This window comes from Balaenoptera physalus, assembly GCF_965194825.1.
Source record: "Balaenoptera physalus genome assembly, chromosome: 1".
Taxonomy (NCBI): domain Eukaryota; kingdom Metazoa; phylum Chordata; class Mammalia; order Artiodactyla; family Balaenopteridae; genus Balaenoptera; species Balaenoptera physalus.
The window spans coordinates 190448812-190520900 of record NC_138882.1 but is presented as its reverse complement, the minus strand read 5'-3'; the positions used below and the strand labels follow the sequence as shown (position 1 = coordinate 190520900).

Sequence of the window (72089 nt, the reverse complement as noted above, 5' to 3'; positions counted from 1 at the left end):
GAAACCATAAACAAGACGAAAAGACAACCCTCAGAATGGGAGAAAATACTTGCAAATGAAGCAACTGACAAAGGATTAATCTCCAAAATATACAAACAGCTCATGAAGCTCAATATCAAAAAAAAAAAACAACCCAATCAAAAAATGGGCAGAAGACCTAAATAGACTTTCCTCCAAAGAAGACATACAGATGGCCAACAAACTCATGAGAAGATGCTCAACATCACTAATTATTAGAGAAATGCAAATCAAAACTACAATGAGGTATCACTTTACACCAGTCAGAATGGCCATCATGAAAAAATCTACAAACAATAAATGCTGGAGAGGTTGTGGAGAAAAGGGAACCCTCTTGCACTATTGGTGGAATGTAAATTGATACAGCCGCTATGGAGAACAGTATGGCGGTTCCTTAAAAAACTAAAAATAGAACTACCATATGACCCAGCAATCCCACTACTGGGCATATACCCTGAGAAAACCATAATTGAAAAAGACACATGCACCCCAGTGTTCATTGCAGCACTATTTACAACAGCCAGGACATGGAAGCAACCTAAATGTCCACCAATAGCGGAATGGATAAAGAAGATGTGGTACATATATACAATGGTATATTACTCAGCCATAAAAAGGAACGAAACTGGGTCATTTGTAAAGACGTGGATGGACCTAGAGACTGTCATACAAAGTGAAGTAAGTCAGAAAGAGAAAAACAAGTATTAACGCATATATGTGGAATCTGAAAAAATTGGTATAGACGATCTTATTTACAAAGGAGAAATTGAGACACAGACGTAGAGAACAAACGTATGGATACCAAGGGGGAAAGGGGAAGGGGTGGGATGAATTGGGAGATTGGGATTGACATATATACACTATTGATACTATGTATAATAAAATAGATAACTAGTGAGAACCTACTATATAGCACAGGGAACCCTACTCAGTGCTCTGTGGTGACCTAAATGAGAAGGAAATCCAAAAAAGAGGGGATATATGTATACATATAGCCGATTCACTTTGCTGTACAGTATAAACTAACAATATTGTAAAGCAACTATACTCCAATAACATTTTTTTTAAAAAGAGGATGATTCTGGAACAGACTGTTACACTGATGAAACAGGTTCCTTTCATACTTTTTATTTATTGTGAATTTTTTAAAAAATTTATTGTGATATAAATTGACATTAAAATTTTTTAATGCTAAAAAAAAAGAAGGTGAGGAGCAATGCAGTGCTGCTTAGAATCAGTAACTTGTCAATGATTAATTTAAAGACAACTATCATCTGACACGATCAAAACTGAGAAATAATCCTCCATAATAAGAGTCAAACAAGGGCGTGAATTGCCCAACCTTCGTTTCTTATTCAAGAAGCACTAGAGTTCATTCAGGAATTTCATTTTGTAACTGAAATAAAAGAGTTGAATGTACATTGCAGGATGCTCTCTCCATTTTTCAGGCCAGTGTTTGAGATGCTAAATCTCAAAGGCAACAGAGATTTTTGTATCAGTGCTTGAGATAAATGACATTCTGTGTTCTGTCATCCAGACAAGAAACGTGGCGGGGGTGGGGGCGGGGGGAGGGAGTGAATGCCACTTTCCTCATTTCAATTCATTCTGAAAACCCCTTCCAAGGGAAATATGGCAAGTGCTGAATGGAATGTTTTTCTAGGCTTTATTTGAATTTTAATGTGTTAATTAAGCCCCCAAACTGTGTTTTCACTTCACCTGTAATTAGATACTTGAGTTTTTGAAAGCGACATTGCAGCTAAGTGGGGAACGGTTAGTCATCCAGTAACCGAGCAGGACCCTATGAGGCCTTCCCGGAATAGACCCCACCCCCACCCATGTCCTCCGCCTGCCTTTTGTCTGTAGAAAAACTTTAGCCAAAGAATAAATTTAATCAGAGAAGTGAGAAAATGCAGGAAAAAAGGGAAACAGTCAATCAAGACAAAATAATAATAACTTAGCCATTAAACAAGTCGAGGACATTTCGTTTTTCCTCAAGGACTATAGATAATATTCTGAGCCATGTCCTTTAAGCTGTTTTGCAGATACTGACACTCCCACCAGGTGGAAGAAATTAACTATATGCTGCCCCCAAGCACATTTTTGCTGTGCCGCACAGTTTGCGGGATCTCAATTCCCCGACCAGGGGTTGAACCCAGGCCACAGCAGTGAAAGCACCAAATCCTAACCACTAGACCACCAGGGAACTCCTGGGACACACAGTCTTGAGGGTACTAACCCACTGTGGCCCCCTTTGCCTGGCAGAGCAATAAAAGCTACTCTTTTCTACTTCACCCATCACACTGTCTCCACATTTCTACTTGGCACTGGTAAACAGAAAGCAAGTTTTGGCAACAATCCATGTAGAAGAAAGAATGAAATGGAATCTCCACCTCACACCAAACATAAAGATCAGTTCTAGATGAACTAAGTAAAACAGAGGTAAAAACTTCAGCAAATTAAACCCTGAATCCAGATGGCTTTACTGGTATAATGCTGTTCATAGTATTCTCTTATTATATGACCAAGTTCTATAGTTTATAGAATCAACACATATTACAGGCATACCTTGGAGATATTGCAGGTTCAGTTCGAGACCACTGCAATAAAGTGAATATCCAAATAAAGTGAGTCATACAAATTCTTTTGGTTTCCTAGTGCATATAAAAGTTATGTTTATACTGTAGTCTATTAAGTGAGCAATAGCATCGTGTCTAAAAATATAATGTACACACCTTAATTTAAAAAAATACCTTCTTGGGAAGTCCCTGGCAGTCCAGTGGTTAGGACTCTGAGCTTTCACTGCCAAGGACCTGGGTTCAATCTCTGGGCTAAGATCTCACAAGCCACATGGCATGGCCAAAAAAAAAACTTTCTTGCTAAAAAATGCTAACCATCATCTGAGCCTTCAGCAAGTCATAATCTTTTTGCAATAGCAACATCAAAGATCACTGATCAATGAGCCAGCTCTCTCTACCTGTGACTTGCGAGAGTGGCACCTCCAGTGGAATCCTGTGGGACATAACTCACTTTCCATGTGGATAGGAATTATTAAAGCAAAAACTGCACTAGGCAGAGTTATAGAGATTTCAAAAATTTTCTCTTGAAGTAGACCTTCAGAATGGCGGAGGAGTAAGATGTGGAGATCACCTTCCTCCCCACAAATACATCAAAAATACATCTACATGTGGAACAACTCCTACAGAACACCCACTGAACGCTGGCAGAAGACCTCAGACTTCCCAAAAGGCAAGAAAATCCCCACATACCTGGGTAGGGCAAAAGAAAAAAGAAAAAACAGAGACAAAAGAATAGGGACGGGACCTGCACATCTGGGAGGGGACTGTGAAGGAGGAAAAGTTTCCACACACTGGGGAGCCCTTTCACTGGCGGAGATGGGGGGTGAGTGGGGGGGTGGGGTGGGGGGAAGCTTCGGAGCCACAGAGGAGAGCACAGTAACAGGGGTGCAGAGGGCAAAGTGGAGATTCCCACACAGAGGAACAGTGCCAACCAGCACTCACCAGCCTGACAGGATTTTCTGCTCACCCGCTGGGGCGGGTGAGGGCTGGGAGCTGAGGCTCGGGCTTCGGTCGGATCCCAGGGAGAAGACTGGGGTTGACTGCGTGAACACAGTCTGAAGGGGGCTAGTTCACCACAGCTAGCCAGGAGGGAGTCCAGGAAAAAGTCTGGAACTGCCTAAGTGTCAAGAGACCATTTTTTCGGGGTGCATGAGGAGAGGGGATTCCTTTCCTGTCTGCCCACAGAAGGCAGAGCACCGCCTAAATGAGCTCCAGAGACGGGCGCGAGCTCCGGCTATCCGCTCGGACCCCAGAGATGGGCATGAAACGCTAAGGCTGCTGCTGCAGCCACCAAGAATTCTGTGTGCAAGCACAGGTCACTATCCACACCCCCCGGGAGCCTGTGTAGCACATCACTGCCAGGGCCCTGTGATCGAAGGACAACTTCCCTGGTTAGAACACACAGCGCGCCTCAGGCTGTTGCAATGTCACGCCAGCCTCTGCTGCCACAGGCTCACCCTGCCTTCCAATTATAACTACTGTACCCCTTCCTCCCCCCAGCCTGAATGAGCCAGAGCCCCCTAATCAGCCGCTGCTTTAACCCCGTCCTGTCCGGACGGGAACAGATGCCCTCAGGCAACCTACACGCAGAAACGGGGCCAAATCCAAAGCTGAACCCCAGGAGCTGTGCAAGCAAAGAAGAGAAAGGGGAATCTCTCCCAGCAGCCTGAGGAGCAGCAGATTAAATCCTCACAATCAACTTGATGTACCTGCATCTGTGGAATACCTGAACAGACAACCAATCATCCCAAATTGAGGAGGTGGACTTTGGGAGCAACTGTAGACTTGGGGTTTGCTGTCTGTGACTGATTTGTTTCTGATTTTTATGTTTATCTTAGTATAGTTTTTAGCACTTGTTATCATTGGTGGATATGTTTATTGGTTTGGTTGCTCTCTTTTTAAAATTATTATTATTTTTTTATTTTAATAAATTTTTATTTATTAGTATTTTTTAATTGTTTCTTTCTTTCTTTTTTTCTCCCTTTTCTTCTGAGCCGTGTGGCTGACAGGGTCTTGGTGTTCCAGCCGGGTGTCAGGCCTGAGCCTCTGAGGTGGGAGAGTCAAGTTCAGGACATTGGACCACCAGAGACCTCCCAGCCCCACGTAATATCAATCTGCAGGAGCTCTCCCAGAGATCTCCATCTCAACGCTGAGACCCAGCTCCACTCAACGGCCAGCAAGCTCCAGTGCTGGAGGTCCCATGGCAAACAACTAGTAAGACAGGAAGACAACCCCACCCATTAACAGAGAGGCTGGCTAAAATCATACTAAGTTCACAGACACCCCAAAACACACCACCAGACGCAGCCCTGCCCACCAGAAAGACAAGATACAGCCCCACCCACTAGAACACAGGCACAAGTCCCCTCCACCAGGAAGCCTACACAAGCCACTGAACTAACCTCACCCACTGGGGGCAGACACCAAAAACAACAGGAACTACGAACCTGCAGCCTGCAAAAAGGAGACCCCAACCACAGTAAGTTAAACAAAATGAGAAGACAGAGAAATATGCAGCAAATGAAGGAGCAAGCTAAAACGCACCAGACCAAATAAATGAAGAGGAAATAGGCAGTCTACCTGAAAAAGAATTCAGAGTAATGATAGTAAAGATGATCCAAAATCTTGGCAATAGAATGGGGAAAATACAAGAAACATTTAACAAGGACCTAGAAGAACTAAAGAGCAAATAAACACTGATGAACAACACAATAAATGAAATTTAAAATTCTCTAGAAGGAATCAATAGCAGAATAACTGAGGCAGAAGAATGGATAAGTGACCTGGAAGATAAAACAGTGGAAATTACTACAGCAGAGCAGAATAAAGAAAAAAGAATGAAAAGAATTGAGGACAGTCTCAGAGACCTCTGGGAGACCATTAAACACACCAACATTCGAATTATAGGGGCCCCAGAAGAAGAAGAGAAAAAGAAAGGGACTGATAAAATATTTGAAGAGATTATAGTTGAAAACTTCCCTAACATGGGAAAGAAGATAGTCAATCAAGCCCAGGAAATGCAGAGAGTCCCATACAGGATAAATCCAAGGAGAAACATGCCAAGACACATATTAACCAAACTATCAAAAATTAAATACAAAGAAAAAATATTAAAAGCAGGAAAGGAAAAGCAACAAATAACATACAAGGGAATCCCCATAAGGTTAACAGCTGATCTTTCAGCAGAAACTCTGCAAGCCAGAGGGAGTGGCAGGACATATTTAAAATGATGAAAGGGAAAAACCTACAACCAAGATTACTCTACCCAGCAAGGATCTCATTCAGAGTCAACGGACAGAGAAATTAAAACTTTTACAGAAAAGCAAAAGTTAAGAGAATTCAGCACCACCAAACCAGCTCTACAACAAATGCTAAAGGAACTTCTCTAGGCAGGAAACACAAGGGAAGGAAAAGACCCACAAAAGCAAACCCAAAACAATTAAGAAAATGGTCATAGGAACATACATATAGATAATTACCTTAAATGTAAATGGATTAAATGCTCCAACCACAAGAAATAGACTGGCTGAATGGATACAAAAACAAGACCCATATATATGCTATCTACAAGAGACCCACTTCAGACCTAGGGACACATACAGACTGAAAGTGAGGGATGGAAAAAGATATTCCATGAAAATGGAAATCATAAGAAAGCTGAAGTAGCAGGGCTTCCCTGGTGGCGCAGAGGTTAAGAATCCACATGCCAACCTAAGTGTCCATTGACAGATGAATGGATAAGGAAGATGTGGCACATATATACAATGGAATATTACTCAGCCATAAAAAGAAATGAAATTGAGTTATTTGTAGTGAGGTGGATGGACATAGAGAGTGTCATACAGAGTGAAGTAAGTTAGAAAGAGAAAAACAAATACCGTATACTAACACATACATATGGAATCTAAAAAAAAAAATGTTCCGAAGAACCTAGGGGCAGGACAGTAATAAAGACGCAGACATAGAGAATGGACTTGAGGACATGGGGAGGGGGAAGTGTAAGCTGGGATGAAGTGAGAGTGGCATGGACATATATACACTACCAAATGTAAAATAGATAGCTAGTGGGAAACAGCCACATAGCACAGGGAGATCAGCTCAGTGCTTTGTGTCCACCTAGAGGGGTGGGATAGGGAAGGTGGGAGGGAGACACAAGAGGGAGGAGATACGGGGATATATGTATGTGTATAGCTGATTCACTTTGATATACAGCAGAAACTAACACGCCATTGTAAAGCAATTATACTCCAATAAAGAGGTTAAAAAAAAAAATCTGCCAATGCAGGGGATACAGGTTTGGGCCCTTGTCCGGGAAGATCCCATGTGCCACAGAGAAACTAAGCCCGTGGGCCACAACTACTGAACCTGTGCTCTAGAGCCCATGAGCCGCAACAACTGAAGCCCATGTGCCACAACTACTGAAGCCCACGCACCTAGATCCCGTGCTCCACAACTAAAGAAGCCACCACAATGAGAAGCCCACATACCACAATGAGGAGTAGCCCCTGCTCACTGCAACTAGACAAAGCCCATGCGCAGCAACGAAGACACAACACAGCCAGAAATAAATAAATTAATTAAAATAAAATTTAAAAAAAAGCTGGAGTAGCAATTCTCATATCAGACAAAATAGACTTTAAAATAAAGACTATAACAAGGACAAAGAAGGACACTACATAATGATTGAAGGATCAATCCAAGAAGAAGATATAACAATTGTAAATATTTATGCACCCAAATTAGGATCACCTCAATACATAAGGCAAATGCTAACAACCATAAAAGGGGAAATCGACAGTAACACAATAATAGTAGGAGACTTTAACACCTCACTTTCACCAATGGACAGATCATCCAAAATGAAAATAAATAAGGAAACACGAGCTTTAAATGACATATTAAACAAGATGGACTTAATTGATATTTATAGGACATTCCATCCAAAAACAACAGATTACACTTTCTTCTCAACTTCTCTTGGAACATTCTCCAGGATAGACCATATCTTGGGTCACAAATCAAGCCTTGGTAAACTTAAGAAAATTGAAATCGTATCAGATATCTTTTCCAACCACAATGCTATGTGACTAGATATCAATTACAGGAAAAAAAACTGTAAAAAATACAAACACATGGAGGCTAAACAATATGCTACTAAATAACCAAGAGATCACTGAAGAAATCAAAGAGGAAATCAAAAAATACCTAAACAAATTACAAATAAAACATGATGATCCAAAACCTATGGGATGCAGCAAAAGCAGTTCTAAGAGGGAAGTTTATAGCAATACAATCCTACCTCAAGAAACAAGAAAAATCTCAAATAAACAACCTAAACTTACACCTAAAGCAATTAGAGGAAGAAAAACAAAAAAACCCCCAAAGTTAGCAGAAGGAAAGAAATCATAAAGATCAGATCAGAAATAAATGAAAAAGAAAATAACATAGATCAATAAAACTAAAAGCTGATTCTTTGAGAAAATAAACAAAATTGATAAACCATTAGCCAAACTCATCAAGAAAAAAAGGGAGAAGAATCAAGTCAACAGAATTAGAAATGAAAAAGGAGAAGTAACAACTGACACTGCAGAAATACAAAAGATCATGAGCAATTACTACAAGCAACTATATGCCAATAAAATGGACAACCTGGAAGAAATGGACAAATCCTTAGAAAAGTACAACCTTCCAAGACTGAACCAGGAAGAAATAGAAAATATAAACAGACCAATCACAAGCACTGAAATTGACACTGTGATTAAAAGTCTTCCAACAAACAAAGGCCCAGGACCAGATGGCTTCACAGGTGAATTCTATCAAACATTTAGAGAAGAGCTAACACTTTTCCTTCTCAAACTCTTCCAAAACAGAGCAGAGAGAGGAACACTCCCTAACTCATTCTACGAGGCCACCATCACCCTGATACCAAAACCAAAGATGTCACAAAAAAAGAAAAATACAGGCCAATATCACTGATGAACACAGATGCAAAAATCCTCAACAAAATACTAGCAAACAGAATCCAACAGCACATTAAAAGGATTATACACCATGATCAAGTGGGGCTTATCCCAGGAGTGCAAGGATTCTTCAATATATGCAAATCATTCAATGTGATACACCATATTAACAAACTAAAGGATAAAAACCATATGATCATCTCAATAGATGCAGAAAAAGCTTTCAACAAAATTCAATACCCATTTATGATAAAAACTCTCTAGAAAGTAGGCATAGAGGGAACCTACCTCAACATAATAAAGGCCATATATGACAAACCCACAGCAAACATCATTCTCAATGGTGAAAAACCAAAACCATTTCTTCTAAGATCAGGAACAAGACAAGGTTGCCCACTCTCACCACTATTATTCAACATAGTTTTGGAAGTTTTAGCCACAGCAATCAGAGAAGAAAAAGAAATAAAAGGAACCCATATCAGAAAAGAAGTAAAACTGTCACTGTTTGTAGATGACATGATACTATACATAGAGAATCCTAAAGATGTTACCAGAAAACTGCTAGAGCTAATCAGTGAATGTGGTAGAGTAGCAGGATACAAAATTAATGCACAGAAATCTCTTGCATTCCTATACACTAATGATGAAAAATCTGAAAGTGAAATTAAGGAAAGACTCCCATTTACCATTGCAACAAAAAGAATAAAATACCTAGGAATAAACCTACCTAGGGAGACAAAAGACCTGTATGCAGAAAACTATAAGACACTGATGAAAGAAATTAAAGATGATACAAACAGATGGAGAGATATATCATATTCTTGGATTGGAAGAATCAACATTGTGAAAATGACTCTACTACCCAAAGCAATCTACAGATTCAGTGCAATTCCTGTAACACTACCAATGGCATTTTTCACAGAACTAGAACAAAATATTTCACAATTTGTATGGAAACACAAAAGATTCCATATAGCCAAAGCAATCTTGACAAAGAAAAACGGAGCTGGAGGAATCAGGCTCCCAGACTTCAGATTATACTACAAAGCTACAGTAATCAAGACAGTATGGTACTGGCACAAGACAGAAATATAGATCAATGGAACAAGATAGAAAGCCCAGAGATAAACCCATGCACATATGGTCACCCTATCTTTGATAAAGGAGACAAGAGTATACAATGGAGAAAAGATAGCCTCTTCAATAAGTGGTGCTGGGAAAACTGGACAGCTACATGTAAAAGAATGAAATTAGAACACTTCCTAACACCATACACAAAAATAAACTCAAAATGGTTTAAAGACCTAAATGTAAGGCCAAACACTATAAAATTCATAGAGGAAAACACAGGCAGAACACCCTATGACAGAAATCACAGCAAGATCATTTTTGAACCACCTCCTAGAGAAATGGAAATAAAAACAAAAATAAACAAATGGGACCTAATGAAACTTAAAAGCTTTTGCACAGCAAAGGAAACCATAAACAAGACAAAACGACAACCCTCAGAATGGGAGAAAATATTTGCAAACGAAGCAATTGACAAAGGATTAATCTCCGAATTATCCAAGCAACACATGCAGCTCAATATCAAAAAAACAAACAACCCAATCAAAAAATGGGCAGAAGACCTAAACAGATATTTCTCCAAAGAAGATGTACAGATTACCAACAAACACATGAAAAGATGCTCAACAACACTAATGATTAGAGAAAGCAAATCAAAACTACAATGAGGTATCACCTCACACCAGTCAGAATGGGTATCATCAAAAAATCTACAAACAATAAATGCTGGAGAGAGTCTGGAGAGAAGGGAACACTCTTGCGCTGTTGGTGGAGTGTAAATTGATACAGCCACTATGGAGAACAGTATGGAGGTTCCTTAAAAAACTAAAAATAGAACTACCATATGACCCAGCAATCTCACTACTGGGCATATACCCTGAGATAACCATAATTCAAAAAGAGTCATGTACCACAATGTTCATTGCAGCACTATTTACAGTAGCCAGGACATGGAAGCAACAGATGAATGGATAAAGAAGATGTGGCCCATATACACAATGGAATATTATTCAGCCATAAAAAGAAATGAAATTGAGTTATTTGTAGTGAGGTGGATGGATCTAGAGTCTGTCATACAGAGTGAAGTAAGTCAGAAAGGGAAAAACAAACACCGTATACTAACACATATATATGGAATCTAAAAAAATTGGTTCTGATGAACCTAAGGGCAGGACAGGAATAAAGATGCAGATGTAGAGAATGGACTTGAGGACATGGGGAGGGGGAAGGGTAAGCTGGGACAAAGTGAGAGAGTAGCATTGACATATACACACTACCAAATGTAAAATAGATGGCTAGTGGGAAGCAGCTGCATAGCACAGGGAGATCAGCTTGGTGCTTTGTGACCACCTAGAGGGGTGAGATAGGGAGGGGGGAGGGAGACACAGGAGGGAGGGCATATGGGTATATATGTATGCATACAGCTGATTCACTTTGTTATAAGTAGAAACTAACACAACATTGTAAAGCAATTATACTCCAATAAAGATGTTAAAATTAATTAATTAATTAATTAATTAAAAATACCTGGAGAACAATGAAAATGGAAACACAACCATCCAAAATCTATGGCACACAGCAGAAGCATTCTAGGAGGGAAACTTATAGTGATACAAGCCTACTTCAGCAAACAAGAAAAATCTTGAATAAATAATCTAACATTATGCCTAAAGAAATAGAAAAAGAAGAAGAAAACAAAATGCAAAGTTAGTAAAAGGGAAAAAATAAAGATCAGATCAGATAAATAAAATAGAGACTAAAAAATAGAAAATATTAATAAAACTAAGAGCTGATTCTTTAAAATATAAACAAAATTAATAAACCTTTAGCCAGATTCATCAAGAAAAAAACAAGGTCCAAATAAATAAATTCAGAAACAAAAGATGAAACATTACAACTGATATCACAGAAATACAAGGGATCATGAAAGATTACTATCATACACCAATAAAATGAACAATCTAGAGTAATGGGTAAATTCCTAGAAATGTGCAGTATCCCAAGACTGAATCAGGAAGAAATAGAAAATATGAATATACTGATTACCAGTAATGAAATTGAATCAATAATAATAATTTTAAAAACTCCCAACAAACAAAAGTTCAGGACCAGATGGCTTCACAAATGAATTCTACCAATCACTTAAAGAAGAGACAACACCTGTCTTTCTCAAGCTGTTCTCAAAAAATTGAAGAGGAGGGAATGCTTCCCAGTGTGTTCAAAGATAGCATTACCTTGATACCGAAACCAGACAAAAACACCACACACACAAAAATTACAGGACAATATCACTGATGAACACAGGTGCAAAAATCCTTAAGAAAATATTAGCAAACCAAATTCAATAATACATTAAAAGGATCACATACCATGATCAAGTGGAATTTATCCTAGAGATGTGAGGATGGTTCTGCAAATGGAACCATGGATATCTGCAAATCAATCAGTGTGATACATCACATTAACAAATTGATTAACAAATTCATTTTCAAAGAATGAAAATCATATGATCATCTCTATAGATGCAGAAAAAGCTTTTGACAAAATCCAATATCCATTTATGATAAAAACCCTCAACAAGTGGATATAGAGGGAACATACCTCAACATACTAAGGGTCATATATGATAAACCTACAGACAACATCATACTCAAAAGTGAAAAGCTGAAAGAATTTCCTCTAAGACAAGGAATAAGCAAGGATGTCCAATCTTGCCACTTTTGTTCAACAAAGTATCAGAAGTCCTAGCCATAGAAATCCGACAAGAAAAAGAAATAAAAGGTAATCAAATTGGAAAGGAAGAAGCAAAACTGTCACTGTTTGCAGATGATGAAATATTATATATAGAAAATCCTAAAGACACCACCAAAAAACTATTAGAATAAACAAATTCACTAAAGTTGCAGGACATAAAATTAATATACAGAAATCTGTTGCATTTCTATACACCAACAACAATCAGAGAGAGAAATTAAGAAAGCAATCTCATTTACAATTGCATCAAAAAGAATAAAATACCTGGGAATAAATTTAACCAAGGAAGTAAAAGACTTATACTTGGAAGACTATAAGACACCGATGAAATAAATTGAAGACAACACAAACAAATGGAAAGTTATACCTTTCTTATTGACTGGAAGAATTAATATTGTTAAAATGACCATACTACTCAAGGCAATCTATAAATTCAAAGCAAAGTGTGTATGGAAACACAAAAGACCTCAAATAGGGGCTTCCCTGGTGGCACAGTGGTTGAGAATCCTCCTGCCAATGCAGGGGACACGGGTTCGAGCCCTGGTCCGGGAAGATCACACATGCCGCGGAGCAGCTAAGCCCGTGAGCTACAACTGCTGAGCCTGCACTCTAGAGCCCATGAGCCACAACTACTGAAGCCTGTGCACCTAGAGCCCATGCTCCACAAGAGAAGCCACTGCAATGAGAAGCCTGTGCACAGCAACGAAGAGTAGCCCCCACTTGCCACAACTAGAGAAAAGCCCTCATGCAACAACGAAGACCCAACGCAGCCAAAAATAAATAAATAAATAAATTTATTTTAAAAAAAAAAAAAAAAGACCTCAAATAGCCAAAGCAATCTTGAGAAAGAAGAACAAAGCTGGAGGTATCATGCTCCCTGATTTCAAACTATATTACAAGGTGAATGTAATCAAAACAGTATGGTTTTGGCACTAAAACAGACACATAGATCATTGGAACAGAATAGAGATCCCAGAAATAAACCCATACATATATGGGCAATTAATCTGCAACAAAAAAGGCAAGAATATACAATGGGGAAAAGACAGACTCTTCAATAAATGGTTTTGGGAAAACTGGACAGCTACATGCAAAAGAATCAAACTGGACTACTTTCTCTTACCATATACAAAAATAAACTCAAAATGGATTAAAGACTTAAATTTAAGACCTGAAACCATACAACTCCTAGCAGAAAACAAAGGCAGAGCACTCTTTGACATCATTCTTGGCAATTTTTTTTGTTTTATCTCTCAGGCAAGGGAAACAAAAGCAAATATAAACAAATGAGACTACATCAAACTAAAAAACTTTTACACAGCAGAGGAAACTATCAACAAAAGGAAAAGGTAGCCTATTGAATGGGAGGAGATATTTGCAAACAATATATGTGATAAGAGGTTAATATCCAAAATATACAAGGAACTCATTCAACTCAACATCAAAAAAAACCCAATTAAAAAACAGGCAGAGGGCTTGAATAGATATTTTTCTATAGAAGACATACAGATGTTCACAGACACATGAAAATATGTGCAACATCACTAATTATTGGGGAAATGCAAATCAAAACCACAAAAAGATATCAACCCACACCTGTCAGAATGGCCATCATTAAAAAGAACAAATACCAAGTGTTGGCAAGGATGTGGGGAAGAGGGAACTCTTGTGCACTGTTGATGGGAATGAAAATTGATGCAGCCACTGTGGAAAATAGCATGGAGGTTTCTCAAAAAATTGAAAATAGAACTGCCATATTATCCAGCAATTTGACTTCTGGGTATTTACCTGAAGAAAACAAAAACACTAATTTGAAAAGATATCTGTACCCCAATGTTCATTGCGGCATTATTTACAATTGCAAAAATATAGAAGCAACCCAAGCATCGATCAATAGATGAATGGATAATGAAGATGTGGCATATGTACAATGGAGTATTACTCAGCCAAAAAATTAAAAAGAAGAAATCTTGCCATTTGCAACAACATGGATGAATCTAGAGAATATTATGCTAAGTGAAAGAAGTCAGACAGAGAAAAACAAATACCGTATGATCTCACTTATACATGGAATCTAAAAAACAAAACAAAAACAGACTCACAGATACAGAGAACAAATAGTTCGTTGCCAGAAGGGGGCACTGGTGGGGTTGCAAAATAGGTGAAGGAGATTAAGAGGTACAAACCTCCAGTTATATAATAAATAAACAACAGTGATATAATATATAGCATAAAGAGTATGGTCCATAATATTGTAATAACTTTGTATGGGAACAGATGGTTACTAGAATTATTGTGCTTATCATTTTATAATGTATGCAAATGTCAGATCATTATGGAGTACACTTTAAACTAACTTAATACTGCATGTCAACTATATTTCAATAAAAAAGAAGTGATTGAATTACAGGAAACTGTATTATAAACATGTCATTAGAAAACTTTGGGAAAAAAATGAACATTCACAATGTTGTGTAACCATTGCCACTATTTCCAGAACTTTTTCATCATCCTTACCCCCAGCCCCTGTTAAAGGACAATTTTGCAACACCTGTAAACATATTATTTTATTTCATTTTATTTTATTTTAAAATGCAAAATATTTTGATTTTTGTTTTAATCAATTTGGAACATGTATCGAAATATAAAACAAATAATAGCTATTTCCTCTCAATTCATCCATATTTATAATAAATCTGGATAGCACATGGAAGAGGGTCTCTCTGAAAGTAATGATTTAGATATGCCAGGTTATTTGGTATTCGAAATACCTTTCAGAAAATTTTTGTTAAACACCATGAAGAACACAAAATTTTAGAAATTTTAATGGAATTTCATTGAATCTACAGGTAAATATTTTAAAATATTACTTTTTTCTTATCAGAAAATATGGCTTTCTTTCACTTTTCTCCCTATATGTGTACCTTGCATACCTTTTATATGATTTTTTTTTTTAGTTTTTATTGGAGTATAGCTGATTTACGATGTTGTGTTAGTTTCTGCTGCTGTACAGCAAAGTGAATCGGTTATACATATACATACATCCACTCTTTTTTAGATACATTTCCCATTACAGAGTATTGAGTAGAGTTCCCTGTGCTGTACAGTACCTATAAACATTTTAAATTCACATGCCCTATAGTCCAGCAGTTTCACCTCCAGGGCCCTATAAAAATATTCATAAGCATGAAAGAAGAAATTCATTGCCGTATTAATATTCAACTTAGGGACTTCCCTGGTGGTCCAGTGGTAAAGAATCTGCCGTGCATGCAGGGGACATGGGTTCGATCCCTGGTCTGGGAACTAAGATCCCACATGCCACGGGGCAACTAAGGCCGCGCGCCACAACTACTGAGGTCGCCTGCCTCAGCGAGAGAGCCCACGTGCTGCAAAACTACAGAGCCCACACGCCACAACTAGAGAAGAGAAAACCCACACGCCACAACTAGAGAGAAGCCCGCGTGCTGCAACAAAGAGCCCACGCGTCTCAACGAAAGATCCCGCATGCCTCAATGAAGATCCCGCAGGCCGCAACTAAGACCCAACGCAGCAAAAAATAATAAATAAATAAATATTAAGAAATAGCACAAAAAATTCAACTTAATAATTAATAAGTAACGGTAGAGTGGTATGGCCTAATTTTAAAATATCATTGCAAATGCATCATGGAAAACAAATTTGTTTTTACTAATTATCTGCAGCAATTTAAGCATTTATCATGTGAGACAGTTTTGACACTCTTATTCCATATCTTTATTTAAAATTTGTATCTTAAAAATGATTAAGGCTAAGCACTGATACCTAAAAATTCTAAAACAGCATTATTTTTCCATAGTATTCTCTATGAACTTTATTTTAAGAATGCTTCATATTTGAGATCTATAGGCCAGAAGAAGAATTCTATTTTTAAAAAGTGTTCTTGTGACACAGGAATAAGCATAGTGTAGGGTAATTTCATGTACCAAACATATTTATTCATTAACATTACACAAGCCATGAAGGAATTTGTCTTTTAAAATAAGGGAACATTGTTTCACTGTCAAACATATACACAGAATTCATTTGTAAAGCTTAATACATGGAATGTTTTACTTTAGATGGAAGTCCCTGCTGTTTCAACTTCCTGTATTTTTTTCAGTGAAGAAGGAGGAACTGGAACACAGCCATGGTTATCAGACTGCAAAATTGCACAGGAGGTAAGCGGGCATCCCCACATCGGACAGCTGTGCTAGGATTGATTTCTTGGGGCCTCTTAGAACCAGACCAGCCAGTGTCTATATTTGGAAACACCATAATTGCAGGATATGTGATTATAATTACACCGAGCTATCAGCATTTGTTGCAATCAGAAATGTTAAATTGCTCAATAGAAGTAAGTGTTATTGCACTGAGCACGGCTAAACATGCTATACATGCTTATTTAATAAGAATATGATGAGATGGTTTCTTGAGTGCTTGGCTTGTGAGGGACACGGTGCCACATGCCTTATTTATGTCATCTTAGCAACTGCCCAATGTCATTTGACAAAGGAGGAAACCAAGGCTTAGAGGCTACGTTGACTCAGCCACAAGGGGTGAGGGCAGTGATCAAACCTCAAACTGGCTGAGTCCAACATCTGTGAACTTAACCCAAATACTGTATGGCCTCAAGCTGTCTTAGTAGGTGTATCAGATGGAAGAGTTCTCAATAGATTCTGGCTTGTTATGTGACTTTAATAATAGTGAAAAGAAATCTTGCAAAAGCACAACCCAGGATTTCTTATGTATGCCAGCATGTGCTGGTCTAATGCCACCTCATCTCAGCTCTCTGTGTTTGACAGGTTGTCTCTTCCACACTGGGGTAAATTGTTTATTTCACAGGATCTTGCCAACACCAAGAGCAGAAAATGAAATCCCATCTCAGGTCCTCTGAATAGAAGCAAAATCGGAATGCAAAGGGAATGATATGCATCCCAAATGGAAGATAAAATCTTTAACTTTTCCCCCAATCACCCCAAAGTGGAAAAGAACACTTATATGTTGCTCAGCCTTCTTACAAGTCCCTCTCCCTGCTAAGACCAGCAATCATGATCGAAGTTGGAAGAAAATAAACTGCTATCAATCTTAAAGCTCTCAGTAACCATAGTGAGCAACACACCCAACCTGTGTCTTCACTGGGTAAAAGGTAGAAGAGAATTTGACGGGATCTTATTACAATAAATGAAAGGAGTTGGTGTTGCAGAAATATTTTCTTGAAAATTATGCAATAAGCGGGTGGCTCCCAATGTGCTTTCTTGATCTCATTCATTCACTCGTTCATTCAACCCACAGTTACTGGCACTTTCCAAGGGTCACAGCAGAAATTCAGTGGTTGGCAGACAATAAAGAAGAAAGAAATATACAATGTGATGTTAGGTGGTGATGAGGATGTCTGGTTACAGTGAGTTCTCTCCAGTGTACAATGTATGCAACAGTCTGCACACCCAGTCTTTGTCATGGTCAAAGACATATTCTGGTATCAAAGGCTCTGAGCTCTTCTTATCCCATGGAGGCTGGGGGCGGAGTGGGAGGTTGAAAGTGGGGAAGGAGGAAGGGGAGCACTTTTCAGCTGACTTCTTTCCCTTGCTGATGTCCATTTCCTCCTTGAAATTCTCATGCACTAGAGGAGGCAGGTTTGCTGGATCCTGCTGCTGGTGCCCTAACATTACCCTGTGAGTTTAAGTGTTTTTGGTAACCTGTCTTCAGAAAGATCGAATGATGTATTATAATGGCCTTTATAGTAAGTACCTAGTTCATGTGTAAAATCTGAACTTGGAATCTTTCTGCAACTCTCTTGCCAATATCTTCAACTTCCTTCTCCCGCTGACCTCTGTCACTCCCTCCTGGAAAACCCCGGCCCCAGGGGCGGGGGGGGGGTGGGGGTGGGCAGTTCGCTCGGTGTCTTCTGAGACCTTGCAGGAAGCTCGGCCCTAGTGGGTCAGGACCCGCCGCCCCTGCAGAGTGAAGCTCTTACCTGGAAGGAGCTCGCCAACCTCCAATAAAATGAGCTCTTTATCTCCCATCCTCCAGCCTCCCCTACACCCTCCACACCGGCAGAGGACCCCAGAGAACCTTCTGTCTGGCAACCCCCACCCCCTCCATCTAGCCCAGCACCTGCGTTCGTCTGGCCCCCACGGATACTTCCGCCCTCATTTCCTGCGCTCCAGCCACGCCCTGTCCGCCCATCAGGCACTGCCCGCCTTCCAGCCCCCCGCCCCCCCCAACCTGATTCCCGTTCTAGACTCTCTCCTATTTATTTAGTTAGTTAGTTAGTTACAACGGGTCTTAGTTGCGGCTCCAGGGTTCCTTAGTTGTGGCTTGCCAGCTCCTTAGTTGCGGCATGCATGTGGGATGGAACCCAGGCCCCCTGCATTGGGAGCACAGAGTCTTATCCACTGCGCCATCATGGAAGTCCCTAGACTCTCCCTTTAACATCTGCATCTCACCTTGCTCAAGTCTCTCTGATTAAAAGAGAACCAAATACTCCCCCTTAACGAGGTTTGCCAAATTTAGCAAATAAAAATACAGGTCGCCCATGGGAATTTGTTCCAGTGGTTAGGACTCTGAGCTCTTACTACAAGGGCCCCGGGTTCAATCCCTGGTCAGGGAACTAAAATCCCACAAGCCACGTGGCCCAGCCAAAAAAACAAAAACAAAAACAAAAAACAGGACGCCCAGGTAAATTTGAATTTCAGATAAACCACAGACAATTTTTACTAAAAGCATGTCCCAAATAGTGCATGAGACCTATTTATACTGAGAAATTATTCACTTCTTCTCTAAAGTTCAAATTTAACTGGGAGTGCCGTGTTTTATCCGATGACCCTACCCCAGGACCCCAGGTGGCTCCCCGGTTCCCACGCCATCACCTTTCTTTCACCGTTTAACTTTTGAAAGGTTTGAGTTCGCCTGCTGTCTCTTACCATGCATTCCCACGGCCTGGTTCTCCCCCGAAAGAGTTCCCATTAAGGTTAATACTTTGTAGATAAACCCAGTATCTGTTTTATTGTCAACTCTCCCGGCATCTTGGTGGCCTTGGATGGTCCTGACTCTACCGTCATCTGCTGGATTCTGGCCCGCCCTGGCCTCTGCGATGCCCCTTTCCCCATCCCCCATCTCCCCCCCAACCCCCTGCACCATGTGGCCCCTCCGCTGGGGTATACCACAGGGTCCCGGGCTGACACTGGACCTGCCCCTTCCTCCTCCAGAGTTTCTTTCTTCTGCTGATGGTACCACTGTCTTCCCAACTGCCCAAGCCAGGAACCAGGGCCTTGTGCCCCATCCCCAGATGTGTCTCTCCTGGAGGAGCCCCCCATCCCTTTAATCCATCGTCCTCACTGTAGTCAGGGAGATCTTTCGAAAATGTGAATCACATCAAATCCCTTCCCTGGCTCCCCAGTCAGTGGCCACAGTTTAAAATCCGAGCTTCTAAATTTAGCTTCTAAACTCTGGGTATTTGGTCCCTGCTGACCCTGCAGCTCCCTTCACCTCCCCTCCATTCCCTGACCCCAACTCTCACTCCCGTTTGCCTGGGACCCTCGCTTCTTCTGGAAAGCACACAGCCTGAGTAGATACCACCTACTCCTCCCATTTGTCCTCACCGTCCCCAGGAAGCCCTCCCTCCACCCCTGCTGTGTGTGCTTTTCCCCCTTCCCCACCAAACACGCAGGCGCCCTAATGCACAGCTGTCTCTTTACCAGGCTGGAAGTTCCAAGAGGTCAGCGCTCTTGCCTCCTACTTCACAAGTCTACTCCTGGCACATAGTAGGTCCTGGTAACATTGTGTCTCTTATCAGTCCCCTGGCCTCAAAGCCCTCAAGGGGGAGGTGGGTCCGTTGTCTTGGTGTCCTAGCATGGGGCTGATCAGAGCATCCAGAGGATGCCGGTCCAATGAAGAGGTCATCTATTTCAGAGTCATCCCTTCAGTGGGTTTGTCAGAATCAGCCTCTTCCATGAATTTGTGAAAGACGTGTTAATTGAAAGGCTTCAGTGACAATTTGAAATACAGCTATCTGAATCAATATTGATATAAAAAACAGCATTCATGTTTGTATGTGACTAAAAAGTCAGGTGTTGGGAGACAAAGAAATCCCAAACTTGAAATCTTTCTCGTACCCAGGCACTAAAGTCTGTTTCCATCATTTACAAAGAATAGCATGTCATTTCACTATTAATTAGCCTTTATGATTTGACATTGCAACAGGAATAGAACTTTTTAAAAAATAAGTGTTTTTCTTAGATATTCTTTTTTTCTGTGAAATGATCAATGTGTGTTTTATTATAGAGGTTTATTAAAAGAGAGAGGTAATGACTGCTCTGCTGGCCCCACCACACACAGACCACACATAACTCACACTCTCTGTGGTCCGTGAGCACACCCCACCCACAGTGGAAAGATCGGCTCTGCAGAAGAGGGAGACACCCACTTCAGCCACCGTATGCCCCTCATATCAAAAGTTTCCATCAGAGTGATACCTTCCACCAAAGAAGAAAATCCAAATTGGCTTCAGAAGTAACCGAAGCTTGTTTTGCAGCATTTAGAAAACTGTTTCCAACTTGTACATCCCTAAATATGTTCATTTATTTGGATCACAGAAATTTCCATGCATTTCTATTAAACTTAATTATTGAATTTCCTGAATTAATCCTCAAAGGGAACCATTTAATTCTGTCTTGATTTTCATTCTTTGTTAACTGTCATTTAGGGGGAAAGGTGACGCATACCCCCAAGTTCCTGTGTTTTTCATTTATAACATTTAGACATTATACCAAAATATACTATGATAAGAGTATGGTACAGTCTGTGTAATAAACACAGCCTCTGTCAGATAAGCAGAATAAATGGTGGATTTTCTTTGTTTATAATCTGGGACAAATGAGTTAGCCTGGGTGGCCCAAGCCTGTGGGGCATGACCGGTCCCTTTGTATTTGTGGATAATGGACAACAGAGGATTAAACGTCAAGAGTCCAAAGTTGAGAGTGAAAGAAAGCCATGTTGGAATTTAGTGTTGTAGTTTGGAAAAGGGAGAAAAAATTATACCTAGCTCTGTTCTGAAGCAGCACTGGTGAACGCCCTCAGCTTTGCTTTGCCTCTTATTTTAAAAAGATTGTAGCACCAATGACTGTTCTCTTATTCTTACCAGAATACCAGGTTAACAGAATTCTTGCCTGAAACCTCCTGGTCAGGCTCCCAAAATATCAACCGGCTCCACCCAGAGACCGCATATGAGCCATTCAGGGAAGGTCAAAGTTCTCAAGTCAAATCTCAAATGTTCTTGTTCTGGAAAAGTAATCATGCCCATTCATACTTTTTCATGTGTTTGGTGAGATTGGCTAGAAAGTTTCAAAAAATCCTCCATAAATATTACCTTCATCTTTTACTATAAATAACAAACTCTTATCAAAACAGTAAAGAAAGAGCCAAATGGAGGTACTTCATCTATTTAAATTAAAACAAAAAATGTTTCTGAACACATTATTATATCATACACCAAAGCATCCTTTAAGGGGGAGGGAGGAATACCTATTATTATACTTGTTATTGCATTAAATTTCTTTCCGGCAGTAATTTTCTTGGAATGTGACCAAAGTGTAGATCCAAGTCAATGTGATAGAACCATTGACTGAGTCATCTGCAATCAAATGCTTTTTTTTTCTTCCAGAAAAATCATTTGATATAACTCAACACCCTTTCATGATTACAAAATGAAAACTAGCCCTCTGCACTAACCAGGAATAGAAGGGAACTTCCTTAACCTGATCAAGTATATTTACCAAAAAAATACCCTGAAAGTATCCTCTATAAATAAGATAAAAAACAGACTAACACATTGTACTGGAGGTCCTGACAATAAGTCAAGCGGTACCCCCAAGCAAAAGAAATAAACGACAAAAGACTAGAAATGGAAAAAACTATTATTATGACAAATACCATGATTGTCTATATAGAAAACCCCAAAGAATCCACATACGTACTATTAGAAAATAAAAGGAAAGCTTAGGAAAGAGGCAGGCTATAAAGCAATATACGCAAATCAACGACATCTCTCTACTCCGATGACAAAAAAAAAACTGCCTAAATGGCAACAACAACGAACCTAGAGATAAATCTAACTAAAGATGTACAAGTTCTGGAGAAACTTTATGAAACTTTATTGAAGGACATTAAAGACTTGTCCTGCCAGGTATCAAGAAGAGCTATTATTAAGCTACTGTAACAAAGACAGTGCGTATTGGCACACGGACAGATAAACTGACCAATGGAACAGAATAGAGAGCTTAGAAACCACTCGTGGATAGATGGAAATTTGATAAATGACAGAGGTGTATTGAAGATCCATAGGGAAAAAAGGGACCATTGGATAAATGGTACTGGGACTAGTGGTTATCCACATACAAAAGTCAACATTGGATCATTACTCACGACATACACAAAAATTATTCCTGATAGGTTAGAATTAAATACAAAAGACAAAACTTAAAACTTTTAGAATAAAATGTGAGGAAATATTTTTATGATATTGGGGCAGGGAAGGATTTCTTTAATCAGGACACCAAAAAAAATGTTAACCATGCAAGAAAAGAGTTGTAAACTGAACCATATTAAATTAACAACGTTTCCTCTTATTACCACAAAGACAAAGAGAGACACAATTTAAAAGAGAAAAAACAAATTGCAAACAAATATTTATAGCACATATAAGTAACCAAAGATTATTATGTAGACTACATAAAGAACTTTTATGAATCAATAAGAAAAAGAGAAATAACCGAGTTTTTAAAATGGTTTAAAAAACACGAGCAAGCATTTCTCAAAAAAGAAACACAAAATGTATAAAAACGTGACAGAAATGCAAAATAAGACCATGGTGAGATGCCATTCTAAACCCACTAGGTTGGCAAAATTAAGTCTGAAAAAGCCTGAGGGTGGCAAGGATGGGACTCAGTGGGATGCTTGTACGCTGCTGACAGGAGCACAAATTAGAAAAACCACATTGAAAAGCAGTTCAGCCCTGCAGTAGACTTTTTATTGTTCAGAAATGTTTGCTGCCCCTCCCTGTGTGATGATTATACTTTCTGCCCTATTATTGCCGAGCTTGGCTGCAGGAATTTTTCTTAAAGTTAGAATCTAGCCAACTACATATGAGTGTGTTCCTTTGCCACAACATGGTCAGTGTCCCAAGTAGAAGCTGCTCTCTCCACCTACATCCCAGAGTGAAATAACATGGGACAGAGTCACAGCCAGCCTTCAACGGGCATGTAATGACATCCAGAAATGCACCTCTGTTGTGTGGTTGTAATCCATTAAGATTTGGGGTGGGGGGCTCATTTGTCATTTCTGCATAATTTGGCATAACCTTACTGATACGGGACTAGCTCATAAAGTTGAACATTCATATGCCCTAAGATCCAGAAATTCTACTTTAAGGAAGTTTCCCTAGAGACACTCCTAAATGGAAAACATATAAAAGAACATTCATAGCAATATTTTCCATAATTGCAAAAAGAAACCTGGAAACAACCCAAATGTCCTTTGGTTCAGAGTGGATTGATAAATAATGGTATATTTGCAAAGCTATACAGCAGTAAATATGAATGTATTCTAGCTATGCACAATAACATGAATGAGTCTTACAAATATACTTCTGAGTGATTAAAGCACAAGTGTCCATACAGCACAATACCATTTTCATAAAGCTCAAAAACAAACAAAACTAAGTAAAATAGTTGTGGGGTACATAATTATATGATACATGATTTTCTTTTAAGCAAGGAAATGAGAGACAACATTGCTGTGAGAAGTTGCCTGGAGTTGGGGTGGGGAGGTAGACAGCAGATGAGGGAGGGAAGCAGCACACAGATGGATACTCTGACCCTGACTTTGATCCTATAAAGGGTCAGTTATTAAATATTCTAGGCTTTGTGGGCCATACAGTCTCTGTCACAACTACTCAACTCTGTTCTTGTAATGCAAAGGCCACCTGAGGGTGCCTTGTGTGCTTCAGGAAAACTACTTATGGACTCTGAAATTTGAGTTTCAGATAATTTTATGCATCATGAGGTATTATTCTTATTTTGATTTGTTTTTAATTATTTGAACATGTAAAACCATTCTTAGCTCATAAACTATACGAAGGCACATGGCATCTCAGATTTGGCCCATGGGAGTTTGGCAACTCCTGCTCTAGTGCTCGGGTTGGGCTATGTGTTCATGGGTCTTCACTCCTGTTTCATTTACTAGTTTATGTATATCAAATATTACTGCTAAAGTTTTTAAGAATAAAATAAAAAGTAAGTTGTGGCTCAGAGGGGAGTAGGGCAAAGGCAGAAGATGGGAAGATGGAGAGGACGAAGGATATGCAGGGACATTTGATTCTTTCCAAAACTGTTCCGCATGGTCTGCTTTTTCTTCTTTTGTTTGTTTGTTTGTTTGTTTTTGGCCACATTGTGCAGCATGCAGGCTCTCAATTCCCCGACCTGGGATCAAACCTGTGCCCCCTGCATTGGGAGTGAGGCGTCTTAAGCACTGGACCACCAGGGAAGTCCCAAGGTCTGTTTTTTTTTTCCAGTTTTTTGCTCTTGACCCCAAACTTGGGCAATGATGATGACTGTTCTCATTCTCCCCTGACAATGGAGGATGTCTTGTGCTGAATGATTGAACCAATGGAAAATTTGATGGGGGATAGTGCCTGCATCTTATGGCTTATTGCCATATGTCACATTAGCACCAAAAAAAAAAAAAATAGAATTGATTTTGATTATAATTTTAGCTGCACCATTGGTCTACATGATTAAATTTAATTCTCTTTGGATTTCAAGAAAACTAGCCCAAACCTCTTAAGCAGTATCTAGAAAATGTCACTTTTACCACCACTTCTGTCCCATATTTCTGTTCTGTTAAAAGTGGTACATCTTGAAAGGCCAACTCATTAGCATTTAGAAAAAAAACTTAAGGTAACCCTTGGTATTATCCGGTATGGAGCTTTTAAACTTGAAAGGTACGGTAGTGGGATCCCTCATATTTCTCCCGTGATTCTTCCAACATGTCTTTGGATTTCCTCTTCACAGTTCACACTCTCCTTCCTCTTCTTCTGGAAACCGGCAACTGCAGGCATCTTCCTCTTGGGCTGTTTGTACTGGTCTCATAAATGCTAAAAAGTAATTTAAAAGACAGTTATCTTTTGTTGTCTGTTTGAATCATTTAACATTCATTTTCCATAAATCCCATTTGCAGAACATCTGTAAGCAGCAAACATTTTCAACTTTAGTTTGAACCAACTCATCAGCAAGAGAGGTAATAGCAAGTATAAACATTTTTTCAGGATTATTTAAGTTTTTTTTTGTTTGTTTTACCAAATACTTTTTTATTGGTCCTGAAAAAAACTAGTTTCTTTATTGTCTACAAAGGCTAAAAACAGTCTTGAGCATGAATCATTATAGCATAAAATTAGTCATGTGCCAAACGTAACTGTAGTTTCAATTCAGCAGCACATGTTTTAGTCTTGAGGGTTACTTAGATTACACATTAGATGGTTTCTTTTGAATGAAATGCTTATGGCATCGAGATGTTAAAGATACTCCCACTGTTTCCATCAATTAGTAAGTAAAGAACTGATTTATGCACTAGCTTCCAGATTTTCATTTACATGGTAGTGTATAGTATTTGTGTTATTGCCGAACAACTTTCAATCCTAAAATATATATTAAATTATACATATATATATATACACATGCACACATATATAACTGTGTCCCCACACCCAAGCCCACCAGTAAATATAAATTATTTTTATAGCCTGTCAAAGCAAACGGTCCTACCCCAATTTTACATGCTTGTTACTATTAAAAATAAAAAATAACCAGGGGGCTTCCCTGGTGGCACAGTGGTTGAGAATCTGCCTGCCAATGCAGGGGACACGAGTTCGAGCCCTGGTCTGGGAAGATCCCACATGCCATGGAGCAACTAGGCCCGTGAGCCACAATTACTGAGCCTGTGCGTCTGGAGCCTGTGCTCCACAACAAGAGAGGCCATGATAGTGAGAGGCCCACGCACCGCCATGAACAGTGGCCCCCGCTTGCCGCAACTAGAGAAAGCCCTCGCACAGAAACGAAGACCCAACACAGCCATAAATAAATAAATAAGTGGATACATGTATTAAAAAAAAAACACAAAAAAAACCTGTTCACAGAACTGTTAAGAAAAAAAAAAAAAAACAAAAACAAAAACCCAGCAAGCACACTATCTCCAAGAACTTATGAAAAACTGGCAAGACATCCAGGAATACCAATGAGACATTCTTTTCCTTTGAAATAGCATCGAAGATGAATTTTTAAATGGAAATCTGCTTCTGGAAGGATACAGTAGTCATAGTTTTCCCTATTCTTCCTGCCAAGTATTGCTGAAAAGGCTGGACGTTTTATATATAACAAACATAAGAGGAATCTGAAAGGTAGCAAGAAAGCAGACCAGTTAAGGAGCTTGGAACCCAAGGAACAATATGGCCTTGAGTTCCCTGAGTATACTTTCTGTTTCATATATCCCAGACTGGGAACTGGAGAAGTAGGCTAATAAAAAAAAAAAAATGCCCCAAGAAAAGTCTGCTTTCTCTGGCGACGAAACCAGGAAAAGAGCAGAGTAACAAGACTAAAAGCTTTTAGTTAATCACAGCTCTAATCTAGCAAAAAACAAAACAAAGCAAAACAAAACAAAACAAAAAACCATGGCCCCACACCCAAGCCTGCCACTAAAGACCCAGTAGAGAGCATAGACTTACACCCTTGCCAACTCTATCAAGGCTCACTGCCCTATCCTCATTGGGGCAGCATCAGAAAAGTCCGAGTGGAGAGCTAGGACTTCACCACCACTCAACAGTAAGAAGGCCACCCCCACCCCCCACCCATTCAGTGTCAGTGGAAACCATGTGGGGAGCAGGAACAAAGTATCTTTCCTCATCCCAGCCAGGGTAGTATCAATGGGGGCTTAGTGGGGAGCAATAACAAGGATCTACCACCCCCAGGAGGTCTAGTATAGAACCTGGACTTCCACCTCCACCTGGCAGCATCTTCCTTCCTCTGCCAGAGTGGTGTTAGAGGAACCCTGAATAAACACCAGCTTTCAATTATATCCAAAGTCTGATAACATCATAGCCAATGTCTAGGTTTCAATTAAAAAAAAATCACTTGTCATTCTAAGAGCTAGGAAGATCTCAACTTGAATAAGAAAAAGCAACAGATGGTAGCATCTAGGTGATATAGATGTTAGAGTTATCTGGCAAGGACGTTAAAGCAGCCATCATAAAGATACTTCACAGAATTCCCTGATGGTCCAGTGGCTAGGACTCAGTGGTTTCACTGCTGAGGGCCCAAGTTCAATCCCTGGTTGGGGGAACTAAGATCCCACAAGCTGCGTGGCATGGTAAAAAAAAAGAAGCTTCAACAAGCAATTGGGAACACATTTGAAACAAATGAAAAAAAGAAAAGAAAATTTTAAAAAAGAACCAGATGACAATTTTAGAACTGAAAAATTACAATAACCAAACTTTAAAATATAAGTGAATGGGCTCAGCACAAGAATGGAGAAGACAAAAGAAAGAATCATTACCCAATCTGAACAACAGAGAGAAAAGACTGGGAAAAAAATGAACAGAGCCTCAGAGACATGTGGGGCTATAGCCAAAAAAAACTTAATATTCATGTCATTGGAGTCCTTGAAGAAGAAGAGAAAGAGAGTAAGGCTGAAAAAGTAATTGAAGGAATAATGGCCAAAAATTTCCCAAATCTGGAAAAAGGCATAAATCTACAGATTCAGGAAGCTAAGTGAATGCTAAACAGGATAATCCAAAGAAATCCACACCAAGATACATTGTAGTTTAAGTTTGGAAAACTAAAAACCAAAAAAAAAAAGAAAGAAAGAAAGAAATCTTGAAAGCAGCCAGTGAGAAGCAACACATCACTTATAGGGGAAAAATAAATTGAATGACAGTGAATTTCTTACCAGAAACCAGGCAGGCCAGAAGAAGTGGCACAACATTTTTCAAGTGCTGAAAGAAAAGAACTCTCAAGCCCAAATTCTATATCCAGTGAAAATATCTTTCAGGAATGAAGGGGAAATCAAGAAATTTTCAGAAAAAAGAAAAGCTACCCTAAAAGAATGGCTCAAGAATATTCTCTAAGCAGAAGAGAGATGATAAAAGAAGGTATCTTGGAACATCAGGAAGGAAGAAAGAACAACAGAATGAGCAACTATATGGGTAAATAAAATAAACTTTCTTTCTCTTGAGTTTTCTCAATTATGTTTGATGGTTGAAACAAAAATTATAACACTGTCTAAGATGGATCTCAAAGCATGTAGCAGAAATATTTTAGGCAAGTATATTATAAATTGGAAGAGGTTAAAAGGATGTAAAGGGAGGTAAGATTTCTATACTTTTTTCAAACTGTTAAAATGTTGATGTAGACTATATAAATTTGTATAATACTTAGAGCAACCACAGAAGAGCTATACAGAGATACATTCAAAAAAATATAAAGATAAATCAAAATGGAATTCTAAAAAATGTTCAAGTAATCCACAGGAATACAGAAAAAGAAAACAGAGAAATGAAAGCCAGAGAAAGCAAACAGAAAACAAAACATAAAATAATATCTTGAGCCCTAACATATAAATAATTACATTAAATGTACATTGTTTAAATGTACCAATCAAAAGATAGAAATTAGTAGTGTGACCGTTGTATGTAGTCTATAAGAAATTCACTTCAAATATAAAAATGTGGGAAGGTTGAAAGTAAAAGGATGCAAAAAGATATACCATGTATATTATTAATTTTTAAAAAGCAGGAGTGGCTATATTACTATCAGATAAAGTAGACTTCAGAGCAAAGAAAACTACCAGACATAGAGAGGGACATTACATAATTATAAGAGTTAATTCACCAAGAAGGCATAACCGTACTAAATATGTATACAACAAGCAACAGAGCTGCAAAATAGGTGAAACAAAACAGAAATGAGAAATATACAAATCCACAATTATATTTGAAGAATTAAATGGCCCTCTCCCAAGAGTTGATAGAAAAACTTGACAGAAAATCAGCAAGGATATAGAAGAACTCAACAACATCATCAATCAACAGGATCAAATCACTATTTATAGAACACTCCACCAATCTTTTCAAGTGTCTACAGAACATAGACCAAAATGGACCCTAACCTGGACCATGAACCAAACCTCAGCAAATTTAAAAGAAATCATACAGAGTGTGTCCTCTTATTATAGTGGAAATAAAATAGACATCAACAGCAGAAAGAAAACAAGAAAATCACCAAAAACTTGGAAACTGAAAAACACACTTTTAAATAATCAAGAGAAATACAAAAAATACACCGAACTGAATGAAAATGAAAAACACAACATATCAAAATGTGTGGACGCAGCTAATTGAGTACTGAGAAGGAAATTTATAACGTAAAGTTCTTATATTAGAAAGAGAAAAAGTCTCAAGATTAGGAACCAAGATGGCGGAGTATAAGGACGTGCTCTCACTCCCTCTTGCAAGAACACCAGAATCACAACTAGCTGCTGGACAATCATTGACAGGAAGACAATGGAACTCATCAAAAAAGATACCCCACATCCAAAGACAAAGGAGAAGCCGCAATGAGAAGGTAGGAGGGGTGCAATCACAGTTAAATAAAATCCCATAACTGCTGGGTGGGTGACTCACAGACTGGAGAACACTTATACTACAGAAGTCCACCCACTAGAGTGAAGGTTCTGAGCCCCATGTCAGGTTCCCAACCTGGGGGTCCGGCAATGGGAGGAGGAATTCCTAGAGAATCAGACTTTGAAGGCTAGTGGGATTTGACTGCAGGACTTCGACAGGACTAGGGGAAAGAGAGACTCCACTCTTGGAGGGCACACACAAAGTAGTGTGTGCATCGGGACCCAAGGGAAGGAGCAGTGACCCCAGGGGAGACTGAATCAGACCTACCTGCTAGTATTGGAGGGTCTCCTGCAGAGGCAGGTGGTGGCTGTGGCTCACCATGGGGACAAGGACACTGGCAGCAGAAATTCTGGAAAGCGCTCCTTGGTGTGAGCCCCCCCAGAGTCCGCCATTAGCCCCAACAAAGAGCCCAGGTAGTCTCCAGTGTTGGGTTGCCTCAGGCCAAACAACCAACAGGGAGGGAACCCAGCCCCACCCATCAGCAGTCAAGCAGATTAAAGTTTTACTGAGCTCTGCCCACCAGAGCAACAGTCAGGTCTACCCACCACCAGTCCCTCCCATCAGGAAACTTGCACAAGCCTCTTAGACAGCCTCATCCACCACAGAGCAGACAGCAGAAGCAAGGAGAACTACAATCCTGCAGCCTGTGGAACAAAAACCACATTCACAGAAAGAGAGACAAGATGAAAAGTCAGAGGGCTATGTACCAGAGGAAGGAACAAGATAAAACCCCAGAAAAACAACTAAATGAAGTAGAGATAGGCAACCTTCCAGAAAAAGAATTCAGAATAATGATAGTGAAGATGATCCAGGACCTCAGAAAAAGAATGGAGGCAAAGATCGAGAAGATGCAAGAAATGTTTAACAAAGACCTAGAAAAATTAAAGAACAAACAAACAGAGATGACCAATACAATAACTGAAATGAAAACTACACTAGAAGGAATCAATAGCAGAATAACTGAAGCAGAAGAACGGATAAGTGACCTGGAAGACAGAATGGTGGAATTCACTGCGGCGGAACAGAATAAAGAAAAAAGAATGAAAAGAAATGAAGACAGCCTAAGAGACCTCTGGGACAACATTAAACGCAACAACATTTGCATTATAGGGGTTCCAGAAGGAGAAGAGAGAAAGGACCCGAGAAAACATTTGAAGAGATTATAGTCAAAAACTTCCCTAACATGGGAAAGGAAATAGCCACCCAAGTCCAGGAAGTGCAGAGTGTCCCATACAGGATAAACCCAAGGAGAAACAAGCTGAGACACATAGTAATCAAATTGGCAAAAATTAAAGACAAAGAAAAATTATTGAAAGCAGCAAGGGAAAAACGACAAATAACATACAAGGGAACTCCCATAAGGTTAACAGCTGATTGCTCAGCAGAAACTCTACAAGCCAGAAGGAAGTGGCATGATATACTTAAAGTGATGAAAGGGAAGAACCTACAACCAAGATTACTCTAGCCGGCAAGGATCTCATTCAGATTCGATGGAGAAATCAAAAGCTTTACAGACAAGCAAAAGCTGAGAGAATTCAGCACCACCAAACCAGCTCTACAACAAATGCTAAAGGAATTTCTCTAAGTGGGAAACACAAGAGAAGAAAAGGACCTACAAAAACAAACCCAAAACAATTAAGAAAATGGTCATAGGAACATACATATCGATAATTACCTTAAACGTGAATGGATTAAACGCTCCAGCCAAAAGACACAGGTTTGCTGAATGGACACAAAAACAAGACACATCTATATGCTGCCTACAAGAGACCCACTTCAGACCTAGGGACACATACAGACTGAAAGTGAGGGAATGGAAAAAGATATTCCATGCAAATGGAAATCAAAAGAAAGCTGGAGTAGCAATACTCATATCAGATAAAATAGATTTAAAAATAAATAATGTTACAAGAGAAAAGGAAAGACACTACATAATGATCAAAGCATCAATCCAAGAAGAAGATATAACAATTATAAATATATATTCACCCAACATAGGAGCACCTCAAAACATATGGCAACTGCTAACAGCTATAAAAGAGGAAATCGACAGTAACACAATAATAGTGGGGGACTTTAACACCTCACTTACACCAATGGACAGATCATCCAAAATGAAAATTAATAAGGAAACACAAACTTTAAATGACACAATAGACGAGATAGGTTTAATTGATATTTATAGGACATTCCATTCAAAAACAGCAGATTACACTTTCTTTTCAAGTGTGTACAGAACATTCTCCAGGATAGATTACATCTTGGGTCACCAATCAAGCCTCAGTAAATTTAAGAAAATTGAAATCATACCAAGCATCTTTTCTGACCACAACGCTATGAGGTTAGAAATCAATTACAGGGAAAAAAATGTAAAAAACACAAACACATGGAGGCTGAACAATGCGTTACTAAATAACCAAGAGATCACTGAAGAAATCAAAGAGGAAATCAAAAAATACCTAGAGACAAATGACAATGAAAACACGACGACCCAAAACCTATGGGATGCAGCAAAAGCAGTTCTAAGAGGGAAGTTTATAGCTATACAAGCCTACCTCAAGAAACAAGAAATATCTCAAATAAACAATCTAACCTTACACCTAAAGGAACTAGAGAAAGAAGAACAAACAAAACCCAAAGTTAGCAGAAGGAAAGAAATCATAAAGATCAGAGCAGAAATAAATGAAATAGAAACAAAGAAAACAATAGCAAAGATCAATAAAACTCAAAGCTGGTTCTTTGAGAAGATAAGCAAAATGGATAAACCATTCGCCAGACTCATCAAGAAAAAGAGGGAGAGGACTCAGATCAATAAAATTAGAAATGAAAAAGGAGAAGTTACAACAGACACCACAGAAATACAAAGCATCCTAAGAGACTACTACAAGCTACTCTATGCCAATAAAATGGACAACCTGGAAGAAATGGACAAATTCTTAGAAAGGTATAACCTTCCAAGACTGAACCAGGAAGAAATAGAAAATATGAGCAGACCAATCACAAGGAATGAAATTGAAACTGTGATTAAAAATCTTCCAACAAACAAAAGTCCAGGACCAGATGGCTTCACAGGTGAATTCTATCAAACATTTAGAGAAGAGTTAACACCCATCCTTCTCAAACTCTTACAAAAATTGCAGAGGAAGGAACACTCCCAAACTCATTCTATGAGGCCACCATCACCCTGATACCAAGACCAGACAAAGATGCTACAAAAAAAGAAAATTACAGACCAATATCACTGATGAATATAGATGCAAAAATCCTCAACAAAATACTAGCAAACAGAATCCAACAACACATTAACAGGATCATACACCATGATCAAGTGGGATTTATTCCAGGGATGCAAGGATTCTTCAATATACGTAAATCAATCAATGTGATACACCATATTAACAAATGGAAGAATAAAAACCATATGATCATCTCAACAGATGCAGAAAAAGCTTTTGACAAAATGCAACACCCATTTATGATAAAAACTCTCCAGAAAGTGGGCATAGAGGGAATCTACCTCAACATAATAAAGGCCATATATGACAAACCCACAGCAAACATCATTCTCAATGGTGAAAAACTGAAAGCATTTCCTCTAAGATCAGGAACAAGACAAGGATGTCCGCTCTCACCACTATTATTCAACGTAGTTTTGGAAGTCCTAGCCACAGCAATCAGAGAAGAAAAAGAAATAAAAGGAATCAAAATGGAAAAGAAGAAGTAAAACTGTCACTGTTTTCAGATGACGTGATACTATATAGAGAGAATCCTAAAAATGCCACCAGAAAACTACTAGAGCTAATCAATGAATTTGGTAAAGTTGCAGGATACAAAATTAATGCACAGAAATCTCTTGCATTCCTATACACTAATGATGAAAAGTCTAAAAGAGAAATTAAGGAAACACTCCCATTTACCACTGCAGCAAAAAGAATAAAATACCTAGGAATAAACCTACCTAGGGAGACAAAAGACCTGTATGCAGAAAACTATAAGACACTGAAGAAAGAAATTAAAGATGATACCAACAGATGGAGAGATATACCATGTTCTTGGATTAGAAGAATCAATATTGTGAAAATGACTATACTACCCAAAGCAATCTACAGATTCAGTGCAATCCCTATCAAATTACCAATGGCATTTTTTATGGAACTAGGACAAAAAATCTTAAAATTTGTATGGAGACACAAAAGACCCCGAATAGCCAAAGCAGTCTTGAGGGAAAAAAACGGAGCGGGAAGAATCAGACTCCCTGACTTCAGACTATACTACAAAGCTACAGTAATCAAGACAATATGGTACTGACACAAAAACAGAAATATAGATCAATGGAACAAGATAGAAAGCCCAGAGATAAACCCACGTACCTATGATCAACTAGTCTAGGACAAAGGAGGCAAGGATATACAAAGGTGAAAAGACAGTCTCTTCAATAAGTGGTGCTGGGAAAATTGGACAGCTACATGTAAAAGAATGAAATTAGTACACTCCCTAACACCATACACAAAAATAAACTCAAAATGGATTAGAGACCTAAATGTAAGACTAGACACTATAAAACTCTTAGAGGAAAACATAGGAAGAACACTCTTTGACATAAATCACAGCAAGATCTTTTTTAATCCACCTCCTAGAGTAATGAAAATAAAAACAAAAATAAACAAATGGGACCTCATGAAACTTAAAAGCTTTCGCACAGCAAAGGAAACCATAAACAAGACTAAAAGACAACCCTCAGAATGGGAGAAAATATTTGCAAACGAATCAACGGACAAAGGTTTAATCTCCAAAATATATAAACAGCTCATGCAGCTCAATATTTAAAGAACAAACAACCCAATCCAAAAATGGGCAGAAGACCTAAATAGACATTTCTCCAAAGAAGACATACAGATGGCCAAAAGCACATGAAAAGCTGCTCAACATCATTAATTATTAGAGAAATGCAAATCAAAACTACAATGAGGTATCCCCTCACACCAGTTAGAATAGCCATCATCAGAAAATCTACAAACAACACATGCTGGAGAGGGTGTGGAGAAAGGGAACCCTCTTGCACTGTTGGTGGGAATGTAAATTGATACTGCCACTATGGAGAAAAGTATGGAGGTTCCTTAAAAAACTAAAAATAGAATTACCATATGATCTAGCAGTCCCACTACTGGGCGTATACCCAGAGAAAGCCATAATTCAAAAAGACACATGCACCCCAATGTTCACTGCAGCACTATTTACAATAGCCAGGTCATGGAAGCAACCTAAATGCCCATCAGCAGATGAATGGATAAAGAAGATGTGGCACATATATACAATGGAATATTACTCAGCCATAAAAAGGAACGAAATTGGGTCATTTGTAGGGACGTGGATGGATCTAGAGACTGTCATACAGAGTGAAGTAAGTCAGAAAGAGAAAAACAAATATCGTATATTAACGCATGTATGTGGAACCTAGAAAAATGGTACAGATGAACCGGTTTGCAGGGCAGAAATTGAGACACAGATGTAGGGAACAAACATATGGACACCAAGGGGGGAAAGTGGCAGGGGTGCTGGTGGTGTGATGAATTGGGAGATTGGGATTGACATGTATACACTGATGTGTATTAAATTGATGACTAATAAGGACCTGCTGTATAAAATAATAAATAAAATAAAATTCAAAAAAAAAAAGATAATCCCCAACAAAAAAAGAAATAAATAAAAATAAAGCACTAACCTCGGAAATGGTCATTATATCATTAAAAAAAAAAAAAGAAAGAAAGAGAAAAAGTCTCAAACCAATAACGTAAGCTTCCACCTAAATAGAGAAAGAACAAAATAAATCCAAAGCAAACACAAGAAAGGAAATAATAAAGGTAAAAGCAGAAACTAGTGAAATTGAAAACAGAAAAATAATAGAGCAAATCAATGAAACAAAGAGCTGGTTCTTTGAAAAGATCAATAAAATTGACAAATCTCTACCAAGATTGATTCAGAAAAAAAGAGAGAAGACACACATTACCAATATCAGTAGGTGGTATCACTACAGACCTGCATGCAACAAAAAGATAGTAAGGAAATAGTATAAATAACTTAAACACATAAATTTGACAACTTAGATGAAATGGACCAAGTCCTCAAAAAACATAAACTATCACAATTCACTCAGTATGAATCAAATAACTTGAGTGCCCTATAATTATTAAGGCAATTGAATTTGTAATTAAGGAGCTCCAAAAAGAAAGCTCCAGGTTCAGATAGTTTCACTAGACAATTCTATAAACTATTTAAAGAAGAATTAACACCAATTCTACACAATCTCTTCCAGAAAACAGAAGAGGGAACATGTCCCAACTTATCTGAGGAAGTCAATATTACCCTGATACCAAAACCAGACAAAGACAGTACTAGAAAAGAAAAACACAGATCAATATTCTTCATGAATATAGCTGCAAAAATTCTTAACAAAATATTAGTGAAGAGAATTCAGACATATATACAAATAATTATATACCATGACTAAGTGGAGTTTAGTCCAGGGATGCAAGGCTAGTTTGAAATTCAAAAATCAATCTATATAATTCATCATCTCAACAGGCTAAAGAAGAAAAATCACATAATCAAACCAACTGATACAGAAAAAAGCACCTGACAAAATTCAACACTCATTCATGATTAAAAAAAAAACACTTCAGAACACTTTCTCAACTTGATAAAGAATATCTACTAAAAATCTGTAGCTCACATCATACCTACTGGTGAAAGACTGAATGCTTTTCCCCAAAGATTAGAAGCAAGGCAAAGATATTCCCTCTTGCCACTCTTATTCAACATAGTACTGGACATTCTAGCCAGAATAATAAGGCAAGAAAAGAAATAAAAGGCATATAGATTGGAAATGAAAAAAAATAAAGTTTTTTTTTTTTGCAGATGACACTATGGTCTATGTAAAAAATCCCAAGGGATCTACAAAATACCCTAGAACTAGTAAGCAAGTTCAGCAAAATCACAGGACACAAAATCAAACTACAAAAACCAACTGTATTTCTATATACTAGCAATGAACGTGTTGAAACCAAAATTTAAGATACAATATCATCTGCAATTGTTAAATCTAAATACTAAGGCCTAAATTTAACAAAACATGTGCGGGACTTGTATGCTGAAAACTACAAAATGCTGATGAAAGAAATCAAAGAAAATATACGTAAACGGAGAGACATACTGTGTTCATGGATTGGAATAGTTAAAGTAGTAAAGATGTCAATTCTCCCTGAATTGATACACAGATTTAACACAATTGCTATCAGAATCCCAGCTGACTTCTTGCAGATAGGGATAAGATTATCTAAAACTTATATAGAAATGCAAACGAACTAGAATAGACAAAACAATTTTGAAAAAGAAGAATAACGTGGGAGGACTCATTCTACCCTATACCCAATTTCAAGACTGTTTTACAGCTACAGTAACCAAGACTGTGTGGTATTGGCAGAAGGAAAAGCACACACATCAGTGGAACAGAAGAGAGAAACCAGAAAGAGTCCCCACACAAGTACAGCCAACTGATTTTTGACAAAAGTGCAAAAGCAATTCAATGGAGGAAGGATAATCTTTTCAATAAATGATGCTGAAGCCTTTGGACACCCATCAGCAAAAAAAAAATAAAAATAATTTGTAAATATTGGCCTGAAACTCTCACACCTTATACAAAACTTAACTAAAAATGAAGCATAGATTTAAATATAAAACATTTGGAAGATACATAGGAGAAAGTCTAAATCTTTGGGACCTAGGACTTGGTAAAGAGTTCTTAGACATAATCCCATAAATGAAAAAATTGGCCAATTGGAGTTCATCAAAATTAAAAACTTTTTATCTGCAGAAGATCATGTGAAGAGGATGAAAAGGCAAGCTACAGGCTGGGAGAAAGTACTTACAAACCTCACATCTGATAAAGGACTCATATCGCGGAGATATAAAAAACTCTCAAATGTCAAAAGTAAAACAAACAGTCCAATTAGAAAATGGGTAAAAGACATGAAGGAACATTTCACTGAAGAAGATATACAGATGGAAAATAAGTACATGAAAAGATGTTCAACCCTTAGAGAAAGGCAAATTAAGACCACAGTGAGATATCAGTACATACCTATTAGAACAGCTGAAATTAAAAATTGCTGCAATACAAACTGTTGGTGAGGATGAGGAGAAACTCTCCTACGTTGCTGGTGGAATGTTAAATGGTACAACTCCTCTGGAAAAGTGTTTAGCAGTTTCTTAAAAAACTAAATACACACTTACCATATGACCCAGTAATTGCACTCCTGGGCATTTATCTTAAAGATATAGAAACTTATGTCCACACAGATCTGTACTTGATTATTCATAGCAGCTCTAATGTAACAGTCATAAACTGGAAACAACCAAAATGCCCCTTGATAGGTGAATGGTAAAACACACTGTGGTACAACCTCACCTTACAACACTAGTCAGCAATAAAAAAGAGTCAACTATTGAAACACAACTCAGTTGGATCTCAATGGCATTTGCTGAGGGGAAAAAGCCAGTCTTAAAAGGTCTCTTATTTATGATCCATTTATTTATTGTATGATACCATTTATATAACGTTCTTGAAATGACAAAATTACAGAGATGGAAAACAGATCTGTAGTTATGAGGGGTTAGGGATGGTGAGGGAAAGGCAGTGTTTGGAGTATAAAGGACCAGCAGGAGGAGATCTTTGTGGTGATGGAATAGTTCTGTATTTTGATTGTGCTAGTGGTTACACCAATCTACACATGCGATAAAATGACACACACTAAACTAAACACACACAATGTGCCAATGTCAGTTGCCTGGTTTTGATAGTGTACCGTAGTTATGTACAATGTAACCCCATGAGTGGCACATAAGATTTTTCTGTACTGTTTGTACAACTTCCTGTGAATCCTTATTTAAAAATAGAAAGTTTTAAAAAATAACCTAAAAATTTTTTTAATGGATTACTGTTCCATTGAAACTCAATAATTACTCATAAATTCTTTTGAAAATCATTTTATAAAGACCTTTATTGTAGATTGGGGTAAAGCTGGGAGGGATAGTTGTTTAAAACAGAGGTTTCAGTGAGAACTTAGAGCTTAAATCAGAGGTTTAGACCTCAAAGAGAGAGTCAAAGAACAAACCACAGGGTCGGAAAATATATTTGTAGTACGTGAACAGTAGACTAAAACATTCCTATAGATTAAAAAGAAAAGGACAAACAACCCAGTGGGAAAAGTCTCCAAAGATCAGGCACTTTGCAAGAGAGGAAATCCGAATGACCAATATAACATGAAAAGATGTCCAATCTCACTAGTAATCAGGGAAATGCAAACTAAAACCACGAGATATTACTATACACCCACCAGACAGATAAAAATTAAGAAGTCTGATGATACTAGGTAGTAGCAAGGATTGGAGCAAAAAGAACTCTCATATGCTGCTGTGAAAGTGTAAATGAGGTCTATTATTCTGGAAAACAGTTTGGTAAATCTAGTACTAAGGACCAAGATACACATTCCTCATGTCCCAGCAATTTTATTCCCAGGTTAAAAACAAAACAAAAACAGAAACACCAAAACAGAAACATGTGCTTATGTGTACTGAGATACGTAGACAAAAATATTCAAATATCACTGTCTGTAAGAGCCCCAAATTGGAAACAACCCAAGTGTCCAGGAATGTTAAGATGGATAAACAAACTATGATACAGTCATTCAAGAGAAGAGTATTCAACACTGGAAATCAACTAAAGATAAATGCCGCACGTGGATGAATCATAAAGATACAAAGTTGAGTGAAAAGGGGAAGGAAAATGTAGAACAGATACAGTGTGATTCCACTTGTCTGAAGTTCACAAGCAGCCAAATTAAACCCTGTTCTTAGGTAACAAAACTATAAATAAGAGCAAGGAAGTGAACACTGTAAGAATCTAGTTGTGGTTAGCACTAGTGGAAGGAAGGTTTTCATCTGGAAGGAACACAAGAAGTGCTTCCGGGGAGCAGAGTACGATCTGTTTCTTGACCTGGGTAGAGTTACACAGGTGTTCATCTTACAGTTTGTTAAACTTTATGCCTATGCATTTTCCTGTATATTTCAAAATGTTCAAAAGGTTTTATATTGTTTTCAGAAAGAAACTTTATACAAATTAGTGTACTGCATCTTTAGATAAGACTTTACTAATACTTCCCCTCCTATATTTTTAACAACCCACAAACTGACACTCTCCAGGCTTATTATGGTGGCTTGGGCTACATCACAGAGCTCTCAGAGCGCTCTTCCTATACATGAATCCCTCTTAGTAAGTCTAGCCTGCTATCTATGGTTCTGTTCTCCACAAAGACAAAAATGCAGATTGCCCCCATCTATAAGTCTTTTGGAATCAACGTTAATAGCGTTCGTTTAGTGAGTCTTGACCCTGTGCCAGGCACTTGCCCAGTTCCATATAGAAACAGTATCTGGTTTAATGAATGGAATCCATTATTGAAATGTCTCATTTACTCCAGATCAGTGTCCTGATCATTCATCTCATTAAACCCACTTTAAGCTCCCTCCTTGTTCTCTAGGCCTTCTTCTATGTGTGGGTCTAGTTCAGGTTAAGGCCACTCATCAGCCAGAGGAGCAGTGCTCGATGGGGCAACGTTATTTCTGATTCCTCTTTGTCAGTATCCTGTATCCACAACTGAGTGGCCACACGCACACACACACACAGTTGTCCAAGGCTGCAGCATACTTAAAGCGGTCATTTTCCTGGAACCCCTGGAGTATGTTCTGCCATCACCAGGCTTTCTCCACGTCAGCACCATTGACACCTGGGGACGGCTAACTCTTCGCTGTGGGGCTGTCCTGTGCGTTGTAGGATCTTTAGCAGCGTCGCTGAACTCCACTCACTAGATGCCAGGAGCAAAGCACTCCCTACCCCACCGCTTAGACTGTGACCACCAAAACTGTCTGCAGGCATTGCCAAACGTCCCCTTGGGGGCCAAATTGTCCCACGTGATAACCACTGTCCTATACTAACCTGGCTTCTGTAACTTAAAACAAATCATCTTCCTCTTTCTACTGTAAAAAGCCTAGCCTCAAAAAGCTCATAACGAATTTCCCTGGTGGCACAGTGGTTAAGAATCCGCCTGCCTAATGCAGGGGACACGGGTTCGAGCCCTGGTCCGGGAAGATCCCACATGCCGTGGAACAACTAAGCCCGTGAGCCACAGCTACTGAGCCCATGTGCCACAACTGCTGAAGCCCTCAAGCCTAGAGCCCGTGCTCCGCAGCAAGAGAAGCCACCACAGTGAGAAGCCCGTGCACCGCAATGAAGAGTAGCCCCCGCTCACCGCAGCTGAAGAAAGCCCGCGCGCAGCAACGAAAACCCAATGCAGCCAAAAATAAATAAATAAATAGTTATTAAAAAAAAAAAAGGCTCATATCTAACACTTTTATGTTCCTCTTACGTTGTTTGAATATATACAGGAGCTTCTTTCTGCCCTGTTTAACCACAGAGAAACGGAGCACCACGAAGGACGCCAGGAACAGCACTGCAGTCGACGTCAGTGCAAGAAAGAAGATGGTGACCCTGGTGGTGTGACCTTTAAAACAGAACAAAAGGAGAAATTCAGACAAAAATTAAAGTTTGCAAATATGCTGATATTTATATTTGCATTTGTAAACTCTTAAGCATGAGAAGTCGTGCCTTGGGCATCTCCCACCAGCTAGCTATCTTAGTAAACTTGCCTGCTTGTTAAGAAAACTTTTTTTACAACCTTAGTCATTTTCCTAGAAGCCCACAAAAATTAAGTGGTTTGGCCTTTCTAGCCTATAGGAAACATGGAACTCTATAATCGCCATTACTTGGCATTATCAAAGGGGTAGTGTCTGTTTGGATGCAGTCTCACCTTGCTCTGTTTACTAATGTGGAATTCAGAGTGAATAAGAAACACCCGAGGAAATGGATGGGTCCCTTGAAGCCAGGGTAAGAGAAGGAAGGCATGTCGAGGTGCCTGCTAGAGGCAGAGATGCAAGGCATCAGGATCTTGGAGTGACTTAGACAGCAATCCGAACGGCCACATACATTCACTTGATTTAACAGCAACAAACCAGCTACCTGGCTCTCCCCCAGGGACAGGCATGACGGTGGAAGGTGCACCTGGAGAGAAGTCAGCTGACGCTGGTCCGCATACCACATCGCTTTCCTTCGTCCCGTTCACAAGGACAGACTTCCCATCCAAAGAACAGCTTAGATGGTCCAATGAAAAGAGTTCAAATAATTAATTCAGGTACGGATCATTCTAATTAAAAAAGACTGACATTTTCTACCCAGTAAAGCAGTTCTGGTGAAAAAGATGTGTGGATCTGGGTTCATAGGCAAAGCAAAGATATTTTGAAAAACTTCGACTTGACCATCTGGGCTTCTTCCAATGTTCACTTGGCTTTCATGGCTCTCCACAATTCATCCCACTCTATCTACCTAATTGGATTCTTCTTTCTTCCCAGGCTGGGGAGTCCTGTCCCACGACAGCTTACTTCAGGCTGTTGCCTGGTTAGTCTCTCACCCCCACCTTCTTAAGCATATTTGACCATCTCTGGCACACAGGAAGGACAGACAACTTAGCCTAGGGTTAGGAGCTCCTAACCCTATGATGTGTTGGCATCAGACTGACCAGGGTTTGAGCCCTGGGTTGGTCCCTTTGTAGAATGACCTTGGGCAAGTTGGGAAATCTCTCTAAGCCTCAGTTTTCTCATCTGAAAAATAAGATATACATGTCCCAGGGCTGTTGTGAAGAGTAAACGACCCTACGTGCCTGACTTACTCCCTATAAATGGTAGCCATCCATCATCATTGTCGTCATCACCATCGTCATTGTCCTGTGTCTTTCCCCTGCCTCTTTTTACTTAAAACAAACCCACCTATTCTCCAAAGCCCAGTTCGATCCCACTGTCCATGCAGACTCACTTCCCTGCTCTGAACTATTTGTGTCAAAAGACAAACAAACAAACAAAAAACAAAAACAAAAAAAACTTTCTAATCTGTTATGAACCAATACTTTTGTAACACACAATAAGAATGTAAATGTAAAATTATGATAAAAATGATTTTCTAGTAAGCAGATCAAATGCAAAAAGAACAAAGGTGTACAAAATACACTGTTGGCTGTTTTACTACCTGTGATAGTCTTGTTTGCCCAAGACTATGTTAAAGCTTTTGAGGGGAGGAAACATACTTTACCCTCTTCTATATCATTATCAATGCTGGCACTGAACGCTTGAAGGTGGCCTGATCAATGGAGGAAGGTCAGAGGCAGCAAAGAGATTGGAAGGACACAGAAGAACACCTGCGGCAGACAGTAACTAAGTCCCACTGGCAAATCTGACCTCGTTGTTCTGGGCATTACTTCTGGAGAAAATGCCCACTTTGGCAATCCAGTCACAATTACCCCATACTGTTCCCATAACACCTAATTGCATGTTATTCTATGTCTACACTTGATAGGTTTAAAAAAGCATCAGTGATCACATTCCTTGTCTTTAGAAAAGTTAACCCAGATACTTTATGTGTAAGCAGAAAGAAATGATACATACTCTGTCCAAGGTTTACAGTCACCATGTTCCCGATCATTAAATGTCCCAAAGGAACAGTCTTTACAACCTTTTGTAAAAATTAAAGGAATAATAAAAAAGGAAGCATTTTTATCATTTTTAACTTTCTCTGTGATGAACATGATCACATAATAATAAAGTCATTAACTTAATACAATCTGTACCGATTGTCTAACGATTCTTCCTGAATTTCATTAGTGATGAACAATTCTTCTTGAATAGTTTGTGATTAACATAATCCCATAATAAAGTCATTAACTTAATACAATCTACACAGATTGTTCAACAGTTTTTCTTGAAATGAAACCTTAATACGACTAAAGGTTTTATTCTCATTGTACATAGAGTATTGTATATGCATGTATAGGATGCATGAAAAGGCATGGTTCTGATGAAAAACAAATGTTGTGATTTCAAATTATTTCCATTGATTGAGAAATAATTTTGTAAATATCAGATACTTAGCAGTTCATTACTATTACTTAAAGGTTCTACAAATCTACGTTTTATTTTGTAATCAAAGGACCAAGAACTAAGTTAACAACATATGACTAGACAACAAATTGGCACTAGATAGAAGAGGAAACCTACCCTCTTTTGTTAATTCTTGACCTTGTTTACAGTCCTCTTCACACATGGTACATCCTTCCCCCAGGCAGTAGAATCCCGACACACACTCACACTCTGCATTGCTGGTGGAGGAACATGCTTTCTTGGTCCTGAAAACACCTACAAAGTCCCCCAGTGTTACAATACCCTTGATCTCCAAATCCAGGAAGCAAATTTATGTTCTGCAATAAAAACCGTGCTTGTTCTACTTAGAATGGTCTTAATGATCTAAGAGTATAAAGTTTACGTTTAAATATCTATAGAAGACTTTTTTACATTTTGCTAATTAAAAAATTCTCTCTTGTCTAATGAATATTTCCTCTAATATTTAAAAAGCTCAATCCACCAATAGTTGCTGTTACAGTAAATTATTTTACTGGACCTGCCTATTAACAGAGGAACCAGCCTATTTGACACTTCAGATTTTCAAAAGAGATCAGTACACTCGAGAATAAAAGCTTGTCTTCCCAACACATATCTGGATGGAGAATACATCTTTTAAATCATACCTTCACACTTCCTGCATACATCACAGGTCTTTTGTCCACTTGTGCTGGAGAAACTATTTGAAGGACAAGGAGTGCAAAGCTCATGCTTGTTTTTCCCACAGAAAGTACCTGAAAAGAGTAGATAAGAGCTGTACATGTTTGACAATGGACCGTCATCACCCAAAGCATTATGAGGTTCACAAGAAAACCAGAACACGAAACAAAGACTCGTTTCCTAGGTACCACAGCGATAGACTTTATTTGTTGATTGACTGTTTTAAATTATCCATTTGCAAGATTGCCCTAAGCATAATCACAGAATTAAAAATAACAAAGTATAGATATTGCAACAAATAAATCAATGGAAAGAAAATAGTTCCCTTTATCTATTGAATAAAACAGAATGATTTCTCTTGATTGAGCCAAGAGATCAGTGACTGGATTCAGGAGATCAATGTCCTTTATTGGCACACTACAATTTAAATGTGTCTGCCTTCTCCCACTCTGTTAAGCCTCCTGCCACTTGCTTATTCCCTGCTGCGCCCCCTAGTCTAAGCACTGTCCTCACACACAAAGCTAACCTTTGTTGAGGTCTTTCCCTGTGCCGTGCACTGATCTAAGCCCATCATAGGATCCTCCCAGCAATCAATCCTATGAGATAGGTTCTCATATCATGCCCAGATGATGAAGCTGGGGCACAAGAGTTTAAGTGACAAGCCTGCATTCACACAGCTAAGAGGTAGCATTCAAGAAATATTTGTAAATGAATGAATAAAAGATCATTATTGGGGGAGAGGGATAAATTAGGAGTTTGGGATTAACAGATACACACCACTGTATATAAAATAGATAAACAACAAGGACCTACTGTACAGCACAGGGGACTATATTCAATATCTTGTAATATATATATAATATATATATAATATATATAATATATAATATATAAATAATATATATATTATATATATATATCACTTTGCTGTATGCCTGAAACTAACACAATATTGTAAATCAGCTATAGTTCAATTTTTAAAAAAAGATCGTTAAAACAGAGCTCATAAGCCCTGACTACCAGACTAACTGAACCATGTTTTCAGCAGAACAGATCAAGCACACATGTTAATTTGGTTCTTACCCGCTGAACAGTTACTACAGAAATCCTGCAATGATCTTGTCCTCTCGAAATTCATGACCAACAGCACAGTAGCCACTATGTTGTAATAACAATTTCCCATGATGAAATCTTGCATAGACGTATTAGCCAAGCAGATTCCAAAAGAATTTTATCAAAGTAGCTGGTTTCACAAGTACCACTCTGCAAAAGGTAAAAGTTTCCTAGGATGAGGTGGTTTCTCCTTTCAGAATTAGCTACAGTTCAACTATCACCTGTACAATTCTACAAGATCATAACTCAGGGTTTGCAGGAAAAATTAATGATGGAATACCATGGAAAAGGTAGCAAATTCATAGAAACTTCTAGGATAAGAGAAGCGTGACTAAACACATAGCTTTCTGTAGATTTGCCAAAGTCTAAGAGTGTACTTTCCAACATGTTTTGCCAAAATGCAGAAATAACAATAGCAAGAACTTTTGGGGACTTTCATAGATATTTAGCATTAGCATCTAGATTTCAACAATGCCTGTGGCTTGCTGCCCCTGAAATATAGTCCTTAAAAAGAAAATCTGTCAGGGGCATCCAACAGTTCAGCTCAGTGAGAAGACATCTCATTATTACTATTCTCCCTTTGTCCAAACAGCATGTGGAATTTCAACACCTAGTTGCTAAAATGTTGAAACACCTCCTTGTTCAACTCATTATCACATTTTCTTAATAGACATGTATCTGCTCATTTTGAGATTTGAAGCTCATCTAGCCATAAATCTTAGAGTCCAACAATCTCTATAGGCCAGGTTCTTGATCCTTATTTAATGGACTATGGAATAAAAGTTATTAGAAATTAGAAGGGAAAAAGTCTAGAAATGTACAAAGGGAACAAAGCACCCTCATCCCTCCTCGGTTCCCCCCATCTGCCCCAAATGGACAAACCTTGAGATCGCAGGGCTGGTGGAGAACTTTCCTTCTCCTTGATCTTCAGAGCAGTGAGGTTCTGCAGCTGACAAGGGCTGCAGGTCAAAGACTCAAAGAGGGGAGTTTGGTGACTCAACCGGGGGCGGAGCCTCGTGGGAAATCCCCAGAGACAGCTCTGTGAGGTAGCTCACTTGATATTTGCTGACCTCAAAGTCCCCTAGAGCTTCTGTCCCCACTTAATAACACACTTCAAACTAAAAGCAGCCCTCTGCTGTTAGGGTATTTTTCAGATGACTTTGGCAAACAGATCTTGTCACTTAAAGTAGTTCTCCATGTCAAAGCTTTTAAGGCATCCTTAAAATGTTTGAGATCTGAAGGATGAACCCCACTTTTAAAGAAAGGTCAGCAGTCCTGTCAATTACTACCCCTTAACCCTATAATAATAGTGATGCTATAGCTATAACTTATTGACTGCAGCTGATGTACCAGGCATCAGTTAAGCAACTTAGTTGCAAATGAACCCTAGGTGTTGATATGATGATGATGAGGTTGAGGATGCGTATGACAGCATTATGCAAATTAGATCATTGAGCTATGAGTCTGGCCAGATTACCAGCAGGACGGGGAGCCAGGATTAGAAACAAAGATGACCTGACTCCTTTTGACTGTGTTCCTTGCTCTCTGGGTGAGATGGAGGTAGAAGAAGGAAGAAATGGAGGGGAACTGGAGACAAAGGAAGCATAGAATTTATATGGTGGGTGACTTTATTGGGCGAAGTTAGGATCTATGAGGGCTTTTAGAAAACCATTATTTCAAATTAAAAAAAGAAAAGAAAGAATAAGAGGAGCAGGGGGAGGAGGAGGAGCAAGAAGAGGAGAGAAAAGAGGAAGAGGAGGAGGATTCTTTCAAGATGCTAAAACTCATCCAGCGTTGAGTGGCTAGGGACCCTCAGGAAAACGACCAGGGGAGCCGAGAGCAAGAGTGGTTTTCAATAAAACAGATGGTTTTCTATTAGGATCCAAACAGAAGAGTTCTTTTTCCGCAGGAGACAGGGTGGCTTTGTCTTGAATTGGGGGATGAAGGGGGGGGGGCAAATACTTATTAAACACTTGCTGTGTGCTAAGCACCTTACACATCTCCACAACTCCTATGATGCCATCAACCTCCTTAGAAACTTTCAGTGGCTCCCTGTTGTCCACAGAAGAAAACCTGGACCCTATAGTACAGTATTCAAGGACATCCCAGATCTGACCTGAAGTTGCCTTAAAAAAAAAAAAAAAAAAAAAGATATAGTTCACATAAATGTCACCATTTTAAAGGGCACATTTCAGTGGATTTTAGTATTCACTATGTTGTGAAACCATCACCAGTATATAATTTCAAAACATTTTCATTGGTCCAAAAAGAAACCCCATATCCATTAGCAGTCACTCCTCAATCTCCCTCCCCCCAGCCCCTGGTAGCCACTAATCTGCTTTCTGTCTCAATGAATTTGCCAATTCTGGACATTTCATATATATAGATCATACAATAGCTGGTCTTTTGTATTGGGTTTCTTTTACTTAGCCTAATATTTTCAAGGTTCTTCCATGATGTAGTACATATCAGTACTTCATTCCTTTTTTAGGGCTGAATACTATTCCATTCTGTAGATTTACCACATTTTGTTCATCCATTCATCAGCTGATGGACATATGAGTTGTTTCCACTTTTTGACTATTACAAATAACACTGCTACGAAGATTTGTGTACAAGTTTTTGTACGAACATATGTTTTCAGTTCTATTGAATGTGGAATTGCTCCACTGTGTGGTCATCCTGTTTCACTTTTTGAGGAATTACCAGACTGTTTCCCACAGCAGCTGCAGCATTTTACATTCCCACCAGCAATGTACAAGGGTTTCAATTTCTCCACATCCTTGCTACCACTTGTTGGTTTTCTGTGAGGTTTTTTTTTTTTAACAACAACAAAAATTTTTTTTATTATAGCCATCCAAGTAGGTGTGAAGTATCTACTTGTGGTTTTGATTTGCTACCCATGCCCCAATTTTATCAACCCTCACCCACACCCCATGTAATGGGAATAGTAGAGTATAGCACATGGTTAAGAGTCCAAGCTTTACTATCAGGCTGATTTGGATCGAATCTAGGCTCTGCCATCTTGATGGTCACGCAACCTTGGGCAAGTTTCTTAACCTCCCTAAATCTCAGTTTTTCCAACCATACCTTACAGATACAGGAACCCTGTACCCCATCCTCATTTAGTGAGGATTAAATGAAACAATGAATATGAAGTGCTTAGTTCAATGCCTGGCACATAGTTCTCAAGAAAATAGTAACTGTTATTATGAGACATTGTTTCAAAAATTTCCCTCCCCAGCCTCCCACAGTGATTAGCAGTAAAGCAACCAGGGCAAGTAGCAAGAGAGAAGGAGAAAAATGCATGGGCTATCTACAGAATTTATTCACCAATTCTGAGCATCATCTGAGAGTCATTCTCCCTGTGATAACTGTGGGATCCCCTCCACCAACTTCAGCAGAGTTGGCCGAATGTAGGAGCATCACACCATAGAAATTGCACTGCTGATAATTTCCTAACACTTTCAGTGTCACAATCTAGCCTTATTTAACTGTGGGACTCTGGGTTTAACGTGACAGCATGACATTTAACTGGACTATATTTTTATTTAACTTACTGCTACTTGCTAATTTACATTTTGGATATTCTGTGGGCAGAGTTATTACCTCCCCTGAAAGTGATGTGTGTCGTTTCCTAGCACAGTAATTAGCTCACCTTTTGAAGCTGGGCCAATGACATAAGAGTCTTTACTGAGCTAAAAGATTCTCAAGATTAGTCTTACCAGCCTACGGTTAAACAAAATCAGCCACTTCAGAATTATTATTCTACCAAAAGTTGTGCACAGCTTCATTCAGCTGTGTGAGGAGTTTTATAATGTTCACTTTTCTGCATTTTATTTGATAAAATCATGATAAGAAGCTAAGGCAAATTCTATTGCTAACTAGATGCACATAATATTTAAGCTAGCCAAAGGTATAATACTCTTTTAGTACAATTTTCATTTGCTTTAAAATATCACTACATATCACATTGCTGTATCCATTTTAGTCTTCTAAACAGTCAAAGGCAACAAAAAAACTCACCCCTTCTAAAAAGCCTTCCCAAACTAAACAGAGATGAACCCAACAAAACATCAACACTTTAGCAATATCAGCAATAATCTTTGTTTCATCACATTCTGAACATCTCACTCTAAGCCAAGGAAGAGATTTTGTTTTAACTTGACTGGCTGTGGGTCTAAGACTGAATGTCTCAAGTGAGTATAGTTTGAGGTTAAACAGCATGAAGGCTCAACTACTCTAAATAAGATAAAGACAATACTTAGAAAGAGAAACAGCCCCTCAAAATAAGCTTCCTGTAAAGTATGCTCCTTTCCTGCCAGCACACATCTTAGAGGTAATCTCACTCATGGAATGTTCACTATCTACATTTGTTATTTCCCCAAAAATGGATTCATTCAAGATGCAGTGTCCTTACCCCTCCCCCAAGCATCTATCCATCCATCCATCCAGGTAGCAGTTGCTGTTAGGGATGGTTGATGCTTGTGATGCCAATGGGAGTTCTGACACATGGGAAGGAGGAAACTAAAAAGGAATTGGAAAAAAGAAAATGAGTGGGAAATCAGAGAAGAGGAAGGAGGTAGAGTGGGGCAAAGAAGAAAGCATATATTGTAAGAAAAAGTGGAATGTTAGCATCCATCAAATTTGCTCACTTTTCCTCCCTGTTCACACTTTCTCTGTGTGATATCCACATCTATGTTAGTGACTCATAGATCTGTACCTCCAACTTCAGACCACCTCCAATCCTGCAGCTCCCAGGGCAAGAGGGCAAATGGAGGCCCGCATAGCATAAGTCCGGATATTCAGAAGTTACACATCAAGCTAAATACACTGTTAAATAAACTCCATTCTGTCCAGGGCAGGGCCCCACAAATCAAACGCACACAATGAAAACACGGTGCCTCTGATTGGGGGTCTGGTGCTTCATGCTGGCATAGAGAATACATAATGCTACCAACGGCTCTATTGCCCTTGGAGATAACACTGTCTGTCCCCAGGTCAACTCCTCCCCGCAGCTCTTTTCTACATCCTGAAACTCAAGGTGACGGGGTCTCTGTGCTTTGCTACTGCCAAACAGAGCAGCCCTGCCTTGGAGCACAGCGAGTGTGAGCCACAGAAGTAGGGAGCTGGGAAAAGGCAAACCAATTAATCAAATCCTGGGACTTCCATGGTGGCACAGTGGTTGAGAATCTGCCTGCCAATGCAGGGGACACGGGTTCGATCCCTGGTCCAGGAGGATCCCACATGCCGTGGAGCAACAAGCCCGTATGCCACAACTACTGAGCCCGCGCTCTAGAACACGCAAGCCACAACTACTGAGCACCTGTGCCACAACTACTGAAGCCTGCACGCCTAGAGCCCATGCTCCGCAACAAGTGAAGCCACGGCAATGAGAAACCCGCGCACCACAACAAAGAGCAGCCCCCTCTCAGATTGGTTCATGATGGCGGAGTAGAAGGACATGCGCTCACTCCCTCCTGTGAGAGCACCGGAATCACAACTAACTGCTGACCAATCATCGACAGGAAGACACTAGAACTCACCAAAAAAGATACCCCAAATCCAAAGACAAAGGAGAAGCCACAATGAGATGGTAGGAGGGGCTCAGTCACAATAAAAGAAAATCCCATAACTGCTGGGTGGGTGACTCAAACTCGAGAACACTTATACCATAAAAGTCCACCAACTGCAGTGAAGGTTCTGAGCCCCATGTCAGGCTCCCCAACCTGGGGGTCCGGCAACAGGATGAGGAATTCCTAGAGAATCAGACTTTGAAGGCCAGCGGGATTTGATTGCAGGACTTTGACAGGACTGGGGGAAACAGAGACTCCACTCTTGGAGGGCACACACAAAGTAGTGTGCACATAGGGACCCGGGGGAAGGAGCCGTGATCCCATAGGAGACTGAACGAGACCTACCTGCTAGTGTTGGAGTGTCTCCTGCAGAGGCGGGGGGTGGCTGTGGCTCACCATGGGGACAAGGACACTGGCAGCAGAAGTTCTGGGAAGTACTCCTTGGCGTGAGCCCTTCCAGAGTCTGCTATTAGGCCCACCAAAGAGCCGGGTAGGCTCCAGTGTTGGGTCACCTCAGGCCAAACAATCAACAGGCAGGGAACTCAGCCCCACCTATCATCAGACAAGTGGATTAAAGTTTTACAGAGCTCTGCCCACCAGAGCAACACCCAGCTCTACCCACCACCAGTCCCTCCCATCAGGAAACTTGCATAAGCCTCTTACATAGCCTCATTCACCAGAGGGCAGACAGCAGAAGCAAGAAGAACTACAATTCTGCAGCCTGTGGAAGGAAACCACATTCACAGAAAGATAGACAAAATGAAAAGGCAGAGGACTTTGTACCAGATGAAGGAACAAGATAAAACCCCAGAAAAACAACTAAATGAAGTAGAGATAGGCAAACTTCCAGAAAAAGAATTCAGAATAATGATAGTGAAGATGATCCAGGACCTCAGAAAAAGAATGGAGGCAAAGGACTTCCCTGGTGACGCAGTGGTTAATAATCCATCTGTCAATGCAGGGGGCATGGGTTCGAGCCCTGGTCCAGGAAGATCCCACATGCTGTTGGGCAACAAAGCCTGTGCACCACAGCTACTGAACCTGCACTCTAGAGCCCTCGAGCCACAACTACTGAGCCCACGTGCCACAGCTACTGAAACCCACAAGCCTAGAGACTTTGCACCATAACAAGAGAAGCCTCCACAGTGAGAAGCCCATGTACTGCAACCAAGAGTAGCCCACACTCACCACAACTAGAGAAAGCTTGTTCATAGCAAAGAAGACCCAATGCAGCCAAAAATAAAAAAAATAAAAAATAAAAAGAATGGAGGCAAAGATCGAGAAGGTTCAAGGAATGTTTAACAAAGACCTAGAGGAATTAAAGAACAAACACCTAGAAGAATAAAAGAACAAACAAACAGAGATGAACAATACAATAACTGAAATGAAAACTACACTAGAAGGAATCAATAGCAGAATAACTGAGGCAGAAGAACGGATAAGTGACCTGGAAGACAGAACGGTGGAATTCACTGCTGCGGAACAGAATAAAGAAAAAAGAATGAAAAGAAATGAAGGCAGCCTAAGAGACCTCTGGGACAACATTAACTGCAACAACATTTGCATTATAGGGGTCCCAGAAGGAGAAGAGAGAGAGAAAGGACCAGAGAAAATATTTCAAGAGATTATAGTCGAAAACTTCCCTAACATGGGAAAGGAAATAGCCACCCAAGTCCAGGAAGCGCAGAGAGTTCCATACAGGATAAACCCAAGGAGAAACACACCGAGACACATAGCAAACAAATTGGTAAAATTTAAAGACAAAGAAAAATTATTGAAAGCAGCAAGGGAAAAATGACAAATAACATACAAGGGAACTCCCATAAGGTTAACAGCTGATTTCTCAGCAGAAACTCTACAAGCCAGAAGGGAGTGGAATGATACACTTAAAGTGATGAAAGGGAAGAACCTACAACCAAGATTACTCTAGCCAGCAAAGATCTCATTCAGATTCGATGGAGAAATCAAAAGCTTTACAGACAAGCAAAAGCTGAGAGAATTCAGCACCACCAAACCAGCTCTACAACAAATGCTAAAGGAACTTCTCTAAGTGGGAAACACAAGAGAAGAAAAGGACCTTCAAAAACAAACCCAAAACAATTAAGAAAATGGTCATAGGAACATACATATCGATAATTACCTTAAACGTGAATGGATTAATTACTCCAACCAAAAGACACAGGCTCGCTGAATGGATACAGAAACAAGACCCACATATATGCTGCCTACAAGAGACTCACTTCAGACCTAGGGACACATACAGACTGAAAGTGAGGGGATGGAAAAAGATATTCCATGCAAATGGAAATCAAAAGAAAGCTGGAGTAGCAATATTCATATCAGATAAAATAGACTTTAAAATAAAGAATCTTACAAGAGACAAGGAAGGACACTACATAATGATCAAGGGATCAATCCAAGAAGAAGACATAACAATTATAAATATATATGCACCCAACATAGGAGCACCACAATACATAAGGCAACTGCTAACAGCTATAAAAGAGGAAACCAACAGTAACACAATAATAGTGGGGGACTTTAACACCTCACTTACACCAATGGACAGATCATCCAAACAGAAAATTAATAAGGAAACAGAAGCTTTAAATGACACAATAGACCAGATAGATTTAATTGATATTTATAGGACATTCCATCCAAAAATAGCAGATTACACTTTCTTCTCAAGTGCGCATGGAACATTCTCCAGGATAGATCACATCTTGGGTCACAAATCAAGCCTCAGTAAATTTAAGAAAATTAAAATCATATCAAGCATCTTTTCTGACCACAACGTTATGAGATTAGAAATCAATTACAGGGAAAAAAAATGTAAAAAACACAAATACATGGAGGCTAAGCAATACGTTACTAAATAACCAAGAGATCACTGAAGAAATCAAAGAGGAAATCAAAAAATACCTAGAGACAAATGACAATGAAAACACGACGATCCAAAGCCTATGGGATGCGGCAAAAGCAGTTCTAAGAGGGAAGTTTATAGCTATACAAGCTTACCTCAAGAAACAAGAAAAATCTCAAATAAACAATCTAACCTTACACCTAAAGGAACTAGAGAAAGAAGAACAAACAAAACCCAAAGTTAGCAGAAGGAAAGAAATCATAAAGATCAGAGCAGAAATAAATGAAATAGAAACAAGGAAAACAATAGCAAAGATCAATAAAACTAAAAGCTGGTTCTTTGAGAAGATAAACAAAATGGATAAACCATTAACCAGACTCATCAAGAAAAAGAGGGAGAGGACTCAAATCAATAAAATTAGAAATGAAAAAGGAGAAGTTACAACAGACACCGCAGAAATACAAAGCATCCTAAGAGACTACTACAAGCAACTCTAGGCCAATAAAATGGACAACCTGGAAGAAATGGACAAATTCTTACAAAGGTATAACCTTCCAAGACTGAACCAGGAAGAAATAGAAAATATGAAGAGACCAATCACAGGGAATGAAATTGAAACTGTGATTAAAAATCTTCCAACAGGGGGCTTCCCTGGTGGCGCAGTGGTTGAGAATCTGCCTGTTAATGCAGGGGAGACGGGTTCGAGCCCTGGTCTGGGAAGATCCCACTTGCCACGGAGCAACTAGGCCCGTGAGCCACAACTACTGAGCCTGCGTGTCTGGAGCCTGTGCTCCACAACAAGAGAGGCTGCGATAGTGAGAGGCCCGCGCACCGCGATGAATAATGGCCCCTGCCTGCCGCAACTAGAGAAAGCCCTCACAGAAACGAAGACCCAACACAGCCAAAAACAAATAAATAAATTAATTAATTAATTTAAAAAAAATCTTCCAACAAACAAAAGCCCAGGACCAGATGGCTTCACAGGTGAATTCTATCAAACATTTAGAGAAGAGTTAACACCCATCCTTCTCAAACTCTTACAAAAAATGGCAGAGGAAGGAACACTCCCAAACTCATTCTATGAGGCCACCATCACCCTGATACCAAAACCAGGCAAAGATGTCACAAAAAAAGAAAATTACACACCAATATCACTGATGAATATAGATGCAAAAATCCTCAACAAAATACTAGCAAACAAAATCCAACAACACATTAAAAGGATCATACACCATGATCAAGTGGGATTTATCCCACGGATGCAAGGATTCTTTAATATATGCAAATCAATCAATGTGATACACCATATTAACAAATGGAAGAATAAAAACCATATGATAATCTCAATAGATGCAGAAAAAGCTTTTGACATAATTCAACACCCATTTATGATAAAATCTCTCCAGAAAGTGGGCATAAAGGGAAGCTACCTCAACATAATAAAGGCCATATATGACAAACCCACAGCAAACATCATTCTCAATGGTGAAAAACTGATAGCATTTCCTCTAAGATCAGGAACAAGACAAGGATGTCCACTCTCACCACTATTATTCAACATAGTTTTGGAAGTCCGAACCATGGCAATCAGAGAAGAAAAAGAAATAAAAGGAATACAAAATGGAAAAGAAGAAGTAAAACTGTCACTGTTTGCAGATGACATGATACTATACATAAAGAATCCTAAAGATGCTAACAGAAAACTACTAGAGCTAATCAATGAATTTGGAAAGTTGCAGGATACAAAATTAATGCACAGAAATCTCTTGCATTCCTATACACTAATGATGAAAAATCTCAAAGAGAAATTAAGGAAACACTCCCATTTACCATTGCAACAAAAAGAATAAAATACCTAGGAATAAACCTACCTAGGGAGACAAAAGACCTGTATGCAGAAAACTATAAGACACTGAAGAAAGAAATTAAAGATGATACCAACAGATGGAGAGATATATCATGTTCTTGGATTGGAAGAATCAATACTGTGAAATGACTCTACTACCCAAAGCAATCTACAGATTCAGTGCAATCCCTATCAAATTACCAATGGCATTTTTTACGGAACTAGGACAAAAAATCTTAAAATTTGTATGGAGACACAAAAGACCCCGAATAGCCAAAGCCGTCTTGAGGGAAAAAAACCGAGCTGGGGGAATCATACTCCCTGACTTCAGACTATACAACAAAGCTACAGTAATCAAGACAATATGGTACTGGCACAGAAACAGAAATATAGATCAATGGAACAAGATAGAAAGCCCAGAGATAAACCCATGCACCTATGGTCAACTAATCTAGGACAAAGGAGGAAAGGATATACAGTGGAGAAAAGACAGTCTCTTCAATAAGTGGTGCTGGGAAAACTGGACAGCTACATGTAAAAGAATGAAATTAGAACACTCACTAACACCATACACAAAAATAAACTCAAAATGGATTAGAGGCCTAAATGTAAGACCGGACACTGTAAAACTCTTAGAGGAAAACATAGGAAGAATACTCTTTGACATAAATCACAGCAAGATCTCTTTTGACCCACCTCCTAGAGTAATGGAAATAAAAACAAAAATAAACAAATGGGACCTCATGAAACTGAAAAGCTTTCGCACAGCAAAGGAAACCATAAACAAGACTAAAAGACAACCCTCAGAATGGGAGAAAATATTTGCAAACGAATCAACGGACAAAGGATTAATCTCCAAAATATATAAACAGCTCATGCAGCTCAATATTTAAAGAACAAACAACCCAATCCAAAAATGGGCAGAAGACCTAAATAGACATTTCTCCAAAGAAGACATACAGATGGCCAAGAAGCACATGAAAAGATGCTCAACATCACTAATTATTAGAGAAATGCAAATCAAAACTACAATGAGGTATCCCCTCACACCAGTTAGAATAGCCATCATCAGAAAATCTACAAACAACACATGCTGGAGAGGGTGTGGAGAAAGGGAACCTCTTGCACTGTTGGTGGGAATGTAAATTGATACAGCCACTATGTAGAGCAGTATGGAGGTTCCTTAAAAAACTAAAAATAAAATTACCATATGATCCAGCAATCCCACTACTGGGCATATACCCAGAGAAAACCATAATTCAAAAAGACACATGCACCCCAATGTTCACTGCAGCACTATTTACAATAGCCAGGTCATGGAAGCAACCTAAATGCCCATCGGCAGATGAATGGATAAAGAAGATGTGGCACATATATACAATGGAATATTACTCAGCCATAAAAAGGAACGCAATTGGGTCATTTGTAGGGACGTGGATGGATCTAGACACTGTCATACAGAGTGAAGTAAGTCAGAAAGAGGAAAACAAATATCGTATATTAACGCATGTATGTGGAACCTAGAAAAATGGTACAGATGAACCGGTTTGCAGGGCAGAAATTGTGACACAGATGGAGAGAACAAACGTATGGACACCAAGCAGGGAAAGTGGCGGGGGTGCTGGTGGTGTGATGAATTGGGAGATTTGAATTGACATGTATACACTCATGTGTATAAAATTGATGACTAATAAGAACCTGCTGTATAAAAAATAAATAAAATAAAATTCAAAAAGAAAAAATGAGTATCCCCCTCTTGCCACAACTAGAGAAAGTCTGCGTGCAGCAATGAAGACCCAATGCAGCCCCCCCAAAAAAAAAACTGGGAAAAATAAAAATCAACATGAGATTTTTTTAAAAAAATTAATCAAATCCCTCTCAGAGGCCTAGGATGCGATAAATTCTCGCCTAATCTGTAATTATGCAGAACATTATGGAAATTATAGCTTCCTAGAAGTCCCAAGTGTCTATTATCTTGATGTTACTTATGCTCCATTTTGTGGTTTTGGAAGTCCTTGTGAATTACCGTGGAATTCAAAATAGTTGCACAAGAAATCTGAGGAAGGCTTTGCAATACTAAACGATTCCTGTGACTGTTAAATCTCCATATATGTAGGAAGTAGCATGAGAACTGTAATAGTGGTTCTTAACTAGAAGGACATTGAACCCCAGAATGGCAAACAGTTTTAATTTTTATAAAAGTATTTAATAAAATTTAATTAAATTTCACAAAATGAAAAGGTCAGATATATTTAAACAAATTAGATATTTGATTTTTATCAAGAATACTATTTTAATTTTAATAGATAATTTTGAAACTTTCAGAAGAAAAATACTTTTGTTTTGGCTGCACCGCGCAGCTTACGGGATCTTAGTTCCCCCACCCAGGATTGAACCTGCACCCTCAGCAGTGAAAGCGTGGAGTCCTAACCACTGGACCGCTAGGGAAGTCCCGGAAAAATAACTTTAAAACAAACATGAAAACATTTTAACTTAATTTAATTTAATATTATGGACCAAATATATACTAATCTATGAATTATATGTCTTTACCACCCATGCAAACATTTCTAGGCCATCAAAGAACATTGACACCTGTAGTAATTAAATCCAGTCATGTTTGATATTTTCCCACCTTTGTCACATAAAAGCAAGAATTTTTTTATTTTGTTATTTTGAAGATTTCTCTTTTGAAGTGGAAAAACAGAACACATTCAACACTGGCTGGGATTGCCACTTACTTAGATGTAGGGTGTATGAGCTCCATTTGTACACTTGCTCAAGGCTCACAAGTGGTAGTGAATGTGTTGAGAGGCACATAGTAGGCAGTCAAGAAACCCTTCTTGAATGAATGGAGTGATTGAATGAATGAGTGAATGAATGAATGAGTAACTCCAGTCTCAGAGTCTGCCTACTTCTTCAGTACCTAAGGTTTTACTTCTCCCCCTCTTCCTTGGGAAATCGTTCTGGTGTGTAAACCCCAGCCAAAGCTGTACAGTTTTCCTTTCTCACATTTGCTTTTCTGCAAATGGCTCACATTTACTGAGGGTTTACTACCTGCAAGGCACTGTTTTATGTTTACATAGTCCCCTAAATTATACCTCACAGCATCCTTCATCCCTAGGGCACGAGAAGCTGGGTAGCCTACCCAGTGTCCCCTGGCTTGAAAGGAGCCGAGAAAGGGTTCAAACTCAGCTGTCTGGCTCCACAGCCCATGCTCCTACCAAGGACTCTTAGCCTTCCATCTTGTAGACCTGATGCTTGTGGTGCCCCACAGAATAATGTTCTTAAGTTTGTAAATATAATACAAAGGATTACAAAGGAGACCGATTGTATTGAAATATACTTACCAAATATTTAAAAACCGATTTGTGATGTAGTAATACATGGGCTTCTTCATGATCACATACCTTCAAATTTACCTTTGGGTAAATGGTATTTGGGGATATCTGCAAGAACCGTAATGTGATATGAAAATAACTGATTTCTATTGGTGCAACACCACAGGTACTGTTCCTTTGTCTATGTTTGTGAATTTTTTAATTCAAAATTGAAGGCTAGGTTTCCATTAGAGATTAGTGAAAATGAAAGATGCAGTTTTCCCCATTCAAATTCACACACCCCTGAACTTTGTGCCCCTTGGGCATCTGCAGACCCCACATCACAACCCCTGTACCAAGTCCCTTTGCTGCCTTTCAGGCCAAGATAAATGTCTTGTTTTGAGACAGGTACTCAAAGCTTAAATAGGTTTAGCTCTGGGAATCTGCTCTGACTCTAAGAAGAGCCATTTGCACTTTATTTTTTTCAAATCCTTCCATGAAATCCTGTCACTGTACCTCAAGGCAAAAACTCTAACTATACAATTTCTACCCCTCATCTTCTTCACCAAGATGGTACAACTTTATGGCATATCATTTTCTCTGTTCCTCTCCTGTGATCCCATCACCACTGAATTTAAACAGATTGCAACTATTGAAAAATAAATGTTTTTTAATCTTAATAATAGCAAATACTTATGGGTTGCTTCCTGCATTGCAGTCGTGTTTCAGCACATTACTTTATGTAGCCTCTTACCAATTCTAGGAGGTAAGAACTAATGTAACTCTTCTAATGCTAAAGAAACAGAAGCTGAGAGAGTTCAAGTAACAGACAAGTATTAATGGCAGCATATGAGTATTTATTCTAGGCCAATGTTCTAGCTTTGTCTTTATAAACTCTTTTAATCCTTGTGAGAACACTTTGAAGTTATCCCTGTTTTATAGGTGGGGAACCCAAGGCATGAAGGATAAGTAATTTCCTCAGGATGACTTAGCTAGCATGGGGCAGAGCTGGGCTGGACCCCAGACAGGCCACACTCAGAGCAAATATCAATACTTTCCCACCACTCATGCTGCCACATTTAAGGAACGAGGAAGCCAGGGATGGAACGCAGTCTCATTCCAAGGTTGCCTTAACATTTGGCCACCGGTTGTGACTAACTCAGGAACTGCCCGTAATGGAGCTACTCATTCCTGTGAATGAATAAAAAGATGTGTTGACTCAGCAACCAAGACTGAGGCTGTCAACTCAGTGGTTTGTGAGCTGAGTCGAAAACCACAATCTCATCTACGTGAATGATTGCCAAGAAACTGACAGTTTAAACTTTGAGAAATGTTACAAAGAGTGAAATCAATAGCCCATAGTACCCACTTTTTAGAGGGAGCCAAACTAACCAAAATAATAATAATAACAAAATTCAAAATTTTTTTAAAGTTAAGAGCTTGTCATCAAGAACTATTAAGTAAACAAGTGTTCTGTATTTTTAAATTCTGCTGGAGAGAGTTTCCATGAGCCACTAAGGGTTGGGCTGCAAATGACAACTGTTGCCACAGCAATATCACTCCAACAAGCAACGTGACCTTGAAGTTTATGACTTAGAGCTAAAGATCAAGTTCTGCCTATAGGGTATTGGCTCCCTGCCCCTAGCATTCACTTTAGCCCTTGGGAAGGTAGGGGTTTTAAAATGTATCTGATTATCTCATAAACTCAACTTTTGTCAACTAACATTCAAGTATTTTTCCTGCAAATAAAAAGGACAACATCAGGAGATGGATTTTGTTTCCTTCCTAAATTTTTTTTTATAATTTTTATTGGAGTATAATTGATTTAAAATGTTGTGTTAGGGACTTCCCTGGTGGCACAGGGGTCAAGAATCCGCCTGCCAATGCAGGGGACACGGGTTCAATCCCTGGTCTGGAAAGATCCCACATGCCGCGGAGCAGCTAAGCCTGTGGGCCACAACTACTGAGCCTGCGCTCTAGAGCCCACGAGCCACACATACTGAGCCCGCGTGCCACAACTACTGAAGCCCGCACGCCTAGAGCCCGTGCTCCACAACAAAGAAAAGCCTCCACAATGAGAAGCCTGCACACCCCAAGGAAGAGTAGCCCCCGCTTGCCCCAAAGAGAAAGCCTGCGCAAGCAACAAAGACCCAACACAGCCAAAAAAAAAAAAAAAAAAATGTTGTGTTAGTTTCTGCTATACAACAAAATGAATGAATTAAACATACACAGATATCCACTCTTTAAATAGATTCTTTTTCCGTATAGATCATTACAGAGTATTGAGGAGTTCCCTGTGCCATACAGTAGGTCCTTATTAGTTATCTATTTTATATATAGTAATGTGCATATGTCAATCCCAATCTCCCAGTTTATCCCTCCCCCGCTTCCCCCTGGTAACCATAAATTTGTTTTCTACATCTGTGACTCTATTTCTGTTTTCTACATAAGTTAATTTGTACCATTTTTTTAGATTCCACATATAAGCGATATCATAGATCTGTCTTTCTCTGACTTATTTCACTCAGCATGACAATCTCTAGGTCCACCCATGTTTCCACAAATGACATTATTTTGTTCTTTTTTATGGCTGAGTAATATTCCCTGGTGGTCCAGTGGTTAGGACTCTATGCTTTCATTGCCAAGGGCATGGGTTCAGTCCCTGGTCGGGGAACTAAGATCCTGCAAGCCATGCAGCATGGCAAATAAATAAATAAATAATAAATTAATAAAGTAATAAATTAATAAATAAATAAATAAAGCAAAAGCACATTCCCTCCGAACTTTTTAAGAGCAATCGGTATTATCTACCAAATAATTCCACTCACTGGAGTGGTGTCAATCCATTTCTTCCTCCAAGAAACCTACCTCCTCGTCTTCTGGGTTTCCATTCTAATGGAAGATCTCTGCATTAACCATTGGTTTTCATTAAGATTTTTTTCAGTGAAATGTCGCCGCACTAAATAACAGTTCCAACGTATGTGTGTGCAAATTGTGAATACTTCATATAGGCCTACTGGGTCTATCCCATCCAAGCCATCTCCAAGTTTCCTTGTTACTGTCATTATTCTCCATCCCTTATCGATTTAATAATTTCAAGTCAACAAGCATTTCTTGAATGTCTAATGTAAGTGTGTCATGATCTAACCCCCTACCTCCTCCGGCTCTGAGTCCCACCACTCCCCTCTGGTCTGACTCCCTTGCTGTTTTTTTAACATACTAAACACACCTCTGCTTCAGGGCCTTTACGCTGCTCCCTCATCTAAAATCTCTTCCTCCTGCTTTCTATATGACTTCATCTTACTCAGGTTTCCTCCTCAGGAAAAAAAAAAATGCCTTCCTTGACCACTCTCTATTCCCTGTCATTCGCCATCTCCTTTGGAGGACATTGTTTTTTCACTGCTGTGTCCATGGCACCCAGGGTAGGACTGGGCACGTGACAGGCACTCAGTAAGTGCTTCTTGAATGAGTTTTGCGTTTTGCTGTTTTGTGAGGCATAGATAGATACGGCACCATCCCAATAGCTTTTACAACCTAGAGAGGGAGGAAGAAGTTTATACACATTGGGTAAGGCCACACACCCTTATAGATTCTATATTAGGGGGACAAAGTACTATGGGAATATAGAGAAAGTTTCCTGGAGGGATTGGCACTGCAACTGAGTTTTGCAGGATGGATAATGCATTGAAAGTATGGTACGGAAGAATAGGGGCATTCCAGTTAGAGGGAACTGCTATGTGGAAGCATGAAGAAGGCAAGTACAGGGTATGTTCAAGGAACAGATAAAGTGAGTGAGGGAGAGTAAGAGGTCAGAATGTGGAAGATCAGGCAGAAAAGAGGTTTGAACCACAGTGTGGAGGGATTTGAATGTCCTTGGCAAACCTCCTATTGATTTTAATCCCCTACATAGCAGCGCACTGCCAAAGTCCGCAGATCCACAGAATGTTGTAGACATGCAAAAGGTCTATAGGTTCTCACCCTGGTGCAGCCACAGTTTAACAACCTGTGGAGTAAATGGGCCTCAAAAGAAAGAAAGGGATACAAGATGCAGTCAACAGGTAGGGAGTCAGGAAAGTTCTGCTAGGTTCAAATGTGTGTTGCTGGGTGGAATGTTGATTACTTTGCACACTGAGAGAAACGCTGGTATAGCTCCTGGATGATATGAAGACATTACTGAAGCAGAATTAAAGAACTCAACAGGAAATAACAAAAAGGGACTCAACATTTCAATTCCTTTGAGCTTAGCGTTTTAGGTAAGAGAGATCTAGGGCCTCACCAAGCTATGGACAGGCATTACTATTCACATTTTACAACTGAAAAGGGTTTTTAAAGCTTTGATAAGCCATACTGAAACCCTAATCAGATCTTACTGTACTTCCAGAAAGAAGGTGCCCGTAAGAGCAGAGCACATCAGCAGCTGTATTCTGGCAGAAATTAGAAACAAAAAACGGAGCCCACGGCACAGCCTTGTTTTCCCACAGGGCTCTGCAAGTTTTCCAGTAAGTTATCAATGAGGTGATGAATACATAGGATGCTGCAGAGCCTGGGTTTTGAGTCTTCAAAACAACCATGGCTCCAGAGACCGGGGACAGGGTCAATGTCGTCGTTCCCTCGCGCATCCACCGGCCTCTGCCACCAATCGGCCACCGGAGCCATCTGGGACGAGGAGGTGGGGAGCGTCGATTTCCTGCCTCCCCCTCCCGGGCGCAACCTTCCCCGGAAGTCCGCAAGGTCGTTAAGGGGCAGCGACCCCAACGTGACTGGCCGCGTGGTTCAGGGCCCCTTCTCGCCGCCCACAAGGAGGGGACCTGAGGGGTCAAGTCGCGCAGCGGCTAGAGGTGGCCACGAACGCAGCCTGTGCCCCAACACCGCGCGCTCCGAAGCCGCGCGCCGCCCCCGCCCCCTCGCGCCCGCCCCGCCCCGCCCACTGCGGCGCGGCTCGACCAATCCGGGCGCCGCGCGACCCGGCCGACGGAAGTGGGTCTGACGTCACTGTGGGTCAGCCGGCCCGTTTCCGGCGCTCGGCTGCCTGTGGGAGTTGTGTGTCGTGGCCCACGGCTGGGGGAGCTTTTTACACGGGGTGGGAGCAGAGGTGAAGGCATCTTCCGGGCCCCTCGCAGACCTCGGTGTCAGAATTTCCCCCCTTGAGCCAACGCTGCTTCAAATGTCAGGGCTCGCCCACTCTTCTCCGGTCTCGCCAGCCTAACCTTTTGGGGGCTCGCAGGGGAAATTCGCAGTTCCTGCCGGACCTCTCTAGGGAGTGCCCTGAACCCAGCCTTCACTGGATATTGAAAAAATACATTTATTTGATGCCACAAATGGCTTTTTTATGCCCAGTAACTGCAATTAGAGCTTCCACCCCCCCCCAACCTTCCCCCGCCTTTCATTGTAGAGAAAGCAGGTGAAAATAAAATGACGTGGGAAATAAGATTAAAATAGGAACAAGAAATTGGTTGAAATCACATCGTAAACTGCAGTATTCTACAAATGTAAAGTATTAATCTATAGCCATAGTCCAAGAAAGGAAGGAACGTCTTATAGGGTGAAATCAGGATAACACCTGCAAGAATTTATCAAACACCTGCTATGTGCCAGAGGCTGCAATAGATGGTAGGGATTCAGCAGTGACCAAGACAGGAAGGTCCTATCATGGCGTTCACAGGATTAAGGGGAGACATAATAAATAAGTAAACAAAAGATAAGAAAATGCTGAATAAGTGCTATCAATGAAATAAAAGGATACAGTCATAGAAAATGAGTGTTATTACGCAAGATGTAAGTGACCCATGAAAAAATAATAAATAACCTGGCAACAGTTTCTTTGCTATTTATTGTGATCTGGCTACTTCCAGGAAGTTGCTTTGTAGAACCAGTATCAGAAGGGCCATGGTTGGCTGTTGGCTAATGTAGGGGCTGCAAAAACTTTACCTTCTTAAGGTCTCTGGTTGGACCTGAGAACTGACATAAGATTTAGAAAAAGCATGCAAATTAATATAAACTTTACCATGACCTGGGAGATTTTGTAAGGAATTGAAGACCCAAAGAAGAGATAAAACCTAAGTGGGTTGAGCAAAAAGTGGGAATTGTGGAAAAGTAGAAGAAAATGGGGGAAATTAGAGGAAGTTGAGAGTTATTTTAACGAAGTCTCTTTGTACAAATTCTAAGAGACCCACCTCCGTCTCTGGTGATAAGAATGTTTCTTTCTTCTTGTTATGGGGAGGGCAGTTCCTACGTAAGAGCATCATTTGCTTTGGGGAAGAAAAAATGGGAATCAGAGTGCTGATTGTTTTCCATATGCCTTTAACTCAAAATAATCGATATGCTAAAGTGGCATACTTGGAGGTGGCACGTCCTAAAGTGCTTCACTAACATTAGCAACACCATTTCTCCACTGTTGGATTGTGAGCTCCACAAGGCAGCTCAAGATCTCTTAAATAAATGTTGCAAGAGCTGCAAGAAACTGACAATTTTAAGCTCCTTGAAAACAGGGAGAGTCTTTTAGTATGCACTTGCTCCAATGCCTAAAGACTTGTCAAATGTTGAATTAAAAATGCAGTGGATAGGACGGCACTGTTCTACCTGGAAAAAAGGGACTGAACTAGGCGATGTCTTCATTTCCAGTATTAGAACAAGGTTTTTTGGTAAATGGTTTAATTTTTTGGCTTAGTTTTGTAAATGTGTGATGAGAAATAGGTATGAACTCTAAGGTTGAAAGAGTGTTGAGTTGCTGACTTATTAATAAGTAATATTGATAGAGTCTATGGTGGGTAGAGTGTGAAATCCGGCATCAGAATATCTGAATTGGACCAAGACTCTGCAGGACCTTATATAGTCATTTCACCCCTCTGGACCTCAACCTCTGCATCTGTGAAATGAAAATTATGTTAATACCCGCCAGGAAGTCTATACATAATGTCTAAAACCAACACGTAAGAAATAACAGTATTAGCGTATTGTTTTAAAATAGAGATAATTACCAGAAGAAATCATTTAAAGAGCTGAAAATATTTGCCTCTGGAGAGCAGGGCTGAGGAGTATGAAGGACAGAGTCAGAAGGCTGCTGTCTTTTCCTGATGAGACTTTGAAGGCAGTCATCAGTGGGCTATCACTGTGCAACAAAATCTGGGTACTGCCTTCTGTTCCCTGGGGGGCAATCTCTTCCTATGGCAAGGCAAAAGTACAAGCGAGCAAACCTAATCCTCAGGTCAGTGCTTTTCAAGGCTTTGATCAGGTCATGTCTCTTAGACAAAGCAAGGACAAACCCAAAGTCAAGGGGCTGCAGGTGGAGAGGAAAGAGGAAATATTTCTGAAAAATAATCCAATCTACCCTAAGTAATATTTGGGTTTTTAAAACTGTATGTAATGTATTCATTTGGCAAAAATTCACACTGACTCAGGTCCATTTCAGATCCTGATGGTGATGCAGATGTCCCAGGAGTGTTAACTCAGATTCTTTCTCTTTCTCTTTTACTGAACCTTTGTCTTGCCATTTTTATTCTGTCCTGGTTGTCTCATGCTGTGGCAGGCCACCAGTATGGTTGTCTCCTTACAAGAGTTTACCATGGGCACTACAGCAAAACAGCCTGTCTTCTCTTAGTTTTCCTTCCATCCACCTAAATCCCTCCTTGGTTCTTTTTTTTTTTTTTTTTTTGGCTGCATTGGGTCTTCGTTGCTGTGTGCAGGCTTTCCTCTAGCTGCAGTGAGCGGGGGCTACTCTTCGTTGTGGTGCTCAGGCTCTAGATGCGCGGGCTTCAGTAGTTGTGGCACGCGGGCTCAGTAGTTGTGGCTCTCGGGCTTGGTTGCTCCGCGGCATGTGGGATCTTCCCAGACCAGGGCTTGGACCCGTGTCCCCTGCATCGGCAGGCGGATTCTTAACCACTGCGCCACCAGGGAAGTCCCCTCCTTGGTTCTTGAAGTGTGTCTGACCACTTGTCTCCTCTCCTTCTTTGTCTCTATTTCCCACACCCCTTCAAAATTAAAAGGGGGCAACTTTTGCCTGCTTCCTTCACAAACAGCCAAAGGTGAAGTCATTCCAGAACTCCCAAAACATTTTCTTCTTAAAATGCAAAATGACTGGAGGCACTTAAATTTTTTGCATGAGTGCAGAGTGTTGCATAAATTAATATAGTTACAGTTTTTAAAAATTAAATAAAAACCACTCTCACCACCATTGTAAGGATAACATGAAATATATGAAAGTGTTCTGCAAATAAAAATGGCATGTTATTTCTTGAAAAGAAACATGTTTTTAATATCTAAATCAAAACTTTAAAAACACTGACATTTAAAAATACTGTTGATCTCATACATTAATGGTGAGAATGCTAAGTGATTCAATTTGTATGGAGTTGCTCAAATTTATTTCCCACTTCTGGGAATTTATCCCCCAGTTACCCTTGCACAAGTAGGACGTATGAATATGGTCAGTCAATGCAGTGCTTTTGGCAGAAAACGACTGGAAATAACCTAAGTGTTAACGATAGGGCACCAGTAAATAATCTACGAAACGTGTCCACAATGGCATACTATTTATCCGTGGGGAAAAAAATGAGGAACTTCTTGATATGGAAAATCTTCAAGATATTCTTAATATGGTAGTGGCAGCAGGTAGGAAGTGCAGAACAATATAGAGTCTGCTACATTTCTATGAGAAAGAAGGAAAATAATAGTATGTATTTGTATTTGCTTGTGCATGCATAAATACTGGAAGGATGCCCAAGAAACTAAGAACATTGTTACCTGGGAGGTGGGAATGGAACTGGATGGGGACCGGGATAGGAGTTGTCTGTTCAGTGTAACCATTATCATTTTGGATTTTGAAACCAGTAAAAATATCACTAACCAAAGACTTTTAAAAACATAATTTGAGGTTGTTGACCTTGACAAAATAAAATAACAAGAACTTTAGCTAGCCAAGATGAGCTTACTTGGGAATAGCAGAGGAATTGCAATTCAAGACAAGCCAACTATGGTGAAAACCACAGGCAAGTTCAAGGAGGCCAAGGGAAGGTCAGATTTTACTAGATTTTAGAAGGAAATTGGGGAGGGCTGTGGCGGGTTTTTTATTGGCTGCAATTATGGGCAGCTTGTTGCTGCGTCAGAAGGAAATTTTCTTTCTTTCCCTGGGGCCTGTAAGATGCAGTGAGTGATACGTGTGTTAGAACCCTCCCTTCATGGTTTCCCCAGCCCATTTTGATTTAGGTTTCCTTTGTGCGTTTTCACAAGATTATAATTTCAATAAATGAATTAATCAAATACAGACATACCTCATTTTATTGCACTTCACTTTATTGTGCTTCGCAGACATTTCGTTTTTTTACAAATAGAAAGTTTGTGGCAACCCTGCATCAAGCAAGTCTACCAGCACCATTTTTCCAACAGCGCTTGCTCCCTTCGTGTCTGTGGCACATTTTGGTAATTCTCCCAGAATTAAAAGTGGAACCTGAAGATGTAACTCAGTTGCTGCGATCTCATGATCAAACTTTATCTTAAGGAGATCAGACGTTACTTCTTATGGATGCGCTAAGTAAGTGGTTTCTTGAGCTGGAATCTACTCCTGGTGAAGATGTTCTGGAATTATTGAAATGACAACAAAGGATTTAGAATATGACATCAACTTACCCGACAAAGCAGTAGCAGGACTTGAGAGGACTGACTCCAATCTTAAAAAGTTCTAAAGCATTTGGTAAAATGCTACCAAACAGCACTGCATGCTACAGAGAAATCCTTCATGAAAAGAAGAGTCAATTGATATATTTTCATTGTTTTAGTTTAAGAAATTGCTACAGCCGCCCCCAACCTTCAGCAAGCATCACCCTATTCAGTCAGCAACCATCCACATCCCAGGCTCCACCAGCAAAACCCTTTCATCAGCAAAAATATTAGGACTCCATGAAGGCTCAGGTGATGGTTAGCATTTTTTAGGAATATTTTTTTTTAAAAAAGCATACACTCTTTTTGGACGTAATGCTATTGCGCACTTAACAGACTACAGTATGGTGTTAATATAACTTTTATTTGCACTGGAACACCAAAAAACTCGAGCGTCTCGCTTCACTGTGGTGGTCTGGGACCCGACCTGCAGTATCTCTTAAGTACACCTAGACGTGCCTGATTTACGTGCTCAGCTCCCTCCCTAATTCTGTGGATGCAGAAGCAGCTTTGGAATCTTTAAAAAATACTATTTTGAGAAACGAATACACCTGAAATTAGCCCCCGTAACCAAATTAGTCACAGGGGATCGGGTGACAGAGCGCAGGGAGACCCTGAAGAGTCCTAATAGAGCGGGGCCGACGAGGGAAGGCGCTCCAGAAAACAGGAACAATGCAGAGGGAGCCCTAAGTGCGCAGAGGAAGCGTGAAGGAACAATTCTATTGATATTTTGTGAAAATGCGTATTTAAAGGAAGCCGACGCACTCTCCAGACCGGCACAGCAAAAAACGTCTGGGCTGCGGCAAAAAAACGGGTTAAATTCAGCGTGAGCCGGGGGCACGCAGAACCATGCCTCGGATGCGGGAGATTTCGGCAGGACACCTGAGTCCACAGGATTCCCGCGGTGCTGGTTGTTCCAAATGGAATCAATCCCAGGCGCACAACCTCCACGCAGAAGGACTGGCGGCCCCCACCCCCGTTCTCCAGGGTGGGTTCGGCCGGATGTGACGTAACGTGATGCGAGCGACGTGCGTCTACGCAGTGCGAGGCTGAGGAGCCTAGCCGGACGGCGCGCGTCTGCGCAGTGCGGGGCGATGAGACGCCGGACGGCGCGCGCCTGCGCAATGAGGGGCTGAGACCGGAGCGTGGCGGCGCGCGTGCGTGCTGGGTTGCGTGCCTGCGTGCGTCCTGGGTTAGTCCGGTTCTGGCTCTGTCGTGCCTCGGGTAGAGGTGCCGCCGGAACGGGCCGAGTCTCTGCGTTCCTGGGAAGAGAGGCGAGGTTCAGGTCGGGGCCTTGGGGAACCCGGCGTGTGCGCAGGCCGTGGCGCCGCGGGCGGCGAGGGGGCGCGGGCCTCCCGCTGGACCCTCGGGGGGTCCCGGAGGAGGCGCGGGCCTGGCCGGCGTCTCGCCGCGTTTGAGGAGTGGGCGGCCTTCCGAGATAAGCAGAGGGCGCCGTTAGGCCGCCAGCGTAGTAGCAACGCTAAAGCTGCCGGAATTTGCGTGCATAGCAACCCACCAGCCGGGAGCTGGTTAATCCTGTGTGTGATAGCATCGTTTTACCAAAATCAGTTAACGGAAGACAAGCTCTGCGGAAAGAGAATAGGCTAAAAACTGTTCAGACCCTGGCTTAGCAGCCGTCGTTTACAATGGCGTTTGCTAAGTGCAAAGAGAGAATCTAGCTGCATTGAACGTAGTGAGGGGGAATTCCCATTTTTCTCCGTTATTTAAAAAAAAAAAGTGCGTTCAAATATTTAACACTGTTAACCTCCCCCAAATTTTTAGTGCAGTTATTGGAACTAAAAAAAAAAAAAAATCCCCTCCAAAAATCTCAGGAGCTAATTGCTAAAGAGTGTATTTCGTTTCTCACCCAGATAATAAAGTTTAGTCGTTTCTCTGTGAAATACTACTTGAAAAAAGACGACTTCGTACCTCCTCCGCATCGTGTGAAATGAAAGACCCATGTACTTGTGTCTTGGAAAATTTCATTTGCAATATATTATTAGAAATTGGGTTTTTAAAAACATGATAAAAGAATCTAAACAACACCAGCGTGTTGGCAACCTTACTGTGTTTTCATCTCAAAAAACAGCAATTGAAATGCTGTGAAAACCAACGTTGATCTAAAATGCATTTTTCAGGTTCAGTTGTGTTTGTGTATCAAAACCTTTTCCCTAGGAGGGACTTAGTTACTCTCCTTAAAAATGTTCCTGAAATTGAAGTTGTTGGCTCTTACAGAGTCGCAGTGAAAGTTTTTCGAAAATCTTTTTTTTTTTTTTTCAGTTACATCTTTAAAAAATCCAACATCAAAATGGCTGCAAAGAGAGCTCTGGTCATCCTGGCTACAGGAGCAGAGGAGATGGAGACGGTCATCCCTGTCGATGTCATGAGGCGAGCTGGAGTATGTCCCCCAAAGTTTTCTAGCCCTCCTCCCTTTTAAAACATTGTTGGAATTTTATAAGTCATTTTGAATAAAGTAATGTTCCGTGTACTTTATGAAATATTTCAAACGGACACGACAGTACAGGCACTAATTCCACCTGTTTCTCTACTGTGCACATTTACTACTTGTTAACATTTTGCTATATTTTTTTCTGACCTGTGCCTTGAAGAACAGGTGCTTTAAAGGAAGAAGGCATTGCAAAGCCCTCTTTGTAAATTTCCCTAATCCTTTTCCCTGTCTTGCCCCAGAGGTAACTGCTGTCCTCACAGTGACGTGAATGCATTCCATGCGTGTCTTTAAAGTAGCATTAGAGTGTGGTTCCCATTCTGGGTGTCTGTGGTATAAATCTATATATACGCGCATAACCATAGTGAATGCTTAAATAG

General features: G+C 39.9%; 2 protein-coding genes and 1 long non-coding RNA gene across 7 annotated transcripts in view; 1 reads left to right on the top strand and 2 right to left on the bottom strand.

The window, feature by feature from the left end:
- Positions 1-25255: 25255 nt before the first annotated feature.
- On the bottom strand, positions 25256-51229 carry TNFRSF9 (TNF receptor superfamily member 9). Of its 3 annotated transcripts, XM_082416993.1 has the most exons (8): positions 46887-51229; positions 45975-46154; positions 44858-44965; positions 44331-44468; positions 43722-43788; positions 42247-42377; positions 41597-41731; positions 25256-25544 (listed from the first exon to the last, which is right to left on the bottom strand). In XM_082416993.1, the coding sequence occupies exons 2-8, from the start codon at positions 46087-46089 to the stop codon at positions 25456-25458; spliced, it is 783 nt and encodes a 260-aa protein (XP_082273119.1). In that variant the 5' UTR covers positions 46090-46154; positions 46887-51229; the 3' UTR covers positions 25256-25455. The 3 variants fall into 3 exon arrangements, with proteins under 3 accessions (XP_082273119.1, XP_082273118.1, XP_082273120.1); XM_082416992.1 differs by having other exon boundaries at positions 45975-51229; XM_082416994.1 differs by having other exon boundaries at positions 42289-42377; positions 45975-51229.
- A 17650-nt stretch (positions 51230-68879) lies between these two features.
- LOC309660734 lies at positions 68880-70206 on the bottom strand. The gene is made up of 2 exons (XR_014263574.1): positions 70029-70206; positions 68880-69182 (listed from the first exon to the last, which is right to left on the bottom strand). It is a non-coding gene; the product is annotated as an uncharacterized lncRNA (long non-coding RNA).
- Positions 70207-70324: 118 nt separating this feature from the next.
- The window catches only part of PARK7 (Parkinsonism associated deglycase), a 15960-nt gene continuing 14195 nt past the window's right edge, over positions 70325-72089 (top strand). The window contains exons 1-2 of one of the 3 annotated variants that reach the window (XM_082461542.1): positions 70325-70455; positions 71544-71661. In XM_082461542.1, coding sequence (XP_082317668.1) covers positions 71572-71661 — 90 coding nt within the window. In that variant the 5' untranslated portion in view covers positions 70325-70455; positions 71544-71571. Of the gene's footprint in view, positions 70549-71543; positions 71662-72089 lie in introns of all 3 variants that reach the window. The other 2 variants (XM_082461541.1, XM_082461543.1) reach the window with 2 other exon arrangements.

Excerpts from the sequence above, each read along its gene's own strand:
- TNFRSF9 (XM_082416992.1), bottom strand. The coding sequence starts at position 46,089 with ATGCAAGATTTCATCATGGGAAATTGTTATTACAACATAGTGGCTACT. Across the intron at positions 44,469-44,857 it reads TGTATGCAGGAAGTGTGAAG|GTGTTTTCAGGACCAAGAAA; the intron begins GTATGATTTAAA and ends GGGACTTTGTAG. Across the intron at positions 25,545-41,596 it reads CCTGTATATATTCAAACAAC|CATTTATGAGACCAGTACAA; the intron begins GTAAGAGGAACA and ends ATTACTTTTTAG.